The sequence below is a fragment of the Halichoerus grypus genome, chromosome 5 (genome assembly GCF_964656455.1).
Source record: "Halichoerus grypus chromosome 5, mHalGry1.hap1.1, whole genome shotgun sequence".
In the NCBI taxonomy this organism is placed as follows: Eukaryota; Metazoa; Chordata; class Mammalia; order Carnivora; family Phocidae; genus Halichoerus; species Halichoerus grypus.
In genome coordinates, this window is record NC_135716.1 from 33,723,242 (window position 1) to 33,784,189 (window position 60,948).

The 60,948-nt window shown below is 40.9% G+C and overlaps 1 protein-coding gene and 1 long non-coding RNA gene across 4 annotated transcripts; both read right to left on the reverse strand.

Annotated features, from left to right (window-relative positions):
* Window positions 1–6,032: 6,032 nt before the first annotated feature.
* On the reverse strand, window positions 6,033–43,560 carry FZD6 (frizzled class receptor 6). 3 transcript variants are annotated; one of them, XM_036120151.2, is made up of 7 exons: window positions 43,393–43,560; window positions 42,048–42,353; window positions 15,605–15,801; window positions 11,678–12,695; window positions 10,167–10,315; window positions 8,265–8,693; window positions 6,033–7,505 (listed from the first exon to the last, which is right to left on the reverse strand). In XM_036120151.2, the coding sequence occupies exons 2-7, from the start codon at window positions 42,222–42,224 to the stop codon at window positions 7,337–7,339; spliced, it is 2,139 nt and encodes a 712-aa protein (XP_035976044.1). In that variant the 5' UTR covers window positions 42,225–42,353; window positions 43,393–43,560; the 3' UTR covers window positions 6,033–7,336. The 3 variants fall into 3 exon arrangements, with proteins under 3 accessions (XP_035976044.1, XP_035976043.1, XP_077928282.1); XM_036120150.2 differs by having other exon boundaries at window positions 42,048–42,377; XM_078072156.1 differs by lacking the exon at window positions 43,393–43,560 and adding an exon at window positions 43,352–43,370.
* Window positions 43,561–49,795: 6,235 nt separating this feature from the next.
* On the reverse strand, window positions 49,796–54,664 carry LOC118553160 (uncharacterized). Its single transcript, XR_004925866.2, has 3 exons — window positions 54,602–54,664; window positions 54,014–54,159; window positions 49,796–51,899 (listed from the first exon to the last, which is right to left on the reverse strand). It is a non-coding gene; the product is annotated as an uncharacterized LOC118553160 (long non-coding RNA).
* Window positions 54,665–60,948: the final 6,284 nt, after the last annotated feature.

Genomic DNA, 60,948 nt, shown 5'->3' on the forward strand with positions numbered 1-60,948 from the left:
TTTACCTCCCCTGATTTTTGAGACTGTATGCTAATTTTTGTGTTTGAGGGTCCTGAATGGTGCCTACATCTGAAAGCCCTCAAGAAGTGACAAGAGTCAGGCAGGTGAAGATAACAATCCCACTCCTGTTAATGTTAAGGCTGCTGCTGCAAAGCATGGCTTGTGAGCCGAGTGGGCTTGCTTCTGCTCCTTGCCTCCTAACCCTCCTGAGTTTAGACCTTCGAACAGGCCACCTAAGGGAAAACAGCTTACACCCACTACCCTCCCAAACACACATGTTGGATATTTATTGATTTTAAAACCTAGAATGCTAAACACACACTTTAGTAAAAGGCCTTTATAACCAGGAAATGGCCGTTTCCAAATCCAGAGCAATTTGGAATTTGGAATAAGCATCTCAGTAAAATATAAAAATAAATTTAAGGTTGTATTGTTGTCGTGGGCCTTGTTTTTTTTTTAAGATTTTACTTTAGTTATTTGCCAGACAGAGAAAGAGGGCGCACAAGCGGAGGGGAGGGGCGGCAGGCAGAGGGAGAAGCAGACTCCCTGCTGAGCAGGGAGCCTGATCTGGGACTTGATCCCAGGACCCTGGGATCATGACCTGAGCCGAAGGCAGACGCTTAACCGACTGAGCCACCCAGGCCGCCCATTGGCCTGTGTTCTTTATGAGACACATGATTTTAACTCTTTGGTATATCTCGAGTTCTACCCTATGAGGACCTTGCCTGCCGCCAGAAGTACAAACAGTTGACTTTAACACCCCCACCCCATGGAAATGACGCCGAAGGACTGCAGCTCACAGGAGAAACACAATCCAGTATGGACACCAGCCTCTCATTCTGCAGAAACCGTAAAACCAAAACATACGAACGAAATAGCTATCGGGAGTCACTGAGTTCAGGATTTATAGTGTGTATATAATCTTGCCAGAATATAACTTACGTGTTCTTCTTGGCTGTGCTCCAGAGGTGAGAGGTACATCCAGTAGGGGGAGAGGGATCACTCGGAAAGCTCCAGTAATCTCCCAGGACACAGCTGGGCCTTATCTGTGGCTAATGTATGCGGTATTTTATCCCCCCGATTAAAAATAACGAATCTCCGGCTTAGGTGTCAGGTGGGTAGGAACGTTATTTTTGCTCTCGGCGAACACGTTAAGAGGAAAAGTTGACTCACCTGCTCTGGAGGGAAAGGACTAAGGCATTTTCTAAAAGCAAGAGCTAATCTCTCAGCTGTTTTGGCAGTAGGCAGGGACAGACAAGAAACATCTGGCCTTCACAGTTCTGCCCAAGTTTGGAACTACCCAACCAGTTGGGAGCTGCTGATCAAAACGGGGTGGTCCCCGAGAATACCTCGCCGTAGCTACTAGAACAGAGCCAGTTATAAATGGCCAACATCCCTCTCACATGCCCCGTCTGAACTCAGCAGCCTGGGCCGACTGCATTGCTCTCAGGGGTGCGTGAACGCACTGGGGGAGTCTCTGGAGAACGACAGGGGTCTGCCTTCTGCCGAAAGTCACCAACGCCTTAGCCTTAGACTCTCCCTGACCTTCAGCCCTCAGACTTCTGCATTCACTTCTGAAGTTGGTGAGTATGAATTATCCACGGCCCGGGGCACTTAAGACGTTGGTGGTCTGTTTGTGCTGGGTGAGGCGGGGGGTGTGGTGGATGGAAAGAATTTGCCATCGTGGGTTTTCTGAGGACTTCAGTCTTCCCTTGTGTCCCTCCATATCACATCCTGGGGGCTTGGTCGTCTGGCCTCCTGTGTCTCCCAGTGCTGGGATTAAGTAAGCAGGTCTAAGCTTTACTCGTGGGGGTAGGAGTAGAGTCTCGGGAAGGGTCTCAAGAGAAAGAAGTCGGCACAGAGGTTCTCAAAACACCTGTGGGATTGCCAACAAAAGAGAAAATGGCTTCGGGGACTGAGAAGCATAGCAGGGAGGAAGCAAAGAAAGTTTGCACTAGATGAACTGGGGGCCTTCTGGGGTCTCAGTGGGGTCTGCTGCCCCCTCCCCCGCAGGGCATGCGGCTCACAGCGGGAGGCCTTGACTGCCCGCAGGCTCCGTCCCCCTCAGGCAGCTGGGCTGGACCCACCGCAGCAGCAGCAGCTAGATCCGGGCTCAGTAAATTTTCTTAAAAAAAAAAAAAATTAATTTGTAATTATACCACATGATATATTAACAGATTCTCTTTATAAAAATTTAAACATTACAGACTGGGTTCAAGTCTGCTTTGATTATCACCTACAAGGCTGATCTCCTCCCCAGAGATCACGCATGTTATCACATTTTCTGGAGTCTTCTCGTGCATTTACATTTATGTATCTATATAACATATACAGGGTTATTCTGTGTGGAGAGGAATTGCTTACATGCATGGTATCATTATGCATTTAGATACATGTATATGTAACAAGGGAAAACATAGTACGGTTCTGTGGGGGAGGGTTTACATACACGGTATTATTCTGTAAGTATAGTTTTGGGACTTGCTTTTTGGTGCATAACAATGCCTTGGAACTCTTCCGCATCCGTGGCTTTAGATTTCATTCCTCTTAAGTGCTAATTCTTTAGGTGTTCTCGCCTCTTTCACACGTGGATTCATTCTCCTCCATCGCTCTGGACACTTGGTGAGTAGAGAGGACAGGATTTTATATTGTTTAGATCTCTCCCGAGTGTCCAGGGTAGCCAGACTCTGCCCTGCCTCTGAAGTCCCTGGGGCTCCCTCCCCCCCGTTTCGGGTGTGTTTGCCCCTTTCCTGGTCTTTGCTTCATCAAGAAAGCGGTGGAGCCTCTCCGTGTCTGCGGGGCAGGCCTGGAAAGCCCTGGCCAGAGCCTGAGGACCAGGGACAAAGAGGCAGTGATGACTGTCAGTCGACGAAACACAGTCCTCCTGTTTTGTTTTACTGTACTTTTTCTTTGCCCACCGCCTGCCAGCCAGGTCAGCTCCAGAAACACAGCGTGCCATTCTCCTTCCCTTGGAGCCTGCCCGGATAGAGGTGGCGGCAAGTGCCAGCAAAGATTTTGCCGGTGGTCAACTTTGTTTACCGGCTCTGGAGGTTTCGGTTTCACGAAGGTTTACACGAGGGCCACTGGACTGGCCATTCGAGAGGATGAGAACGGCTACAGGAGCTTATACTTTACTGGTGAATTTTTCCAGATAAAGTCTAAAATCTATGTATTCAGCCTTATATATTTTCTGACCGTGAAACTAATTAGATCCTAGAATAGGCCCCCAAGAAAATAAACCCACAAACTTGCCAGTTTTACTTTAGTTAGCACCTTAGAAAATAAGGTGGAGAAAATATTAAGGTATTTTATTTTCTTTTACGGTTAAGAAAAACTTTTCTTAATCCTTCTCGATTTTTGCTCTCAACATTTTCTGAACGTAATATGTAGATTATTAAACATCGAGTTTAACAGACTCTTTGCACTTATATCAAAACTCAGTATACAAGCCACGTTAAGTAGGAAATATTTGTAATAATAATAATGTAAATAAATGGCATGAGTTTGAAGAAAATGGCTTATTTGAAAAACTTTAAGATGTTTCTGTTGAAACTTAAGTAGTTTCTCTCTCTCTCTCTCTCTCACCCCTCCTTTTGTGGTGGATATCCTTAGAAGTTTTTTCTGGTTTTCTCCTTTTTCCTTCTAGGGATGGAAAATAAAAGCCTTGGATTTGGCTGGTGAAATTTATTCATTTTAGCGTCATTTTTTTCATTTATTTTCATTTCTAACTAGTGTTTACCACTTCTAGTCCTTCCTTCTTTTCCTCTTCCCTACTTTTTCCATATGGCTCCCTTTTGCTTCCCCTCCCCCAGCAGTGTCCACAACAGACTTTCCTACGCTGTTCACCCTTCACCCCTACGGTTCAGCTCTGGGTGCCAATGCATTTGGAGAAGTTTGGATTAGGCTTTTAATCTTTTCTTGTCTGCTCTCTCTCTTGGTGCAAAGGAGTTAATGAAAGTTTGATTCTTCTGCACATACAGATCACAGTGGCCACTGTTAAAAACCTTCAGCGTCTGGAACTTTCAGTCTTTGACTCGTGCTGGGGGCAGTGAGGTATTAAAGATTACGCTTTCCATGCAGAAGAGTTATAGCAAGGCTCCTTGTGATTATTAAAAAATATATCTTTCCTTTCTTGAGAGTACCAGTGCTTGCCTTGGCAACATTAAAACTTTCCAGCAGTGGTAACTGGAAGAGCCCACCAGTGGCATATTTCTGAGAAGTAAGGAAGCACTAAAATGGTGATTTTGATGATCGATGGTAATTACAAGCTGTGTTTGGTCTAGTTCTTCGAGGGAAGTCTAGGAAAGATTCCTTCACTACCATAAATAACCTAGCAGATGGATCCTAATGGATGTACTTTTTGAAAGATGGCATTCCATAAAATTTGGTTGATTTGTGGCTTCAAGGTGAAATGCTTTATCATATTTTTTCTGCTGTGGAGTTGAGCTGCACAATGCTCATGCCAATATTGTTATTGTAAATGTAAATCTGTAATTTAGGTCCACTTTCTTGGTCAAAAAATGCTCTGTAATTCTTATAAAAATTGAAGTCACCACTTCTGAAACAGTTGGCTCTTTTTGCATCACAGACTCTGGTCTCATGAAAAAGAGAAACTGCTGTTTTCTTTTGAATTAGATGATAGTCTTGAAGTCTGCTATTAGAAATAGAATATTTTTAAAAATTTAAGCTTACTGATTACAAATGCTATGTTCCTGGTTGAGGAATCATTTAGAATACAGGTAGGTATGGATGTACATTTTTATCTTAAATAAATTGCTAACAAATCAAATCCAGCTGGATATTAAATGATACACCATGATGACTTTGAATTATTCAAAGAAGGAGAGAGGGCGCCTGGGTGGCTCAGTTGGTTAAGCGACTGCCTTCGGCTCAGGTCATGATCCTGGAGTCCCGGGATCGAGTCCCGCATCGGGCTCCCTGCTCGGCGGGGGGTCTGCTTCTCCCTCTGACCCTCCCCCCTCTCATGTACTCTCTCTCATTCTCGTTCTCTCAAATAAATAAATAAATCTTTAAAAAAAAAAAAAGAGAATGGCATTATACTGGGAAATTTATTTTATGACATTAGATTTGTAGATTGCAACATTGCTGGCCAATGACTGAGTAAGGTGGTTCCTCCTTACCTCCCCTGCCCCCCCAGACCAGGCACACACCTAGACTGTATTTCCCAGCCTGCCTTGCAGTTAGGTGTGATTCTGTGCCTGGGTTCTGGCAAGTGGAATGTAGCTGGAAATGATGTGTGCCACTTCCCACTCGGACCCATAACAATCTTCCTGTGCAATCGGTTACTCTCTCTTCCTCCATCTACTGGCTGGGTGCAGAGAATCCTGCAAAGAATCTGCAGCTCTAAGGGATGGCTGTGGATGGCTGCATCGGAAGCTGGAAGTGGTGGGTCCTTGAAGAACCAGTTGGAGGGCTACCTCAAGAACATCTGCACCTGCTCCTTCAGCTGCTAACATCTGGAGGATTGTTACAGCAGTTAGCCTACCTTGACTAATACAGCAACAAGGCATTCAATAAAATTCGGCACCTACTGCTAATTTGAAAAAAATTGTCAGAATAGGATTCGTTATTAACTAGTGAAAAAAGATCTATCTTCTATCAAATGCCAACGTTGTTTTTAATGATGAAATACTAGAGACATTCTCATTCAAATAAACAAGACCAGGATGCCCGCTGACACCGCTATTAACAGTGATGGGTTCCCAGTTCAGGCTAATAGCTGAGAAATAAAATTACCATTATTTGACATGAAAAGATCATCTACATTGAAAATCCAGGAAAAACCAACTATAAAATTATTAGAGTGACTAGGATACGTTAATAAAGTCACTGCTTCTCCCTCTCCCCCTGCTTGTGTTCCCTCTCTTGCTGTGTCTCTGTCAGATAAATAAAATCTTTAAAACAAAAAAACAAACAAACTTCTGGCTTATTAGTCATGGAGCCACTGATCTGAAAAATTCTACCACTTCCTGGGTCAGGACCACTAAGAATAAGCACAGAATACTCCACAATCTCTTACACAGAGAAAATTTTATTACTGGAGAGATCACACAATGTTTTTGTATACAAAGTTCAAAATGTGGAAAAGTTAATATTTACATTTTCCATACAGTACATGATAATCTTATGCCTAATAGAATGCTAAATAGAGGAAAAAACCAAAACCATCAGAAAACATTGTTCAAGGTATAACACTTAGTTGGAAATAAAATTAAGAAAATTCTTTAATATCTTAAAGTACGTTATATAAAATACATTTTATCAAGACACATTTTTTCCCATTTGATTGGCACTAATGCTAACACATTTTTTTAACACACTTTTAAATGTTCAGCAAAATCCTATTTAAGTACAGAAATGAATTCTACATAATGTCTGACAAAGATACTGTACAAACTTTAGAATTCTAAATGTTAAAAAACAAAAGTTAAAACAAAAGTATAAGCAACTATAAATGGTCATAAAAATACAATCTTGAGTGGTCATAAAACAGTTTTTTTAAAAAGGAAATCAATTGCCCTTGGCTTAATTTCTAAAGAGTAAATTTCATCTAATCCTTCAGGACATATTATTTAAAAATGTAGAAGGATCAGCGAGCAGCATAATACAATCAACATTGGACATCAAGCACCTTATTTTAGTGGCATAACAGATGTATGAAATTCCTAAAACAATAAGACTATAAAATTCACACAGGGAAGATGATAAAGTGGAATAAGTGGATTCCATTACAACACCTTCTGGTGTGTCAAATATTTTTTATACTATAAAAGAATACTATTTTTCAATTTTCTTAGAAACTCAGTGTCAAAGCTACCAAAGTAGTGCTAAAATCTGAGAAGAACATAACAAAAATAGTTGGATAGCTTTTCCAGGATTCCTAAAAAAAGTTCAAATACATATAAACTTATTTTCAAATATATAAAAAAGATACAAAGGTAAGTTTTAAATACTTTAGCAAAGAAATATCTTGATTTTATACCATAAAAGTGAAATAGCATATAGTACATCTTAAAATACTTTTAACAAGAGTAGAATCTTCATAAATAGAAAAGGAAGATTCCTCTCACTGCCTCCTCCCACACAACTTAAAAAAATATTATTAACCTGCACATTTCTGCTTTCTGGGTACACGGTCATCATTAACCTCTGTGCGAAATGAATCCTTTTATTCTCGGAATCTACTGTTTCCAGTGTAACAGCCCGCAATGTAGCTGTCGGTGCAAAAGAACAGAACAGGGATACTGATGAGACAGCGCGCTGTCCCCTCCAGTGTAGCACGAATCCACTTCTCAGCGGTGGGCGAACCTGTCCCTCACGTATCAGAGTGACTGCCGGGGCCCTGCTCTTTTCTGCCCCCAGAAGCCGAGTGAACGAGCAGTGACGTGGAGCCTCTCGGGCTGCCCGGCTCCGAGGAACCTGGGGCCTGCAAGCTGTAGCTCTGCCCTGGGCCGGCTTCGGTGACGTCACTTTTTGGAGTCACCCTAGGTAAAAAGACGAAAGGTGACATACTACAGACCAAAGCACACGTGTGAGGCCAAATGTCCTCACAACTGCCATCCTCTTCTCATGAGTTTTACTCCCAACCAGCATCCACCTTTATCAGAGCACATATCTATTTCAAAGGCACAAATCTACTTAGACTCCAGTCTGCAAAAGCGGTTATGGGAACACAAAGAAGGTGCATCTGGTTTAGTCTGGCAGGAGGGAAGTGAGACAACCTTGAGACCTAAAAGTACTTAGCTGTCGGCATTCTGGCTAATTCGATGTTTACCTGTGTTTGGATCACCTATGACCATTTGGGAAAATTCATTAATTCATAATGTCAATATCCTTTCATGTTCAGAAAATAAAAAACATTTTATAATCTTCATATGAAATGACAACTGCCTTTTAGTACTATGATACAGTGCTAATTACAACTTAATAGCCTGTATTTCAGAAGGATCTTAAACATTTACCCAAATATACATGCAACACTTAACAACTGCCATAGAAATGAACATCACTTTCCTCCTTGAACAACATTCACGAAGGCTCTTTTCCAAGCTAAGAATCAAACTACCGAATAGCACATTTATAGGCTGAACCCAAACTTCTTAAAGCCAAACTTCCTTGGATGAAGTGTATGGACATGTCCTCTCCTAGAATATTTTCTTTCCAGATGTGCTATGCTTTAATAAAAAACGGATAATGCAGTATTCAAAGTAGTCCCGATTTAAGGTAACAAAATCCAAGCTCACCTTCCTTCACTCCGCGTACTTTCAGACACACTGATCTTATCGTTCCCATTGCCTGCCCGGCCTTTCCTGTCCGCGTGTTCCCCACAGAGTTTGGAGCTGGATGCTGCTGGGGAGGCCGGCTCCCCACAGTCCTCTTCTCTGGATCTGGGGGTGCTCGCTCCATCTGCTCTCACCTCTCTCACGGACGTCTCTGGGGAGGTTGGTATTTCTGTCGAAGCTTCTTGTCCTAAGTAATCGTGGTTAGTGATTGCCACCGAGGACGTGCCGTGATTGCCTGTGGCGCCTGTGCTGGTTCCCATGGATTTGGAAATGACCTTCAGCTTGTGCGAACTGGGTTTGCAGTGCTTCTTTTTGTGTTTAACTTTAGAATTGTGCTTTAAGAAGAACTCACATGACTCCTGTAGAACTCTGCGGCTTTCACTGATTGGACTGCAAGAGAAACCAAGGACAGGGCTTACTCGGTAAATGGTAAGTGCTATCGAGAAGCCAAAAAGCACACCACATCTCTTATGCCAAAAATCCTGAGTCAATCCAGTCAAAAATTCTAAATGATTTACAGTTACGAAATCTGGGATTATAGATATCACGAGCTATAAGTAGATTGTCATGAAGTGAAGTCTTTTTTGCATACACTGTTAGTTGCCTTTGTCAGCATAAGTAGATTGGTAAGAAATTAAAGAAGCTAAACCAAAGGATGAGGACAAGGAAACTCAAAGCAGCACAGAGTAGGGGACAATCTGTATCACACGTAAATACATCAAATATAAAAGTAAACTAGAAGAGAAAGGACACAGAATGGTTGTTGTTAAATTTGTTTGCTTTCTAACATTAAAGTTTGCAAGTTATACTTAAGTGTGAGTATATAAATACGGGATAGATATGTAATAATAGTGCAAAATAATTCAAGTCCAGTTAAATGCAATTCTTCAATCAGGCTCCCTGCTCAGCTCCCTCTCCCCCTGCTTGTGTGCTCTCTCTGTCAAATAAATAAAGAGAATCTTAAAAAAAAAAAAATGCAATTCTTCAGACTTCAAAAACTTAGAAAAGATCTATAGTTCTGAAATTTTTACCCCAAAAAAGTTTATTAATCAAACCAATGGGGAATAGTTTAAAAACCTATACTACACTGTTGATTGTATAGAGCATACAATGTACATAAATAACCAAAATGAACTATTTACTTGTAAATCTACTATATTGTTACAAAATACTACGTAAGTTTAAAATTTTACCATCTTAAGCAAGGCAAATAAGTGACTTTTTTTTTTTTTTTTAAGTTTTATTTATTTGACAGAGAGAGACACAGCGAGAGAGGGAACACAAGCAGGGGGACTGGGAGAGGGAGAAGCAGGCTTCCCACTGAGCAGGGAGCCCGACGCGGAGCTCGATCCCAGGACCCCAGGATCATGACCTGAGCCAAAGGCAGATGCTTAATGACTGAGCCACCCAGGCGCCCCAATAAGTGACATTTTAAGCCAGCACTATGTGTAATAAAATTTAAAGGTAGTAAACAATGACCATACAATATATTTGAATCATACTCTATAGATTTCCTTACATATATTTGATCCCATTTAATCTTTTATCACTGATAAAATAATTAAAATTTAAAATGCTGCACCCAAAATAATGAATCCAGTGATAGCAGTGATAATATTAAATATAAGCTGTATAAAGAAAATAAACACTTTACAAAACTTTCATTCATATTTCAATAGAATAGTATAGGCCAAAGACTATTTTAATGAATGCCAAACAAAATAAAGTATATTTCTCCAGGAAAAAGATTTCCAAATTTGACCTAACAGTTGACATATGAAAGTACAATAATGACTTGAATAGTTCCTTGGTATTTGTTCTATTTAATTTAAAACAACATCAGATAATTCAATAGCTTCTTACTCTCTCTTACGATTTCGTTTAAAAAACCCAGCCCATTCCGTGCATGTCTTTTTGCTTCCAACCCAGAAGACGGCAGAGATGCCAACAATTAATGTCATCAGGTATTTTATCATAAATAAAGCCAGTTCTGGTCGAGTTTCTGTTTTTGCCTACAAAGAAAAGTGAATAATAAAAATTTCAGTGATACATTTTCAGTGGAAAGAAGTCTATAGAGTCAATGTAAAACTTGAACAAAAAGTATAAATCTTCAGTCTGTTTTATTATAAAATGTTTGACATAGCATAATATAATGACTAGTGCTGCATTAAGTATATTCTTTACTAAAGTTGTGAATGAAGAACTTATCTGTGTATCAAAATATATAGCTAGAAAAGGAAAACACTTAAATATATTTAGGAAGCACATCCTAAATCTTGGCCTGATTTCCCAGCATTTTTTCCCTGTAAGTGTAGCAGCCTCTTGTAATTGCCAAAATATCTGGCTTTAAGTATTCATCTACTTTGCTTCATGAGAATCTACCCAAAAATTACATTTAAATTCACTGGAACAACATACTATTTTAGAGTCTTTATGCATTGTTGTTTATGTTTTAAAAAAATCTGGTTGGTCAGAGTGAAATAAGTATTAATACAATACAGTAAAATAAGTTCTGTTTTTATAAGCATATATAGGAAACAAAAATTATGATACGATCACATTCAATATACCCAAGTAAGTTTTCCCCCCACTAACTGAAGAATTAAAAACAACTCCCAATTCAGCAGAAATTGACAGACCTGTTCTTCTGTTTCTGTTCCTCATTATTATTTATCTGCCTTTGCAACCAAATTTAACTTTTAAAAGAATAGCTAAAGGAGGCATTTTAACTATTGTAACCAAAGCCTAAACTTGAGGAAAGAACTCTTGAGGCACTGACCCCAGTTTCTTTTTTTTTGTTAATTAAAGATTATTTATTTATTTATTTGACAGAGAGAGACACAGTGAGAGAGGGAACACAAGCGGGGGAGTGGGAGAGGGAGAAGCAGGCCTCCCGCTGAGCAGGGAGCCCGCCCGATGCGGGGCTCGATTCCAGGACCCTGGGATCATGACCTGAGCCAAGGGCAGATGCTTTAACGACTGAGCCACCCAGGTGCCCCGACCCCAGTTTCTTCTGATGCCCAAGGAATCATTCCCTCTGTCTATTGGATTTTCTTATGGGAAATCTAAGGTCATGTTCATGACTAGTTCAAGTGTGCTTCCAGAGAACATCCTCTATGTTAAAGTTAAATAGTGAACTAATACAGGGGTCCCTGGGTGGCTCCGTTGGTTAAGCGTCTGCCTTCAGCTCAGGTGATGATCTCAGGGCTTTGGGATCGAGCCCCGTGTCTCGGGCTCCCTGCTCAGTGGGGAGTCTGCTTCTCCCTCTCCCTCTGCCCATCCCCACTGGCTTGTGCACTCTCTCTCTCTCTCTCAAATAAATAAATAAATAAAATCTTTAAAAAAGATAGCAAACTAATACAAATGCTCTTTACCTGATAAGGACATGGGATGTGGTACTGACGACAGTGGTCGGAGACCCAGGTTATCTCCCAGGTGATCCTGTTCACTTGCTCATAGACATAACATCCTAGAAGTGTCACCAGGGGCACAAGATACAGGCCACTAAAGACCCCAATTCGAATCATAAATTTCTTTAGTTTCTCTTGGTTCCGGCCATCATGCTGGATAACTTGCCGAACGTGATTTAAGGAAATAATGCCAGCTAAAAGAAGAGACAGTCCGACAAACACACAAAGGCAAAGTGGCAGGAGCACAAAGTAGCGGGAAGCATCCAGGTCATAAAGGCCGACGAAGCAAACGCCACTAATGTTGTCTCCTTCAACTTTGTTCATAGCAAGAAGCATAACGGTCAGAAAACCCGGTATTCCCCATGCAACAGCATGAAACCATACCGCTTTTTGTTCAATGGCTTCACAACTCCATTTTCTTCCTGCCGCCAGGAACCACGTGATGGTAAGAATCACCCACCACACTGTGCCGGCCATTGTGAAAAAATACAAAAACATAAACAGAACAGTGCAAGCCTTATTCTGAGAGCCCAGAACGACGGTGTCCCCGAGTTCTAGCTTCTCATCTGCCTTGTTGCACGCTGTGCGGTCACCTAACAAGAATCCGATAAAGTACATCAGGGACACGATGCTGTAGCAGACAGAGTAATATATAATTGGTCTCTCTGGGTATCTGAATCTTTTAACATCAATTAAGAAAGTAAGGAATGTGAACAGAGTTGCACAGAGACAAAATATTGAAACTATCCCGATAAAACTTTTTGCAAACTCTAGCTCATCACTTTTAAAATACATGTTAGGGCACGGAGGTGCGCACTGGTCAATTCCCAGAAACTTATAGCCTTGTCCCCCAGAAGTCTTAAGGTGCCTTGGACACCAAAATCCAATGTCTCTTTGAACTTCCTCTGTTTTCTTCTGAGGACCAAGAAACTGTGTGTGTGGATCAAAAGTTACAGGAACGGTCTCATCACAGTACTGCAATCTGTAGAGATTATAAAAATTGAAGGTAACATTTTTACTGATTCACTATTTTAATGCTATGCTTTCCAACTATAAAGTATTACCTTATGCATTCATAATTGAAGGGAAGACACACAACCTGGATAGATTATAGGTTAGAGCTTTGAAGTTAACCAAAAACTTGTAGTTGTTAGTGAGGCCCCAACACGCTAACATATATTTAATACGAGGCAAGTGAATATGAAAATTCCCTTACTCAGAAAATGATCAATTAATAATTTTTATTTTGTAAACTTTTTTTTAAGTAAGCTCTACACCCTAGGTGGGGCTTGAACTCAGAACCCCGAGATCAAGAGTTGCATGCTCCACTGACTGAGCCAGCCAGGTGCCCCAATTAATTTTTAAATAATTTCTGCTTCCAAGACTAAATACTTAAGAAAGAATTTATCCTAAAAAAAAAGAAAGAAAGAATTTATCTTAATTAGTAGTCTCCAGACAAAAAAGTGCTGGCTTATCTGTTTACAGCATTAGAAATATAAAACTTGGGGAAGTTCACTTGTTTTTTAATGCCCACAAGCAAACATAGTCATATGGTAGCTCAACCATATGACTAAGGTTTTGACAGTTAAAATTGACTGAAATGAGACCCTTCCCCTTCCTGGATTGAGTTCAGGTGATCTTTACATTCTTAAAGGCAAGAAGATCACCAAGAGGTAGACTGGGACCAGCTTAATTCACATCACTATTCTGTTTCAGTTTGGCTGGGTTTTTTAATTGAGGTATAACTGACATACAATATTATATGAGTTTTAGGTGTACAACATAGTGATTCGACATTTATATACATTGAGAAATGGTCACCATAGTAAACCTAATCACCATCTGTCACAAAATTAATACGATGTTATTGGCTATATTCCCCAGGCTGTACATTATATCCCCGTGACATATTTATTTTATAACTGGAAGTCTGTACTCCTTGCCTCCCTTGTTTATGGGAGACCAGAGTGATATACACAGGTATATTTCTATTTTGTGAAAAACTTCATTACTCAGTTGAGTTCTACACACCAGTATTAATTTGGAGGATCTATATAGTTTAAAAATTAGTGGGAGTTTTGGGGCACCTGGGTGGCTCAGTCAGTTAAGCATCTGATTTTGGCTCAGGTCATGATCTTCAGGTCCTGGGATTGAGCTCCACATTGGGCTCCCTACTCATGTGGGAGTCTGCTTGTCCCTCTCCCTCTTCCTCTGTCCCTACCCCCACTTGTGCTCTCTCTCTTAAATAAATAAATAAAATCTTTTAAAAAAATAAAAATTAGTGGGAGTTTCTAACAAGAAAACATTTTATTTATTTATTTACTTGTTTATTTTTGTGTTTTTTTAAGATTTTATTTTTAAGTAATCTCTACACACCCAAAGTGGGACTCAAACTCATAACCCCAAGGTCAAGAGTCTCATGCTCCGGGGTGCCTGGGTGGCTCAGTCATTAAGCATCTGCCTTTGGCTCAGGTCATGATCCCATGGCCCTGGGATCGAGCCCCGCATCGGGCTCCCTGCTCAGCGGGAAGCCTGCTTCTCCCTCTCCCACTCCCCCTGCTTGTGTTCCCTCTCTCGCTGTGTCTCTCTCTGTCAAATAAATAAATAAAATCTTAAAAAAAGAGTCTCATGCACCACTAGCTGAGCCAGCCAAGCACCCCAAGAAGAAAACGTTTAAAATATGCTTTAGATATAGATAAGAGTAGCAAATATTAAAATGTATGCCCATAAAAAGAACACTATGTATCTACCAGCATTTTTAAAATGTAATATTATGTCAGTTTTGCTTTATATCTTTTAAAATAATTAATATAACAGTAGAGATCAGTTGGGACCCCCTTCTGGTCCTATTCTCTTTTCTCTCACCCCAGAAATACTCATTAGTACAAGTTCAGTTTTTATTCTCCTTATGCATTTAAAAAAATTTTTACTATGTGACTTTCTAACCATAATGTTATATATAATACTGTTTTATGAAGGTTTTGAATTTTATATAAATGACATCATACTATATATATTATCCTGTAGCATCCTTTTTTAACTTAACACTATAATTTTTAGATTTATCCATGTTTACAGAGGTGGATCAACTACATTAATTTTATCAACTGTATCATGGTATTCTAGAGTATAAGTACATCACAATTTACTAGTCATTCTTCTACAGTGGAGTTTCACTTTTTCCCTTTTTAAAAAAAATTAGAAATAATGTGGCAATCAGTATTCTTAGCATGATTCCTTATTTGTGTAAAAGTTGCTATAGAAGGGGATTGTCTAGAATGTAAGGTATGAGCATCCTCATCTTTACTATATATTATCAGTTGTTTCTGAAAACAATTATCCACCAGAAGTATATGACTTCTACAAAGCTTCTATACTTTAGTCTATAAATAAAGACACAAAAAGATAGACACAGCTTCCTTCCCAACTTTATCATGTGAAGCCTCATTATATCAGCAGAATATTTCAAATTACAATCCCCCAATGTCTAGAGAGTAGGAGACGAAAGTAATAAGCCAAGGTCAATGTGCAAAAAGGTCAGTGAATTGATAATAAGTTCATTTCCCCCCAGTTTGGGTCAAAGGCACCCTTACATCTTCTCAGAGAACTGTGTACTTCTCCCTGTTGTATCTAGCACGGTTATAATTTTACACTTATTATTATAATCATTTGATTACCATCTGTTCCTCCCACCCCACTGTAAGTTCCCACCGCAAATCTGTTTTTGCTCACCATTGTGTCCAAAACACTGTCGCCACAGTGGCTGGCACATGTTAAGTGTGCAATAAACATGTGTTAAATTAAATAATGAAAGCCTGTCATGAACATTCTGGAAAACTAATATCAACATTAGAAGATCACTGGTAGCTTTCAGTTGAAAACATAATTTACCTGTCACATTCAAGTTCCTCAGGCCATCGCATACCAAAAGTGTCGATTAATTTTTTGCAATCAGAATATACTTTCTCACAAAAGTTACGACAAGGTGGAACCACGTTAATTTGTTCTGTGCAGGCTGGTACAAAAGCTTTGCAAAGGAAAGTTTCGATGTTTGGTGAACACTCCAAATTTGCAAGAGGAAGAAAAGGCTATTAAAAACAGCAAGATAAGGTTAGAAAACATTTTAATAACAAATGAATGGAACTTATTTACTATTTAAAGTATATACCTTTTCACTTACACTCCAAAAGAATATTTCACTCTCAATACAGTCAATTTCTTTCACTTTTATTAATTTCTTTATTTTTAAACTAATCTCTATGCCCAACATGGGGTTTGAACTCATGACCCTGAGATCAAGAGTCATAAGCTCTACTGACTGAGCCAGCCAGGTGCCCCTCATACAATCAAATTTAAAGGAGATAATTTCAGTTAGTCTGTTAGACTTATGAACCCTTCACACATAATGGAATATTATTATTTTATTCAATTATACATTTTTCAAGAAGACATGCTAAATCAAATCAAAAGCATGAGTTGATTGCTAGATAAAATAAATTATGCAAATATTCAGTTTAATAAAATGGAATACCCTAACATTGTACTGAGCATTCTAGAGAATGAAGGCATGTTTGGGGCAGAGGAACAGCATGAAAAAGGCATGAGGATCATTAGAACCTTGTCCATGCAGGGCAAGCTTAGTGTGGCTAGAATATAAGGTCAAAGAGGTGGTGTTAAGGGCAGAGCAGAGAGAGGTGAGATTGGAGAGGTACGCTGGGCCTGATCCTGAAGAACGGGAATGGCATGCTAAGTTGTCTGGATTTTGAAATCAAGGAATAAAATACTATTGGAGAGTTTTAAAAGCAGGAAGTATCTCTAGAGTCTGACGGCTGAGTTGGAATGCTAGTCCCCCACTTACTGGCTGTGTAACTTTGTCAAGTTAACTTTTCTGTGCCTTAGTTTCTTCATCTGTAAAATGGCAATAATAATAGTACCTATTGCATAAGACTGTTATGAGTATGGAATTAATAAATGTAAAGCACTTCAAACAGTGTCTGGCATGTAGTAATAAGCACTCAATAAACATTATTGCAATGATTACACTTCAGAGAGGCAGATGGGTTCTGGATAAACCTGGCACATTAACCACGTATGTTTACCCTCTTTTCCTCCTCATGCTTCCTTACTAAAATTATAATAAAGAAAAAAAAGGCACTAACCCATTAGTAAGTGAACAGAAGAGACTACATTAGCATATCTGACTTTCCCAATGACAAAAAAAAAAAAAGAAAGCCCCAGCCTTTCCATGACGGAAAGCTATCAGAGGAGTGGAAAGTGACTTAATGGGACATGGGGTGGATTATGAAGTAGGAGTGGAGGGATTCAGATGACAATGAGCTGATGTGTTCTAAATAATCCAAGAGTCTCAGTTCTTTGAGGTACCAAGTAGCACAAAAGGCTACCCTCACCCCTACCCCAGCCCAGATGACTACAGCATTCTACCAGGGTTGTTTCCGGGAGAAATGGAGATGGAGATGTTCTGCACTTGAGGCATCAAGCACAGGGCAGGGATAATGCACAAAATGAAAAGAGGGGGACTGAATAACAGTCTACCTATAGGAACATGAAGCCCTCATCTTCTTCTTCCTGTTCTGTTCAGGCACATACCTACCATCCCCATTCTTTGAAAAAACTCAACAGTCTTGAAGAGCTCTACACACTGACAATGAAAAAGCCAGTTGACCTTGAGCTCACCCTACTATGAAGCCCACCAGTAACAAGCCCCGTTCTTGCACACGGAGCTTTTTAGTGCCCCACACAAATAAAAATGGGCAGCCAAGGATCATCAGACATTTGAAGAAAGCCTCCCACATCAAAGAAAGACCAAAGCAAGCAAGCAGATAATTGAATATTTGGAGGAAACAGAGACTATGCAGGGAACAGAAGAAAACAAATCACAGAACAAATAAAAACCTTAATATCTTAAATGAGAAGTTACTGCATTCATTTAAAAGGGATAGGATGCTATGGAAAATTAAAATAGTAAGATAGCTCAAATTAAAAAAAAAAAAACTCTACAGAAGGATTAGAAGATAAGGCTGAGGGAAGAGATGGACAATCGGAGAGAAAATCCTCCCAATCAGAGGATCAGTCCAAGTGTCCAACACATGACTAAAGGAGTTCCAGAAAGAACAGGGAGACTGGGGTATGGATGATAATCAAATATAGAATATAAGAACATTTTTCAGAACAGAAGGGTACTAGTTTACAAACTGAAAAAGCTGGTATCACACTGCAATCTTATTACTAAAACATTTCTGGGCTAAAACTTCAGTCAATTTTCTTTTCTTTTTTAAGATTTATTTATTTGAAAGAGAGAACGTGAGCAGGGGGAGAGGCAGAGGGAGAGAGAGAGCCTTAAGCAAACTCCATGCTGAGCACGGAGCCCAACGTGGGGCTGAATCTCATGACTGAGATCATGAGCTGAGCTGAAATCAAAAGTTGGATGCTTAACCAACTGTGCCACCCGGGTGCCCCCAGTCAATTTTATTTTACAGAGATCTCTCTCATATTCTCCTCTCTTCCAACCCCCTAATTCCAAACCCTATGCTACAGTGATTATCCCACCAGACAAACTTGTTCTATTATCTCCCACCACAAACAAAACAAAACAATAATATCTTTCCTTGACTCCACATCCCAATCCCCATCCAGCCATTATCCCATTTTTCTGTTCCCCTTTATAGAAAAACTCCTCAAAATAGTTGTCTTTACTTTCTTTCTCTAATTCTGCTCTTCCCATTCCCTCTTGAGCCTCCCTCCAATCATACTCATACTTCAGTGAAACTGCTTGTCAGAGCCACCAATAAATTCCACATTGTCAAATCCAATAGTCAATTCTAAGTCCTCATCCTACTAAACTCTTAACAACATTTTACACAGTGGATCCTGCCCTCCTCATGGAACATTTTTTTCAACTGGCTTCTAGAATATGAATTCTCCTGGATTTCTACCTATCTCACTGCTGTTCTTTTTTTGATTCTCTTCCATTTCCCAATTCTAAATATTGGAGTGCTCGAGAGTTCCATCCTCAGATCGCTATCTTATCTATACTCACTCCCCAGGGGAACTCATCCAGAACCATGGTATTAAATACCAACTGTACATGAAGGATTCCCAAAGTTATCTCTGGCCCCATCTCTCCTGTGAACCCTCTACTTGATGACCACCTGCCTCCAAGGAGAATTCCAATAAGCTGTCAACATGCATCTCAAACCCAGTATGTCCAAAACACAACTCAATCCCCTGCACCCTATCTCCCAAACAATCCTTCAGTCTTCCTCATCTCAGTTAGGTGGTGCCACCATTCACCAAGTTGCTCTGGCCAAGAATCCAAAGATTCATCTTTTACTCCTCTCTTTCTCTTACCCCATATCCAACCCAGCAGCAAATCCTGTTGGTTCTCCCTGTAGGATGTATTTCAAATCTGACCATTTCTCACTATTACTAAGTTACTACGTCTAAGCCACTAAATCTTTCACCTAGACTACTGAAATAGCTTCCTAATGGTCTCACTACTTAACATTCTTGCAAATTTGACAGTCAATTTCCATTCAGATCCACCCTCCAACCAATGTGATTCTTTAAAATGTAAGTTTGTCCTTGTTCAAAAGACTCCATTAGAATAAATTCCAGAGTCCTTATCAAGTCCTATGAGGCCTTAAATTTCCTGGCCCCTGGCTACAAATCCACTTTCCTACCACCCTTTTCCTCATTTCCTACCATGCTTTCTCTTATTCACTCCAGTGCCACCAAATTGGCCTTTTGCTTCTCATCATTCCATGTGTATTTCTGCTTCAGGGTCTTTGTATTTGCTGTTCCCTTAACCTAGAACACTCTTCCTCCACAGAGTCACATGGCTTATGGCCTCATTCATTTGGGTCTCTGCATAACTGTCACTTCAGAGAAGCATTCCCTACCCACCCTATGTAAAAAATTGTCCTTCCATTCTCTGTTCCATTATTCTGCTTTGTATTTCTTTATAGTCCTTACCACTATCTGACATTTCATTATATATTAGTTTATTTCTTAATTTCTGCCTTTACCACTAGAATGTAAATTCCATGAGGGAAAGGGATTTTGTCTATTTTTTTCACTGCTATATCCCTACTGCCTAGAACAACGTGTGTGTGTGTATAGAATGATTTTTTCTATAAATATTTGTCAAATAAATGAACAATCCAGAGCAATGAATGAACTAGGCACATCAATAAAAAATTTCAGAGCATCAAGAGATCATAAATGCTTCCAAATAGAAAAAAACAGGTCACACACAAAGGAATTAAATTCTGAATATCTAATAATATCAGATACTAGAAGACAGTGCAAAAATAACTCTAATATTCTGAAGGAATATTACTTTTAACCTAGAATTCTATACCTAACCATTTAGGTGACAGTAAAATAATGACATTTTGAGCTCTGTAAGGAATAAAAAATATTAACTTACAAGTATCCCTTTTTAGGAAGCAACTAGAGGATGTAGTATTCATAAAACCAACTGAAGGAATATATGAATAAACCATGAAGGAAAATGACATGGGACTCAGGAATTAGTTGCCAACAATGGAGAATGGCAAGAGGAAGCCTTAGCATGACAGCTATGTATCTAGTCCAGAAAGCAATTAGGGCATATATAGAAGGACAGCTGCAGGAGGACTGTCTCAAGGGAATGGGAATGGGGGACTGGAACTGACAGATTATATCATATTTTGAGCATCTGAAAAAATTGCTGTTAGATGTCTAAAAGTCTGTTGGGACATCAGGGGAAAAAAATTAGCTATAGGTACATAAAAAACAAAGCAAATAAGGGAAAATGCAGTTACTGTATTAACCAAGAGGGAAGGTATTAAAGAAATACATGCAATCAAAGCATATTACTTGACTCAGTAATGTACAATATTTAATGTTCCTAGTAATGCTAGCACTGATGATTGTTTTAACCAAGAACTGTATTAGAACATTGGGAAGAGAAGTAAAAATAGTAGAGTGAGACAAATAAATTATCAACTACTGTAATAGGAAAGAATAAACAGAGACTGCCTGAAGTTCTAAATGGAAGAATCAATAAGTAACAGACTCAGCATATTAGAACATGGCCTATGTATCAGGGGCGCCTGGGTGGCTCAGTCGTCAGGCGTCTGCCTTTGGCTCAGGTCATGATCCCAGGGTCCTGGGATCGAGCCCCGCATCAGGCTCCCTGCTTGGCGGGAAGCCTGCTTCTCCCTCTCCCACTCCCCCTGCTTGTGTTCCCTCTTTTGCTGTGTCTCTCTCTGTCAAATAAATAAATAAAATCTTTAAAAAAAAAAAAAAAAAGAACATGGCCTATGTATCAGAAGAGCCCTGAAAGAGTTCAAAGTGTCTGCCTTTGGGGAGGAGGATTGGGATGGGGATAGAGAAGAGTGGGCAGGAACTGCCATTTTTCTGTTAAAAGCCTTTAATACTGAGGGTTTTCTTCCAGCTTTATTTAGGTATAATTGGCATATGATAAATTGAACACGTATAAAGTGTAAACTTTGATGGGTTTTGAAACCATTACCACAACCAAGGAAATAAACAGATCCATCACCACGACAAGTTTCCTCTTGCCTCTTTGTAATCCTTCCCTCCTATCTCCCCTCTCACCTCCTACCCCCACCCCAAGCCAATAACCTCCCCTGGCAACCACTGATATGCTTTCTGTCATTATAAAGTGGTGTTTTCTAGAGTTTTACAGAAATGGAATCATACAGCATATATTCTTTTTTGTCTGGCTTCTTTCACTTGGCATCATTATTTTGAGATTCATCCATATTGTTCCATACATCAACAGTTCATTTTTTAATTGCTAAGTAGTATTCCATTGTGTGGCTACACCATAATTTGTTTATCCATTCACCTGCTGATGGACAGTTTGAAGTGCCCATGGGACATGTGAGTGTGGATATCTACTAGCAGACAGTTAAATAAATAGAGCTCTGCAAGTGAGAGACTTTAGGTAAAGGACATAGATTTGGAAGCCATCACTATAAAAATGGTAATTGAATTATGTGAATGAAATTGCCCAAAGAGAACATATAGAGTAAGAGATGAAAATTCTGATTCAAGAGGAATGCACTTCTGATTCAAGAGGAATGCACTGAACTTACATATTAACATCCTCTTCCTCTCCAAATGCCACTGAAATGGGAAAAAAGGTCTAAGGATAAAAAAGAAAATCTATAGCTCTACAAAAAACTAGGAAAAGATCTTATCAATGAACTATAAACATTGAGACATTTCTGAAAGACAAAAAGGAATGGAGGTGGACCATCTGGTAAGATGGAGGAATGGGAGGACCCTAAGCTCACCTTGGCCCACAGATACAACTAGATAACGCTCACATCAGTGTAAAAAACCCAGAAAACCACCCAAAGACTGGCGGAACCAACTCCACAACTAAAGGTAGAGAAGAGGCCACACTGAAGAGGGTAGGAAGGGTGGAGATGTGATCAGAGCTAAATGAACCCTGGCAGTCCTTAGAAAGGAGGGAACCATGGACATGGAGAGGGGAGAGCAAGACTATCACACAGGGGAGCCTGCATGGGGAAAATGAAGTGCCATAACATTTGGTTTTCAAAACTAGAGGGGCTGAATTTTGTGAGTTCTCACAATCAGTGGAACTTAAAGCCTCGGATTTTAAAAATCAGCAGGCTGGTTTCTGGGAGAGCCAGCTGAGTCCCCAACCTTAAAGAGACAGCACTACAAACAACCCGTGGGGATACAGCCTAGACACAGCAGTCTGGGGCATACAGGAGGGTTAATTTACTAATTTCAGAGTGTGTCCCCAGGGGTTAGAGATCCCTGGGAGACTCCCCCAGGAACAAAGGAGCTGGCAGGCACCATTTCCCTTCCCCACCCCCAGCACAAACACATGGCCACCTTTGGGAACTAGCCCAGAGCTGACATTCATTACCTAACTTGCTTATACCACCACCTGCCCTGTTAGGGGATCTGCCCCCCCTCCCCCAGCCAAGCTTGCCTCAGTCCCAGCACTGAGGGTCTCCTCCCCAGAATACTGGTGCGCCTTGCCAACACCTTGTCTCCCAACCCCTGTGCTTTGTGAAGCCTCAATCCTCCAGTGGTGGTGGGTCCCACTACAGACCAGCATGCCTTGTTAAAACTGCAGGCCCCATACCAGCGGCTGCACTGGCCACACCCTGCACTGGCAGCTCCCCTCTGCCAACACAAACCTTGTAGACACTGTGGGCCCTGCCTCCTCCAACAGCTCTTGGTTGGAGCCTATTCCAACTGGAGCCACAAGCCGGGCAGTGTGCAAGGAGCCGTGACAGGGGTCACAGCACCACTCCAAAGTGACTCCTGCCCTTGGGTGAGGGGAAGATAACCACACACCCCAGTCGGACAGTCCCAGCAGTGGGCTGGGGGCAGACAGTTGGTCTGATTGCAGGCCCACCAACCAATAAAAGCTTCTCAAGGGACAACACAGGGAAAGCACCCTTCAGTTTGGTGCTATAGCATCTCAGGCAAATGCCTGGTCTGACTAAACTCAAGCCCAAGGTGGCCCCAGACTGGCCCACTAACAACACAGGGATGAAACACTGCCCACAACAGGCAAAGAGAGCCATTGCAGAAGACTGGACTACAGGCAAAAGTGGCCAACACACAGCAGTAGGGCACATGCAATACACACAGGACATACCCCTAAAGCACCAGATTCTGGGGAACAGGGGACACTGCACCACAGGGCTCTACAGGATCTCTTATTCATAAGGCCATTACTTTCAAGAGCAGGAGATGTAGCTGACTTTCCTAACACACAGAAACAGACACAGAGAGTTAGACAAAATGAGGAGACAGAGGAATATGTACCAAATAAAAAAACAGGACAAAACCATAACAAGAGACCTCAGGAAAACAGAGATAAGTAATGTGTCTGACAGAGAAGTTAAAGTAATGATCATAAAGATACTCACTGGACTTGAGTAAAGAGTGGAGGACATTAGTGAGACTCTTAAAAAAAAGAGATAAAAAGAGCTAATTAAAGATGAAGAACACAATAAATGAAATTAAAAATACACTAGAGGGAGGGGTGCCTGAGTGGCTCAGTCGGTTAAGTGTCCAACTTGATTTCAGCTCAGGTCTCCATCTTGGGGTTGTGAAGTTCAAGTCACACATTGGGCTTCTGGCTGGGCATGGAGCCTGCTTAAAAAAATACACTAGATGGAATAGATAGCAAGCTAGAGGAAGCAAAAAAATGAATTAGCGACCTGGAGGACAGAGTAATGGAAAGCAATCAAGTTGGGCAGGTGAGAGAAAAAAAAATTATGTAAAATGAGAACAGACTTAGGAAACTCAGCAACTTTATCAAGCATAACATTCTCATTACAGGAATCCCAGAAGAAGAAGAGACAGGAATGGGGGCAGAAAATTTATTTGAATAAATAACAGCTGAAAACTTCCCTAATCTGCAGAAGGAAATAGATAACCAGATCCAGGAGGCACAGAAATCCTCCAACAAGATCAACCCTAGGAAGCCAAACCAACACAGACAGTAATTAAAATGGCAAAAAGTAGTAATAGAGAGAAAATTTTAAAAGCAATCAAGAGAAAAGAAGACAGTTACATACAGGGGGAAGCCCCATAAGGTTTTCAGCAGACTTTTCAGCAGAAACTTTGCAGGCAGAAGAAAGTGGCATGATATATTCAAAGTGCTGAAAGGAAAAAAAAATCTGCAGCCAAGAATAATCTATCCAGCAAGATTATCATTCAGAATAGAAGGAGAGAGAGAGAGTTTCCCAGACAACAAAGGTTAAGGGAGTTCATGACTACTATAGCAAGCCAGCAAGAAATGGTAAAGGGGACTCTTCTGCGTGGAAAGGAAAGACCATAAGTAAGAGTAAGAAAAGTAGGAAGCATAAAAGCAGTAAAATTTAAGTATATCTGTAAAAATCGGTCAAGCGACTCACAAATTAAAAGAATATAAAGTATGACTCCATATATGTAAAACACAGCAGGGGAGAGAGTAAAGAAGGTTCAAACTTGGGCAACCATCAACTTAATGTAAACTGATATATACAGAAGATGTTATATACAAACCTGATGGTAACCACAATCAAAAAACAGTAATAGATATAAAAAAAATAAAGGAAAGGAATCCAAGTATATCACTAAAGAAAGCCAGGAAACCATGAGAGAAGAGAGCAAGAGAAGAAAGGAACAGAGAAGAACTATAAAAATAACCACACAACAAGTAACAAAATAGCAATACATACATATCTATCATTAATTACTCTGAATGTAAATGGACAAAACACTCCAGTCAAAAGACATAGGGTGATGGAATGGATAAAAAAACAAGACCCGTCTATATGCTACCTACAAGAGACTTATTTCTGACCTAAAGACACAAGCAGATTGAAAGTGAAGGGATGGAAAAGCATTTATCATGCAAATAGATGTGAAAAGAAAGCTGTGGCATAACATATATTGGACAAAATAGACTTTAAAACAAAGACTGTAACAAGAGACAAAGAAGGACACTATATTATCATAAAGGGGACAATCCAACAAGAAGATATAACAATTGTAAATATTTATGCACCCAACATGGGAACACTCAAATACATAAAACAGTTAATAACAAACATAAAGGAACTACTGATAGTAATACAGTAACAGTAGGAGACTTTAACACCCCACTTACATCAATGGACAGATCACCCAAACAGAAAATCAACAAGGAAACAGTGACTTTGAATGACACAGATATATTCAGAACATTCCTTCCTAAGACAGCAGAATATATATTCTTTTCAAGTGCATATGAAACATTCTCCAGAACAGATCACATATCAGGCCACAAAACAAGTCTCAACCAATTCAAAAAGATCAAAGTCATACAAAGCATCTTTTCTGACCACAATGCTATGAAACTAGAAATCAACCACAAGAAAAAATCTGGAAAGAACACATATACATTGAGGTTAAATAACAAGTTATTAAAAATAAATGGATCAACCAAGAAATCAAAGAAGAAATAAAAAATTACATGGACAGAAATGAAAATGAAAACACAATGGTCTAAAATCTTTGAGATGCAGCAAAACTGGTTCTAAGAGGGAAGTTTATAGCAATACAGGTCTACCTGAAGAAGCAAGAAAAATCTCAAATAAACAACCTAACCTTACACCTAAAAGAACTAGAAAAAGAATAACAAACAAAACCCAAAGCCAACAGAAGAAAGAAAATAATAAAAATTAGAGCAGAAATAGATGACATAGAAACTAAAAAAAACAATAGAACAGATCAATGAAACCAGGAGCTGGTTCTTTGAAAAGATCAACAACAAACAAACAAAAAGAGAGAGAGAGAGAGGACTCAAATAACCAAATCAGAAATGAAAGAGAAGAAATAACAACCAACACCATAGAAATACAAAGGATTGTAAGAGAATATGAAAAATTATATGTCAACAAATTGGACAACCTAGAAGAAATGGATAAATTCCTAGAAACACATAGCCTCGAAATATTGAATCAGGAAAAAATAGAAAATTTGAACAGACCAATTACCAGCAATGAAATTGAATGGGTAATTTAAAAACTCCCAACAAACAAAAGTCCAGGACCAGACAGCTTCACAGGTGAATTCTAACAACATTTAAAGAAGAGTTAATACCTATTCTTCTCAAACTTTTCTAAAAATATAGAAGAGAAAGGAAAACTTCCATATTCATTCTATGAGGCCAGCATCCCTAATACCAAAACCAGATAAAGACAGCACACAAAAAGGAGAACTACAGGCCAATATTTTTGATGAACATAGACACAAAAATCCTCAACAAAATATTAGTGAATCGAATCCAACAAGACATTAAAAAGATCATTCACCACAATCAAGTGGGATTTATTCCTGGATGCAAGGGTGGGTCAATATTCACAAATCAATCAACAAGATGCATCACATCAATAAGAGAAACGATAAAAACCATACGATCATTTCAATAGATGCAGAAAAAAGCATTTGACAAAATACAACATCCACTCACGATAAAAATCTTCAACAAAGTAGGTTTAGAGGGAACATACAATAATATAAAAAAAGGTCTTATATCAAAAACTCACAGCCAACATCATACTCAATGGGGAAAAACTGAGAACTTTTCCCCTAAGGTCAGGAACAAGACAAGGATGTCCACTCTCTGCACTTTTATTCAACATAGTACTGGAAATCCTAGCCACAGCACTCAGACAACAAAAAGAAATGAAAGGCATTCAAACTGGTAAGGAAGAAGTAAAATTTTCACTATTTGCAGATGACATGACTTTATATATAGGATAGGAAACCCTAAACACTCCACCAAAAAACTACTAGAACTGATAAATGAATTCAGCAAGGTCGCAGGATACAAAACCAGTGTAGGGAAATTCATTGTGTTTCTATACAATAATAATGACGCAGTAGAAAGAGAAATTAAGAAAAGAATCCCATTTACAATTTCACCAAAAATAATAAAATACCTTGGAATAAACTTAACCAAAGAGATGAAAGACCTGTACTCTGAAACCTGTAAAACACTGATGAAAGAAACTGAAGATGACACAAACAAATGGAAAGATATTCCACGTTTGTGGATTGGAAGAACAAATATTGTTAAAATGTCTATACTACCCAAAGCAATGTACACATTTAATGCAATCCCTATGAAACAGCATTTTTCACACTCCTAAAACAAACAACTCTAAAATTTGTATGGAACCACAGAAGACCCTGAATAGCCAAAGCAATCTTGAAAAAGAAAAACAAAACTGGAGGTATCACAATTCCAGACTTCAAGCTATATTACAAAGCTGTAGTAATCAAAACAGTATGGTACTGGAACAAAAATAGACACAAAGATCAATGGAACAAGAAAAGTTCAGAAATAAACCCATAATTATATGGTCAATTAATCTTTAACAAAGGAGGCAAGAATACACAATGGGGAAAAGACAGTCTCTTTAACAAACGGTGTTAGCAAAACTGGACAGCTACATGCAAAAGAATGAAACTGAATAACTTTTTTACACCAAACACAAAAATAAAGTCAAAATGAATGAAAGAACTAAATGTGAGACCTGAAACCATAAAAATCCTAGAAGGGAGCACAGGCAGTAATTTCTCTGACATCAGCCATAACAACATCTTTCTAGATATGTCTCCTGAGGCAAAAGAAATAAAGGCAAAGAGAAACTACTGGGACTACATCAAAATAAAAAGCTTCTACACAGCAAAGGAAATAATCAACAAAACTAAAAGATAACCTACTGAGTGGGAGAATATGTTTACAAATGATGTATCCAATAAAGGGTTAGTATCCAAAATATATAAAAGAACTGATACAACTCAACACCAGAAAACCAAATAATCCAAGTAAGAAATGGGCAGAAGACATGAACAGACATTTCTCCAAAGAAGACATACAGATGGCCAACAGACACATGAAAAGATGCTCAACATCACTCATCATCAGGGAAATGCAAATCAAAACCACAACGAGATATCAACTCATACCTGTCAGAATGGCTAAAATCAAAAACTCAAGAAAGAACAAGTGTTGGTGGAGATGTGGAGAAAATGGAACCTTCTTGCACCGTTGATGGGAATGCAAACTGGTGCCGTCATGGTGGAAGACAGTATGGATGTTCCTCAAAAAATAAAAAACGGAACTACACTATGATCCAGTAATTGCACTACTGGGTAAATACCCACAGAATACAAAAACACTAATTTGAAGGGATATATGCACCCCTTTGTTTACTGCAGCATTATTTACAATAGCCAAATTATGGAAACAGCCTAAGTGTCCACTGATAGATGAATGGATAAAGAAGATGTGGTAGATATGTAATGGAATATTATTCAGCCATAAAAATAAATGAAATCTTGCCATTTCCAACAACATGGATGGAGCTAGAGAGTATAATGCTGAATGAAATAAGCCAGTCAGTGAAAGACAAATACCATATGATTTTACTCATAAATGGAATTTAAGAAACAAAACAAAGGAACAACAACAAAAAAAGACAATCCCACCCCCCTAAAAACAAACTCTTAACTACAGAGAACAAATAGATGTTTATTAGAAGGGAGGTGGGTTGGGGATGGGTGAGACTGGTGATGAGGATTAAAGAGTGCACTTATCTTGATGAGCGCTGAGTAATATACTGAGAATTGCTGAATCACTACATTGTACACCTGAAACCAACACTATAGGGTAACTACACTGGAATTAAAATTTAAAAAATAAAATAAAAATGTGACATGATGCTGAGCAACTGAAAGAATGTAGGAAATGAAAGAAAAAAGAATGAGGACTTCTACTTTCTAGGAGTGTGACCAACTAAATATCTCCTACCAAAAAACATTTAGATTCTGGATAAATTGCAACAGATATACTTTAAAACGCATTGCTGAGCACTGTATACACCTAATAAAATAGCATAAAATGTATGAAGTAAAAAGCAATGAAACTGCAAGGAGAAATGGAGAATTCCATGATCTTAATGAGAAATTTCAATGCATATTTCCCGGTAAATGAAAGGACAAACATAGAAAAAATAAGTAAATATGAGATGTGATTACAACACTACAATTAACAAGTGTGATTTAAAGGGCACATACAGAACCCACACCCAACAATTAGAGAACAAGAGCTTTAAAGGACGTTGGGCCAGTGGAGAGTTCACGTGTGCTGATGGGGCAAAGTGACCAGGCAGAGACAGGCCCTCCACAGGTGGTGCACCACATCGCCCTTATACGAACGATCGAAGTCCGACCCTTTGCGGCCTAACAGGAGCTTGTTAGAGAACAAACAGCAGAATACTTCTCTCAGTTTTCTCTACCGCAAGGGGGAGAATGCCCAGACTGTGCGAGTACCCGTTCTGGAGCTGAGGTGGAAGAAGGAGAACCATGGGCAACTAGTAGCATTTATTTCCTTATTCCCAAATCAGCCTCGTTCCTAAAATTTTTGAGTGTCTGTTAATCACACCTATAGTGGAAAGAATGAAAATACACTGTGTTTAATTCTAACTCAGGAGTCATTCTGTAATAGCTAGTCAGCATTTAAGAACTCTTCACTGTCCAGTTTAAGGGCAGGCGGAATGAAAGTGACACATGTCCTTTTGCTATGTTAAAATCATTTCCTTACAGGGCAAATATGGCAAGTCCCATCCTTTGCTTAATTCTTCTAGAATGCCAGCACGGGTTAATCCAATAATGTTGGGGTTCATGCAATGAGCAGACAATAAATCAGCTGTTGACCCCTCAAATACCTTCAGAGGCCAGGCAGGTAAATTCACAGGGTAGAAGAGAGCGGGAGCAGCTGGGGGCGGCTGCCACGGGGGCACAGACTTGTCAGAGATATCAATCTTTCAGAAGGAAACAGAACCTAGATTTTTATGTAAAATCTCCAAATTTTAAATTTTGGCACTTTAATATAAACATTTAAAATACCGTACAGGACAAATAAAACATGTCTTCAGGTCAGATCCAGTGTGGACCACTTTCAAGTTCTGCTGCAAACTAACAGACATGAAGAATTTTAGATTTGGAAGGGACCTGAGTGGACTTTTAAGTCTATTATTTTCTAAATGTGTTTGTGTGTGTGTGTGTGTGTGTGTATTTTGCCAAAGAAGATTTTCTTTAAATAAGAGATTACAAAGAAGCCCGATATATTAAATAAATAAAAGCACAGCTGCTCCAGCTGAAAAGGAAGCCCTCCCCCGGAGAGACCTCTAACTGCTCCCCTCCCCTGCCAGTGACCTCAAAGCATTTCCAGAGATCACAGTCTGAAAACCACTGACCTAATCCAGACCTTCAGGTTAAAAGTGAGAAAACAGAATCCAACTGCTTTTTGAAGTTGTTACTGAAGTCCCCAAATCTAACCTGAATTAGAATTTCAGGGCCCTTACTCCTGTTTAATGCTCCTTTTACCAACACTAGAGCTACTGATAACAAATCAGAGTTGCACTTGCCATAAACTAGGCACTGTGGTTTTTCATGTGCCAATTCTTTTACAACAATCCTCTGTGAGAGATGTTCTTATCTTCACCCTGCAGATGAGGACACCGAGGCTCTATGAGCAACTTTCATCGAGCGTCCTAAGTAGTAGGTGGCAACCAGGATGTGAACGTGCGTCCATACGACTCCAGAGTATGTCCTCTTTAACTCTGACACTACCCTACCACCCAGCTCTCCCTGAAAACTACCCTTCCCCAAACCACAAGATGGGCAAGAGGCCAATAAGGATGAAGGAAAACAGATATCCAAAGAGGGCTGGTAAACTTCTACATGAAACAAAAGTCTTCAGTTTGAAAAATAAATGTTCACAGTACACATAATCAAAGAGTATAACACCTCAAACTCTGTTTATCACATTTCAGATGACACATGTACCTCCTGATGCAGGTGGTTTATTAAAACAAATAATTATAGAATAAGAGCACTTCAAATAATGGGTAGTCAGCCTGTTATTGAACTCATCCCAATCGGTTGAAAACAACAAACAGAACGAGCATATTTCCCCAATCATTTGAACTAAAAAACTTGATAGGAATCACTTATGGTTTTCCACAAAATGTCCTGTGTTTCTCAGAAACCAAGCCCTGAGATGGAAAAACTTCTAACTTGGCTCATGTGACATTTCTTACGTCCATAATCTTATACTCTGAATTCCATCATATTATTAAACTAGTATTTCTATTTAGCAGGACAAGTGCTATGTAAATATGTGAATTTAGCAAAGATTCAAAGCTCCTAGTCTGATCAGTCTGCTCCCTTTCTTCCCCCCTTAGTAACATACTTCTTTCAAGTCTCTCAGTAAGTAACCTTCATGCTGTCACTTGTGAATTTCTCCTTTTCAAATTTCATTCTCAAAGAAGGCTCAGAAACTCATCAGGTAACCAACCACAACATAAAATATCAATGCTTTTGAGATTCTACTATTCAATAGTAACTAAAATAGTCCAGCTGGGACGCCTGGGTGGCTCAGTTGGTTCGGCGTCTGCCTTCGGCTCAGGCCATGATCTCACAGTCCTGAGCCCCACATTGGGCTCCTTGCTCGGCAGGGAGCCTGCTTCTCCCTCTGCCTGCAGCTCCCCCAGCTTGAGCTCGCACTCTCTCTCTCTCTCTCTCTCTGACAAATAAATAAAATCTTTAAAAAAATAAAATAAGATAAAATAAAATAGTCCAGAGGTGCCTGGGTGGCTCAGTCATTAAGCGTCTGCCTTCGGCTCAGGTCATGGTCCCAGGGTCCTGGGATTGAGCCCTGCATCGGGCTCTCTGCTCCGCGGGAAGCCTGCTTCTCCCTCTCCCACTCCCCCTGCTTGTGTTTCCTCTCTCACTGTGTCTCTGTCAAATAAATAAATAAAATCTTTAAAAATAAAAAAATAAAATAAAATAGTCAGCTGATTATAGTTTTAACATTCAGAGAAATTAAACGTAGCCTCCTTTAAGGAAATGGTTAGCCCCTGGCAGAAATCCTGTGGTAGTTACTGTTAGTACTAGCAGGGATGAGGAAGAAGTGGGCAATTAAGAAGGCAACTGATGCCTCCATTCTCAAATATAACCAGAGTCAAACTATGATAAATAGACAATAAGAACCAAAATATGCAAAGTATTTTATATAATCCTTTGTCGGAAAAAATGCCAGTGTTCCAATTCTGGCTCTAGCCGTGTCATGAACTAACTACTCCTGCCCACCTGTGGCAGATCATTTTCCGTGTTGGAGTCTCAGACCATCCATCAGTAAAATGAGAGTGATGAATTGCCGGCTAATCTCTAAGGACATTTTATGACTCAGAAAGTTTACAAAGAAGGTAACAAAGACTTGCGTAGCAGAGCTGGACATAAATTTCAAAACAACTGTAGGCACTACAATGAAATTTCCTCCTTGATAGGTAATCCTGTCTTGCGCTGAGCTCTGGAGTGAAGGCTTATCATTTCCATCTGCCCAGCAGCCCTATTTTGGGAATCCCAAAGTAGGTGAGATGCTACAGAAGCTTAAGGACAGGTGCAGGGGTGCGACCTGACAATAAACACATAGGCACGTAATCTAAGCGTGGCCATTTGGGTGCTCCAAGGATTGTGATTCTTGGGGAGAAGGCTGTGCAAAAGAACAGATCCACTCAGATTATTTAAGGCATCGATAAGGCCCACAGTGCCAAAATAAGTATCCAGGGACAATGGTCTAATAAGCGTCCAATGGCCTTGGCACTGGTGACAGACTGATCCTATGGTATGATTTTAGCTGTGTCCTGGTTCCCTCTGCTCCTCTCTCTATTCTGAACCTGGTTCTCCAGTCGCCCCAGCGATTCAAGAAGCTATCCAATATCCGTCCATTTTCTGCTTAAGTTAGTCAAAGTTGGTTTCTATTGTTTGCAGCCAAGAAGACTGACTGGTACAGCAATTATATAAAGAATGGGTTGGAAGTGACCTCGGTGAGACAGGAGGAATCCTAGAACTGGTGTTCTGGCCTAACTGGGGCCAAGAGCAGTGAACACTCTGCCAGCACTTGGAGATGCAAATCTGGCAACCCATGGTATGTAGTAGGAAACCAGCTAATTGCATTTTCCTTGTAATCACTTAAATTCCCCAAATGTCTTAGGATGATGTGCCCAGTAAAGGTAAGGCTGAGTGGCTACTGCCAGAGAAGCCAAAGATCGTATGGAAAGCATGAGGTATTCAAGCACTGTGGGCTGAGGTGTGAGCTTCTAGAGACACTGTTTAGCTTAGGAAAAGAGTGACAAACTGGCATCCCTCAATTCTTGGTTCAAGGAGTGGAATGAAATACAAAGATTAAAAGGATTTAAGGTTTAAGAAGTTGAAAACCAAATGCACAGTTTGATCCCGCAGGTTGCCAAACTATATTTTGGTTCTCTTTCAAATAAGAGATGGAGAGATATTGTGATCTGGAAGCAGTGGGACCCCCAGATCTGAAGTGGGGGTACAAGACAAGGTTCAGAGTACTCACACAGAGCTCTCTGAACCTGAAGACCTCGGAGCAGACTCTCATCCCTTGTCTATTGGGGCAGGTGCTCCTCATCTGAAAGATTTGCTTTGTCAGAAGAAAAGAAATAGCCTCATACCACATCTCAACCACTCTTCAATGTCTCAACCTACAAGCAGAGTTCTACCGCAGCATGCCCTAGGAGGGTCAAGTCAAAATCAAATCTGGAAAAGAGGACTATACATTACTTGTAAGACAATGTTCACTATATTGGTTTCTGAGTGTGCTGGATTAAGGAGGAAAGAACAGAATTTTAGACAGGGCTAAAATACACTGATACGGGTGTATTCATTCTCGATTCAATGAGCTAGTTTCAGAAATTGGGCTTCTGGAGGTCAGATGATAAATGGGCTCATGACAGGGGCTTGGTGGGACCCCAAACGCAACCCATTGTAATTTCCCAAGTCCATGCATGCATACTTCAAATAGCTGTATTTAGCAACAGCACAATCACCATACGGCTTCCTGGATAAACATTATTATGGTAGAAGAGGCCAAATGAAAACCACTAGAAATCTCCCTCTACCATGGTAGAAAATCAAAAGCAATACTACAAATTGGGGTGGGGGGCACTTTCAGGGACTAATAACACCACTGAAAACATATTTAGGGGTGTAATTCTTAGCACCTGTCCACTTTAACTCTCCAGCACAACCAAATATGTTATTAATAGATTGTCTCAAGCAACCTTAATCCAATGGCTAAGATGCTTTTCCAGATGTGCTCTCTATTAGAGCAAATCAGTACAGTCTTGGCACCTCATACGCAGGCCAGTGCTAATCTGGCCAATGCTTTTTGCTTCCAAAAGCCATTTACTTTCACCTAGGAAGGACGGCAACGCATCTTTCCCCACTTGCCTTAGCGCAGTGGTTCTCAGAGTGGTCCCTGAGTAAGCAGCAGCAGCATCACGAGGGAACTTGTTAGCAGTGCAAACTCCCCATCCCACCCCAGCCTACAGATTCAGGAATTCTTCAGGTGGGGGCAGTGATCTGTGTTTTAACAGGCCCTTCAGATGGTTCTCATGCACGCCAAAGTTTGAGAAGCACCACCTTAGAGTAACATCAGCTCTTCATCTCTGTGCCTCAATTTCATCGTCAAAGACTCTAACCATATTGCTGCTTCATAGGACATCGCACTGGCCCACCATATTTAGGACATAAAGCTGCCATAGATATATTCCGATGAGGAGATTAACCTTAAATAAACAAAAGGGCCTTCCACCTTGGTCTTGCTAGTAGTTCCTGGTAGAGACTAGATACAACTATGGGACACCTACACATAACCACTGGACGCTACCTCTCACGAACTGAGTATTATCTCAGTTAACTCACCAACTCATGACATCAGGTATACCCAGCAGCATTCCATCTTCAAGTGCCCTAGCAGATATTAAAGACACGGGAAAGCAGCACGAGCGAACTATGTACCCTCTCAGAGTGTCTGCTTCTGCCATATTACCATCTTTTTCCTTAAAACACACCAGCTAGCTGCCCATGCCACGACTTGACAATGGAAGGAATCATAATGTAAGCCTGGAGTTGGTGACGCTGTAAGATCCTCAAGAGAAAGTCTGGGTTAAAATTTTCTAGAGAGTGATCAAAAGAAGAAAGATATTTTGATTTTTTAAAAATACACAAAGCTACCCCACCCCAGAGCAGAGTGGTCCTGTGCCAGTATCCGAGCTACGCCTTGACTCCCTCAGTACTAAACTAAAAGACAGAGCATATATAAGCATCTGTCACTTTGCTGAAACATGAATCCCACATGGAAGCAAGGAAGCAAGCCCTTTACTACTGTACAAGACCGAGTGCCGTAAAATATCTGATTCTCAGCTCGGGATCTGTGCTTTCTTCTTATGGGGACATACACAGTAATTCTCAAAAAGTGCTAAAAGCTTTATTCCTTATTTTAAAAAAGCACCAAAACAAAGTCAACTTCTAGTGATGGTAATGAAAATTGGGGTGAAGCGAAGAAGTCTAAAAAATAATTGAGGAAAAAAAATGATAGGCCTTAGCTAGACAACAGAGTCACTTAAGATCTAAAGGGGTCTTTATTTTTTAAAAAGATTTTATTTCTTTATTTGAGAGAGAGAGCGCGTGCGTGCGAGAGAGCACAAGCGGTGGAGAGGGAGAAGCAAGGTGCCCACCGAGCAGGGAGCCCGCCGAGCAGGGAGCCCGACGTGGGGCTCGATCCCAGGACCCCGGGATCATGACCTGAGCTGAAGGCAGACGCTTCACCGACTGAGCCACCCAGGCACACCTAAAGGGGTCCTTATATGTTTACACCTCAGACAGTAAATACCATTAAAGTGGCTACAGAGATCTCAAGTAAATTCTAGGAGATTATTAACAGACAACGATACAAGAAAGTGATGCAAACTTTGTCACTTGTTTTCATGAATGTGACCAATATCAGGGAAGTGAGCTTCTTTAAATAATACAAACCAGAGTCTGGAATACAAGAGAAGAAAAAGCAGGAACTGCATTATTTCCACAATGGAATACTTGTTATTTTTAAAATAGTTCTTAGCAGGCAGCATTATAAATCTTAAATTATTTCTCCAAAAGACTGTTTATTTTGGAAATTAGACAAATATACACAATAACTGGTTGATACTACAAAAGAATCTGTCCAGTAAAGACCCAACTTTTTAATTTAAAACTTGTAACTTGGAAAAACTCTAATTCCAGGGAAACTACACATTCAGGTACACATTCAACAAATATTAATGAATGAATACATGACAAATATACAAACCAGAGTAATAAGGCTTCATTATCTACATGTCACATTCTCAAGGAAAGGAAATAACCACAACACGACAGTCTTCTCACGGTCTGAAAGAACCACGGCTCTTTGTGGACAGGCTTTCCTGAAGGCATAACTAGTAATGTCCTAGATTGTGGAATATCAAGGAATGGCCCTGCAGGGACCTTGTGCCTATCAGCTCAGTCTCCCAGGAGAAGCACTGTTCTCTGTTCACATACACGTCTAACCCTGATTCTGCAGACGCAGAAATAGTCATGGTACTTTCTTACTACCGATGTGGGAAACAAAGGTAAAAGAAAAACTAAATGTCCTTACTACTTACAGCCCACCGACAAGTCCTTGAAACAGGAAGAGTGACATTCCTCTGGGACTCCTGCCTTGATGTTACTACTTCGCTAAGTGCAAAAGGCAATCTTAGCCCGACCCCCAGGATCCTGTAAGTCTACTTTCACATAAAAATTTCTTTGGAAACTTCCTTTTCTCTACCTCCCCCCAGATACATGTTGGCAATCATCCTCCAAGCATATGACCTGCTGAAATATATCTGAAGAGTCTCACGACTGAGTTTTTACCAAAGAGTAATAAATGACCTTTTCCTAACAATAGCTAGCCCTGCTCTGGATCCTTGTTTCCAAAATACCTGGGAGGCTTAGGCTATCCCTAACCCCCTCCCAACTTGAAAGTATAAAATGGGCCATTCCTCATGACCCCAATGCAGCTCTTTCTACACTCCTGTCCCCGTGCTTTAACAAAACAACCTTTTTCCATCAAAGACGTCTCAAGAATTCTTTCTTGGCCCTTGGCTCTGAACCCTAACAACTTTCCTACATCACTACTGTAACACAGCATCACAAAGGAAGTTAAGTTTGTGAGTTCTACATTTAAAATACAAAGGTAGCCACTAATCACACACTGACTTGGAACACATTTCAATATCTGTTTCATTTTGAAAGACTCAACAACTTACTTTCAGAATAGTTACAGCTATATTCAGAAAGTCTTTCCTGAAAAACAAAAGTTAGTCACACTAAATATTTTCTTTCCTTCTATACGGAGATGTAAGAGTAGAGAATAAGGAGGAAATGAAGGGGCCCACTAGACTCTTCTAAAAGCAGGAAAGTGAAAATGTTTAAAAATCACTGCCTAGCAGAAATAGGTTTTTTTCCTTAGAAGTTTGTTTATACAGTTTCTCTCCATTCCTTTATTTTTAATTGGATAGAGAGACATTTTAGTGGTGCATATTAACAGGTGGAAAGGAAAGGAGTTTTTTTTGGCTTACTTCCCTTTAGACTGTTCAAAAGTGGAAGGGCCACATGCTGTTCCAAACACAATTACATGACTTTGCTTTTGCCTAGACCTCCATGAAGGCGATTCAAAAAGAAAAATACAATATTCCTGTTTCCATTTTCCCTAGATCAGTCTCAGCTCTTTCTGGACAAAATCAGTCTCTCCAGGGACATCAACCTCACAATTTGGGAAACAATGCTCTAGATACGAAACAAAAAGGAACACAATGGAAACCCAGCAGCCATTTGTTTTGCTACTCGGGACAGTGAGGCGGCACAACACCCTTTTCGTTACCAAGCCGAGTTACTACTCAGAATTGTAAATTCACTCTTTGAAATACAAATGACTTCAGCTTCCAATAAACAAAAGAAAAAACTAAAGTCCCTCATTTCAAGCAATCTCTGAAACAAAACTGAAGAACCAGAATATCCCAGTCAGTGGTCTGTGATAAATTTGGCCTAAGAAAAATTTATGTAGAAAGTAAATAACATATAGCTCAGGTAACATTTTAACAAGAATGAACAATAATGTTTACTTATATTACATACTGTGTGTGTATAATCCTTAAGAACACTTTCAAATACCTTAAACCAGGTCGAGCAAACTACAGCCTGTGGGCCAAAAAATGACCCACTGCCTGTTTTTGTAAATAAAGTTTTACTGAAAACACATCCACACTCATTTGTTTACATATCGTTTATGGCTGTTTTGCTACAATTGCAGAGCTGATTAGCTGTGACAGAGCCCGTACAGTCTGCAAAGCCAAAAATACTTATTATTTGGTCCTTTACATAAAGTTTGCGTTCCTTGCTCTAAACCAATGGGTCTCAAACTTTAACGTTCATTAAGAAACACTTAGACAGCTTGTTAAAACACAGCCTCCTGGGCTCTAGCTTCACAGATCATGATTCATTAGGTTGGGATTGGGGGGGGGGGTTCATGAACGTGCATTTCTGACAAGCTCACAAGCCGCTGGTCTATGAACTCGACTTTGAGAACCACTGTTCTAAACCATCTCCTGTAATCACAGATGAGCAAGGACAACAGATGCTATAAATTCTATCACTATAAAACAGGATAGCCCTCATACAAAATGAAAACTAAGGCGTAAAAGAGGAGATAGATCTGTTGACATAGGGAATTCTTGGTAGCTAAGAAAGCACAACTGGTTGCTGTAATCAGCTGATAATTCTTCAGCCCCTCATCCTAACATTAAGTCATAGTGAACACTGGAAATTCAACAGGGACCAGCAGGAACGGAAGGCAGCGGGTTGGAAGTGTAAAACACAATCTGTTCTTTAGAGAAGTTATAAAGCGCTTTTTTTTAGTAAAAGCCAGGCTATGTGCAGTTATGATTTAGTATATGACTACAGTACAATGTTTGAAAAAAAACTGAGACATGTGGTTTATAATACAATGAGCCAATCAAAAGATGAATTCTTTCACTCCATATAAATGGTTAAAGAGAAAAATCTTTTTTTAAAAAAAAAAAGATTTTATTTATTTGACAGAGAGATACAGTGAGAGACGGAACACAAGCGGGGGGGTGGGAGAGGGAGAAGCAGGATCCCCGCGGAGCAGGGAGCCCAACGCGGAGGCTCAATCCCAGGACGCTGGGATCATGACCTGAGCCGAAGGCAGACGCTTAACAACTGAGCCAACCAGGCGCCCCAAAAATCTTTTAAGATTTATTTTTTTTTTGAGAGAGAGCACATGTGAGCAGGGGGAGGGGCAGAGAGAAAGGGAGACAAGTAGACTCCCTGCTGAGCAGGGAGCCCTGCAGTGGGGCTAGATTCTAGGACCCAGAGATCATGACCTGAGTTGAAACCAAGAGTTGGATGCTTAACCGACTGAGCCACCCAGGTGCCCCCAAAATAAGATTCTTTAAATAAATTCTAAGAAACATGTATCATGCTAATATGGGAAAGAATATAGAGGATGTCAACTAATACACTTCATTAGAACTAGGCTCAGGCAGATCCAAAGTAGGTGATATGCAAACCACCTAAAAATATCAGAGTTTCTTTCACTTGAATACTGCAGATGATAGAGGTAGAAAGTAAAGATTTGGAGGTAAAATTCTCTTTGCTGATTTATTAGAACAGGAAACACCACCTTTCCTTTATTCAGCTTTTACTGTGCATCTACAATGCTCCGAGGCACTGTACTAGGCACTGGGAAAAAATGAATAAACACCATCCTTACTCTCAACACACCTGCAATCTAATGAGAACCACATAAATAACTGCAATACAGCATAATAAGTATAAGAACCATTGTATATTTTAAGTACTATCAGAGTATAGAAAGTGAGCAGCTTACATATGCTTGGGAGAAAGGTGAAAGAAGGCCTCAATGAGCAGAGTTACTGCTTTAACTGAGACCTGCAGAAACGGAGCACGTGAACGATAGGTAGAGAGCCTAGGAAGCAATGCATACAATGTGTACAAAGGTACAGAAGTGAGAGAGAGTAATATGGATGTGAGTTCTACAAAGAGGTCAGTTTGGTTGAAGCAGTGTGTGTAACGTCTAAAGGGACAAGTGGGGAAGCTGGACAGGAAGGCAAGGTCCCATATGAAGAGACTGGGCTGTCACGCTAGAGTCAGGTCTATTCTTCTAGCTCTAGGGAAATGGTGAAAAATGTTACCCCCAAAGTGGACTGTGTGGATTTTTTTTTTAAGATTTTATTTATTTATTTGACAGAGAGAGCGAGAGAGAAAGCACAAGCAGGGGGAGCAGGAGAAGGAGAGGGAGAAGCAGACTCCCCACTGACCAGGGAGCCCGATGCAGGGCTCGATCCCAGGACCCCGGGATCATGACCTGAGCCAAAGGCAGACCCTCAACCATCTGAGCCACCCAGGCGCCCCTGGATTTTCGTTTTAATAAAATCACTTTGACATCACCAGAGAGGAGCAACTGGTGAAAACTGTTGAGAGCCACGTAAAAACTGTTGAGAGGAGACTTGGTATTCATGGCACAGATGAGAAGGAGAAAGAGAGGTAGGTCTGAATAGAGGTTAAAAAAAAAAGTACCAAAATTCCCAGTTTAATTTTTATAGAAATTTTATAGAAATGAAATTTGCATGGGGCGCCTGGGTGGCTCAGTTGGTTAAGCAACTGCCTTCGGCTCAGGTCATGATCCTGGGGTCCCAGGATCGACTTCCGCATCAGGATCCCTGCTTAGCGGGGAATCTGCTTCTCCTTCTGAGCCTCCCCACACTCGTGCTCTCTCTCTCAAATAAATAAAATCTTAAAAAAAAAAAATGTCCATCACCCAGCCACCCCATCCCTCCCAAAGCTCTGCTATTTTAGACCTGAATCTACACATGAGGTGGTCGAAAAACTATTCAACTAAACAACAGTGGAAGACTTTTGAATGCACAAAATCAAATCTAATCACTTTTTAAATTAGTGTCTATATTAAAATTGTAGGAGTTTCATCTCTTAGCAACGTTCTGAGGGGGGAAAAGCCTTTACCACCCCTGGACATTTCTTCTGGAGAAAAACTACAAAAATCTTTGTCTTCTTCCCTTCATGAGACTTCTTATCAATCTGACAGATCTGTACAGGAGGGCAGGTTCCCGTCTCCACAGGTAACTCTTCCCACACATCCCTGGCAATCTGCATATCTCTAAACCGGAGGCAGGTAACTGAGGTACCTAAGGCCATCTTTAGTGCCATTCTGCTCCTCCCCAGACATGTGCTTTCTTTTAACATGTATCTTACAAAGAGTACTCAAGTGCCTCGCTTAAAAAAAGTCACTTTTTAGCGAAACACTAGAGCCCCCAAATCTTCCAGTAATGGATTTATTTCAGAAAACCTGTGCCAGGTGAACATTACAACTACTTATGAAAATATAGGGATGTAGTTCAAGCACTTCTAGTCCAAGCAATATAGGATATATGTTCAATGAATTAGGAAAAATTCAGAATTCACATTTCCAGAGGAACTACCATAATTGATTCAGGGAAGCAAAATATTTGCTAGGTGCAAGATATTTCAAAATCATCACTACGTCTCATATAAAATAAACCCTACCTTAAGCAAATCCACTAACAAGGGCCACAAAACCACACAAAACCTAAGTTAATAGGGGAAATTAATTTTCAAAAGGATGTATTCAAAATATGAAGTTGTGCACAACTTAAAGGAATCCCTTACTGTGTTTAAAAAAAAAAAAAAAAAGTCACATTTATAGTTCATTCCAGAGCAGAACATAAACTATTTCTCTATCAATGTATGAAGAAATACTCACCTCCATTTTCACAGCAGCTGTACTCTGGTCATAATGCCTCATCAAATTAGGGAAAAATGTCATGTTGTAGGCCATTTTCATACATCTGGGCACAGTAATTGGTTCACAGGTGAAAAGACTGTGCCCTCTTATGAAGGGGAGAAAAACACATGTCCACAAAAATGTCAACATTTCCATTTTCTTCAAATTCCTGGTTTTACCACATGGCTGGGATTAATCGCTCTTTTCATCCTCAGATTTCCATCCAAAAATAAAATGTTCAAATTCCTCTTTCATTATTTTGCCATTTTGAAGGAAGCTCTTTTCCTGAAATGAGTTCTGGGTCAATTACTGTAAAAACAACCAAGAGAGGGCATCTGCAACATTTGTCATAAACTCAAATGCGGACATCAAAGTGCAGAGTTAAGATTTTCACCCTGGGTAACTAACACTGGAAAAAGGACGGAAAATTCCGTCCTTTGGAGATACTCTTCCACCTGCTTTGGCACAGAATACAGAATTTGCTGAGTAAGTCTCATCTCTAGGGAACTGATGATAGAACGTTTGTGCTGTCTGGAACAGATGGTAAAAGGGGGGCAGAGGATGAGTGGGGTGGAGGAAAAAAAAAATCATGCTGGGTTTGGGAATAAGTTAAAAAGCATTAATAGAATTGTAAAATCTAAGGGCCCCTGTTGGATATCTGATTACGCACGAGAAAACTTGAGTCCCGGGGAAATTCCTTAAGACCTAGTGAGTTCCTCAACTCTTTAAGGGCTCCAAAGAGCCAGTTTCTGGGGCAGTCTCTGGGAGATAGACTTTCCTGCTTTTCAAAGGGCCAACTAGGGGGAGACGTCTAGGATTCCTGCCGGAGGAGCGAAATTAGCTCTCACGGGCTGGGGCGAGGAGTGACCCCGCCGAAAGGGAAAAGGAACAAAGCTGGACCGGGAGGGTGACGGATGTCTGGGGGAGGAAAGGCTGTGGGCCCTGAGTCGCGACGAACCGCACCCCGCACCCCAACACCCCCGCCCCCGCCCGGTGCCAGGCTTCCAGCGCCTGGCACGGTAGCTCGCCCCACACCCCCGCACCTGCCCCGGGGCCTAGAGCCGGGCAGTAGCGTCCCGGCCCGGCTGGGCGGCGCGGGGCCCCGGCCCCGTCCTTCAGGAGCTGGCCCCAACTTCTGCGGAAACTCCGGCCTGCGCGGCCTGTCCCGCCGCCGGCCCCGCACCTGTGGCTCCCAGCCCGCCGCGCGCCCCCGAGGCCCACCCGCGCGCCCCCGAGGCCCACCCGCGCGCCCCCGAGGCCCACCCGCTCGCCCCGGGACCCACCGGGCCGCGGCCGCGCGCCCAGCCGGCCCGAGGAGCCTCACCTCCCTGCGGTGCTCGTCCAGTCGGCCGTCCGCCCACCGCGACCTGAGACGGCGGCTCCGGGAAGCGTCCGGAACTCCAGCTGCCTCCCGAGCGGCCCGGGGAGCGAGGGCCGAGCGATCCCGCGAGACTGCGCCGCCAGGTCGGGCGGGCAGGTCTGGGCTCGCGGCGGCGGCGGCGGCGGCGGACCTGGCCCTCCGCCCGGCCCCGCCTGCGCTGCGGCCCGGGCGGCGCCCCAGTGGCCGGGGTCGGGCTGCGGGTCCCGCTGTGCGGCCGGCAGGTCCCGTCCACCTTGCCGTCTGTCCTGGTACCCGCAGCACACGACTGGGCCGCGCGGCTCGCTATCCCGGTCCGGAGGGGTTCGGCCTGGAAGGGTTTTCTTGAAGCTCTTGGTCATCCCCTGAATGAAACTTCTTTAAGAGAACCCACTGCATTTCGGATCTCAGGACACACAAGAGTTCTTAAAAGGGGGCAGATTTGCTCTGTAAAGTCAGTCGTCCAAGTGTCCTTAGTTGGAAAGTGGGTAACTTCCTCGATAACTATCCTAAAAAAAAAAATCCCTTTTGTTAATTCTGGGAGTCCGGCCACCAACCTGAGGCGCAGGTGGCAATGGGATTCCAGCCCTGGCAGGTCCCACAGTTTTACTGAGGCAAAACCCTAATAGAAAGTTGAACTACTTTTTTTTTTTTTTTTAAGATTTTTGATTTATGTATCTGTCAGAGCGAGAGTGCAAGCAGGGGGAGCGGCAGGCAGAGGGAGAGGGAGGAGCAGGCTCTCCACTGAGCAGGGAGCCCGATGCGGGACTCGATCCCAGGACCCTGGGATCATGACCTGAGCCGAAGGCAGACGCTTAACCGACTCAGCCACCCAGGCCACCCAAAAGTTGGACTACTTTAGAAGTCAACCTGGTTTTTAGTACCAACCATGTCACACAACATCTCATGTGTTTCACCTCTTATTCATCCCTCCTTTCTTCCTAAGACCCAACGACCAGGATATTTTTCCTCTCTCCATAGTTTTGTCTTTTCTAGAATGTCATATAGTTGGAATTGTATATGTAGCCTTTTCAGATTGGCCTCTTTTCACTTAGTAATATTCTTTAACGTCTTCTCATGGCTGGACAGCTCATTTCTTATTAGTGCTGAATAAAATTCCATTGTCTGGATGTACCATCATTTATTTATCTATTCACCTCTGGAAGGAGGTCTTGGTTTTGGCAATTGTGACTAAAACTGCTATAAACATCCGTGTGCAGGTTTTTGTGTTGATGTTAGGTTTTCAACTCTTTGGGGCAAATACTAAGGAGCCCAATTGCTGGATCCTAAGGTAAGAGCATGTTTTGTTACACAAGAAACTGCCAAACTGTTTTCCAAATTGGCTGTACCATTTTGCCTTATGACTAGCAAAGTTTGAGAGTTCCTCTTGCTCCACATCCTCAACAGCATTTGGTGTTGTCAGTGTTCCAGATTTTGGCTATTCTAATAGGAGCAGAATGGAATCCCATTGTTGTTTTAACTTGCACTTCTCTGATGACATATGATGTGAACATCTTTTCATGCACTATTTACTGTCTGTGTATCTTCTTCTTTTTTTAAAAGATTTTATTTTATTCAACAGAGAGAGACACAGCAAGAGAGGGGACAAGCAGGGGCAGAGGGAGAGGGAGAACCGGACTCCCCGCTGAGCAGGGAGCCCGATGCGGGGCTCAATCCCAGGACCCTGGGATCATGACCTGAGCCGAAGGCAGACGCTTAACGACTGAATCACCCACTGTGTATCTGCTCTGATGAGGTTTCTGTTAAGGTCTTTCGCCTATTTTTTAATGGGTTGTTTGCTTTCTTCTGGTTGGGTTTTAAGAGTCCTTTGTATATTTTGGCTAACAATCCTTTATCAGATGTATCTTTTGCAAATATTTTCTCCCAGTCTGTGGCTTATCTTCTGGTTCTCTTGACACCGTCTTTCGCAGAGCAGAAGTGTTTGATTTTAATGACGTCCAGCTCATCAGTTGTTTCTTTCATGGATCATGCCTTTGGTGTTGTACAGAAAAAGTCATCAACAAACCCAAGGAATTCCAGACTTCCTCCTATGTTATCTTCTAGGAGTTTTATAGTTCTGTGTTTTATATTTAGGTCTATGATCCGTTTTGAGTTAATTTTTGTGAAGATTTTGTGTAAGATTTGTGACCAGATTCATTGTTTCTCATGTGAATGTCCAGTTGTTCCAGCCCTATTGGTTGAAAAGATTCTCTTTGCTCCATGTATTGTCTACACTCCTTTGTCAAGGATGAGTTGCTATATTTATATGGGTGTATTTCTGGGCTCTCTATCCTGTTCCTAATGAACAAAGCTGGACCAGGAGGGTGACAGAATGTCTGGGGGAGGAAGACTGTGGGCCCTGAATCACAGGTAACTGCACCCTCCAACACTCACGCCCTGCCCAGGCTTCCAGCACTGCGCAGGGTGACTCGCCCCACACCCCAGCACCTGTCCCTGTGTTGAGCATGTCTGTTGGTACCATTTTTGCAACAGCATTTGCTCACTTCATGTTTCTGTGCCATATTTTGGTAATTCTCAAATTATTTCAAACTTTTTCATTACTATTATATCTGTTATGGTGATCTGTGATCAGTGATTATGACTCACTGAAAGTTCAGACCACGGTTAGCATTTTTTAATTAAGGTACATACATTGTTTCTTTAGACATAATGCTATTGCACACTTACTAGACTACAGCATAGTGTAAACATAACTTTTATATGCACCAGGAAACCAAAACATTCATGTGACTTGCTTTATTGCAATATTTGCTTTATTGCAGTGGTCTGGAACCAAACCATAGTATCTCTGAGGTATGCATGTATCTGCTTATAGTACCCATCTGTTTTTGCATGCTGTCTACTTTTTCCTTTAGGTCCCTTAGCATATTAATCATAGTTCTTTTAAATTCCCAGTCTGATCATTCCAACATTTCTGTATATCTGAGTCTAGTTCTGGGGCTTGCTCTGTTTCTTCAGATTGAGTCTTTTTGCATTGTAAGTATGCCCTGTAACTTTTTGTTGAAAGCCAGACATGAGGTACTAGGAAAAAGGACTGTAGTAAATGAGGCTTTAGTGATGTGGTATTAAAGTGAGGATGGCGGGGGATGCCTGGGTGGCTCAGTTAGTTAAGCGTCTGCCTTCGGCTCAGGTCATGATCCCAGGTTCCTGGGATGGAGTCCTGCGTTGGGCTCCTTGCTCAGGGGGAGTCTGTTTCTCCCTCTCCCTCTGCTGCTCCCCCTGCTTGTGTTCCCTCTCTCGCTCTCTCTCCTGCTCTGTCAAATAAATAAATAAAATCTTAAAAAGAAAAAATAAAGTGGGGGGGTGGGGTGGGGAAGCATTCTATAGACCTATGATCAGGTCTCAGTTTTTTAGGGAGCTTGTGAACTTTACAAGTGTTTATCAGTTTATACTCCTCTCAGGTGGGACAATATCGCTGGAGTGGGCTGAGTGGGGTCCGGTATTTTTCTTCCCGCAACTCAGGCTCTGATAAAATCCCAATAGATTAGGCTTTGACAAAATAATTTCCCTGGAAGCCAGGCCTTATTAAGAAGAACAGAATGCTCAGGCGTATTTTAATATGGTTTCTTTGCTCCTTCCCCTGCCAGAAACATGAGGGGATTTTTCTCCAGTAGTCACTGTCAGAACCTGGTAGAGCTTCGGGGGTTGCAGATGCACAAACCCACAAGTTTGGGGGTTCCCTGAAGACTGCGTCCCCGTGGGGTTTTTAACGCTCAGACTTGTCTACACTGAGTCTCCAGCAAATCATCAATTAGAATTCAAGTTTCCTATCCCCTACTGGTTCCCCTGGAAGGTTTCTGCTCTGATAGGTTGTGATTCTCTGTGTCTGTCTCTCCAATTTGAGGAAGAGCAGTGGCCTTATGATCTCAGTTCTCTGAGAGATCTAAGAAAAGTTAGTGATCTTCAGTTTATTCAGCTTTTCACTTGTTCAGATGGCATGATAGCTTCTCAGTTATTTACATGCCAGACCAGAAACTCCAATCCTTCATTTTCTAAAATAAGTATTGCTTTAAGAAATGGCTCAATATTTCAGTGGCTACTGCCTTAGCAGAACAAAGTTTCTCTGAATTAAAATTAAGTTCAAACATTCCAAGAGCTATAACAACTCAGGAAAGTTATGTAATTTAACATTGTTGTTAATGGAACACTGACTATATGAAAATCATGATTATAATAACAAAATTAAGTGATCTTGCTAAAATGAAGAGAAGAAAATGAAGTTTATGGAGTAAACATATCACTTGTAAATTGTGCTAAGTTTTTATTTTATTACTTATACAAACATCTCCAGCCCGTCACCAGGCTAAGCAGATGCACACAATAATAATTACATTTCTTGAACTTGGTAATTTGCCTATACTCATTAAAATATAGCTTTATACATTAAATTTTTTTAAATTTTATGGTAAAGGTAGGGAGGCAGAACATATTTTATTTAACAGTCTGTTAGCTTGATTTATGGCTTTTAAGTGTGTAGACATATAGTATGGTGTCCTCCTTTGTGCTCTTGCCTGGAGCCCGCACAGGTCATGTGGGTAGACCTGCTTGTAATCGCTGACCTGATGCCCAGGCCTTAGGAGTGGAGGGATCAAACAGCAGTAGGGGGACCCCAGCTGGAGGAAGCTGAGTGAGCGGGAGCAAAGAAGGTGACAGAGGAAGAGAGGAGCTTGGGCTCCAGGGGCTCCTTCCCTCTTGAAGTTCCCTCCCAAACTCTTGTTTGCCTTACCCTCGAAAGCTCTGCCCGAGGCTGCAGTCCCTCCAAGTGACAGGTGCGAATGTGATGGCTTATTGACTTAATTTGGGGGAGTCTATGAACACAAGTAGAGGATAGCCTTTATTGAAAAACTTTCACTTGAAGTGCATGGCCTGTCGCTCCCTGCTCTAAAAGCTAATTGCTGCAGCGTCTCTAGCCTAGCCATTAACCTTTTTGCTGTAGTTGTATACACTATGGTTGCCCAGAAATTATACACCTTCTAATTACTACCCCCAGTATTACTGGGAAATAAAAATTTCAGTAGTAACATGACACTGCAGGAAGGAGGGGGCGTCTTTGGGAGGTAACTGGGTTTTGATGAGCTATGAGGGTAGAGTCCCCATAATGGGATTAGTATCCTTAGAAGAGACACCAGAGCTTTCTTTTTCCATCATGTGAGGACATAGCCAGAAGGTGGGCATCTGCAAGCCAAGAAGCAAGCCCTCACAAAGTACAAAGAACCAGATCTGCTGACACCTTGATTTTAGACTTCTCAGCCTCCAGAGCTGTGAGGGATAAATGTTTGTTGCTTAAGTCACCCAATCTACGGTATTTTGTTGTAGCACCATAAGCTGACTGAGACAGTAGGTGAATGAATAAATAAACTATGGTACATCCAGACAATGGAATATTTATTATTCAGCACTAAAAAGAAATGAGCTATCAAGCCATAAAAAGACATGAAGAAACCTTAAAAACATATTACTAACTAAAGAAGCCAATTTGAAAAAAGCTAAGAATTATAGGATGAGTCCAACTATATGACACTTAGGAAAAGGCAAAACTATGGAGACAGTAAAAGAGATCAGTGGTTGCCAGGGGTTGAAGGGAAAGTGGGATGAATAGGCAGAGCATAGAGGATTTTTAGAGCAGTGAAACCATTCTGTATGATTCTATAACTGTGGACACAAGCCATTTTACATCCGTCAAAAACCCATGGAATATACAACACCAAGAGTGAACCCTAACATAAAGTATGGACTCTGGCTGGGGCACCTGGGTGGCTCAGTCAGTTAAGCATCTGCCTTTGGCTCAGGTCATGATCTCAGAGTCCTGGGATTGAGCCCTGTAGGGCTCCCTGCTCAGCGGAGAATCTGCTTCTCCCTCTCCCTCTGCCCCTCCCCCCTGCTCATGCTGGCTCTCTTTCTCTCTCTCAAATAAAGAAATAAAATCTTTTTTAAAAAAGTTAGACTCTGGTTGATAATGGTGTGTCAATGTAGGTTCAACAGTTGTAACAAATGCACCACTCTGTATGGGTTGCTGATAGTGGGGGAGACTGTGTGCTTGTGAGGACCCGGGGTATACCAGGGGTATGTGGGAGCTCTCTGTACTTCCCACTCAACTTTGCTGTGAACCTAAAACTGTTCTGAAATATAAAGTTCATTAAAAAAGAAAAAGAAAGCGTTCCATGAAAACTTCCCTGAACAAGACTGGCATACTGGCACCTTGGGTTTGAGAGCCCGATGGTTAATTTCAAGAGGTGGGAGAAATGAGGGGTTCCTATCAGGGTCTTAAAAAACTACAGGCAAGAAGGAGATGAGATTATAGGAATGCTCTAAAATAATTAGTTAGACAAATAGGTGAAATAAAAAGAAGGTCTATAAGCAGATAGACAAGTATTTATACTACTCCGCCTAGAGGCAGCAGTCAAGTCCCTACCAGTGGGATTGAGGTGAGAGGTAGTAGAGGATTCCCACTGTCCCACATCAAGTCAAGAATGACAAAGTCCTACTGTGTGTATCTGTGGAATGCGGGGGGAGGGGGTGTTGTACCAGGGCCCCAAGAGGTGTCAGAAAAAAAAATACTAGTAGGGAAATGAGTAATACTGCCTGCTCTGAGGGAGAAATTAAATAAGGTAGAGGAAATTTCTAGAAAAGTGTATATGTCTTGGTCATGTTTCATCCAGTCTGGCGACTGGAATTCTCATTTAAGAAATCTTATAGCAGAGAGCTATACACTACCAAACTGCAGAAAACCTTGGAATGGAAACATTCCTTGGCTTTTTTCCTGCTGGACTAATTTAACTATGATTGAAGTGTTGGCAGTCCATTGTACTCAACAACAACAAAAAATAGTCATTTGAGACATTTTGTAACTATCATGAGCTGCAGAGAAATATATCATGGAAGAAAAAAAACTGGTCACATCTTGGACATTAGGCATGACTATTAGATCTGCTTTTATCATTTTATTTAGCATTTGATTCCCTGCTGAAGCCTTTTGCATAAGCCCATCTCATACATTTTTCTAAACCTAATTTATGCACACTTCTATTTCTGGGTAGGATGGAAACTCTCACAATGGAAAATTGATTCTCTTTTGGGAAAGGAGTGTTTTTTTCTAATTGCTCCCATACTTTTGGTAATGAGCCTTTTTAAACATTTCTCCTGATCACGGTTCTAAGCTTCAAATGTAACAGTGAAATTCCTTAGAAACAGGAAGTAAGAAAAACGACTTTGAGGTTGGAGAAGCCTGGAAAATGAATGAGGTATTTGGTGACATCTGGTGCTCTGGAGAGAGCCTGGTGAAAGGTGTTGGGGGGCTACTTACAACCACCAGGTTTTGTGAAGGTAAGTATAGTCCCTGCTGACACTCTTCCCCTTTACAGTGGATAGCAAGAGGCAGTGTAGGATGGTTAGTCGGAAGGGCTGTAACTTTAGACTTCCTGGGTTAGAAACCTGTGCTAGACATTTACTAACTCCGTACCCTGGGTAAGTGTCTTCAGTTCTCTCTCATGGCTTCTATACCTGTCAAATCAGTTCAATGATAATAATATATTTCTCACTGGTTGTTGTGAGACTTAAGAATTAATTTACATAAAGCATTACAACTATTATCTGGCAAGTGGTAAGATGTCCAATTAATGTTGGCTATTAAGTCCACTGAAGAAAGTTCTTGCAAGCCTTCTGGGATCCAGGCACTTGATGGTGACATGACCTATTCTGATCAGGACATCAGGCATTCCCTATCTCTTTCGATCTCAGGAGGTGTTTCTGAGAATCACACAGCAACCATTTACTATTGCCCGTGAATTTACAGGTTAACTGGGTGGGTCTTCTGGTCTCAGCTAAGCTTCTTCATGCATCTGTGGTCCGCCACAGGTCAGCAAGGTGGTTACGCTTCCAGAGATTGGCTGGCTATTGGCTCTGCCACTTCTCTCCCCCATATCTCCTTGTGTTTTCCAGCAGGCTTGTCTAGCTAGCGTTTGTTCATAGGGTTCTCAGAGTTTCTAGAATAGAGCAAAACTCTGCAAGGTTTTTTGAGAACTAGACTCAGAACTGGCAGAATATTGCCTCCAATGCATTATCTTAGGTAAAGTGAGCCACAAGGGGTGGGGGAATGCCATCACTCAATGGGAGGAGCTTCAACATCATCTTGCAAAGGGGAAAGGGGAAAGAGAAGAAAGTGTAGCCACTTTTGTAAACAGTCTTCTACGCTACCCAATTGAATAATTTCTTCTACAGCATTTCCAGCAGGTGGTCACATGGGACCCCTTGAAAGATGGGCAGATCACTGTTTTACAGGGCAGCTCTATGTTGGAAGGTTCTTCATTATTACGCCTCTATAACGACACTGATTCTCATAGAATCTTTGAATCACAGGATTGAAGGTCATCCAGGCAATGAACACGTTGAAGCCAGATTCCTGGGCAGGAAGCCACAGGAAGTCTGCAATTTCCATGGATTTGTCCCAGTTCTACCTTTCGGAGCAAAACAAAGCATTATATATTTGTTACTCATTTATTTTTAAGAGATTCTTACCAAGGCCTACTTGGGCATTACATAACAGGTACATATTCCATTGCAGTCCCTATTCATTCATTTTTTCCATTCATTTATTCACACATTTGGCAGCTATTAAATAGATTCTGTGGCCAGGCACTCATCTTAAAATGAGTAAGAGCAGACATTTCAAATCACTTAGATTTACCTATCAGTCTCATTTTATCACTTTCCAACTCTGTGACTTGGGAAGTTATTTAATTTCTTCGTTTCTCAGTTTCCTCATCTGAAAAATGGGTATGTAATTATCCCTACCTCACAGAGTGGTTGTAATAATTCAATTAAATAATGAAAACAAAGGCCTGGCCTTTAGCAGGCACTCAGTTATTGGTAGCTATCACCATTATTATTACTCTTAAGGGATGATCCCCACCCTGGATGTTTCCTGGGATCTCACTGTCTCCTGGGGTCTCTAATTACTCCCCATGTCTTGGCAATAAGTTATATTTTACATAGACAACATAGTGTAGCATAGCAGTTTGAATAAATGGCCTTTGCATATTTGGGTTTGAATCCTGGCTCAGTCATTCACTATTCTGTGACTTAAACTCTCCAAGCTTTAGTTTATGAATCTGAAAAATTAGAATAATAATAATTCATAGATTTGATATGAGGATTATGTGAGAGAATGTACATAAAACCCTTAGCATGGTGTTTGACATTTAATAAGTCCCTCCACTACCCGCTCTCCACCTAATGGAAGTTAGGAATTTAATTCAATGCATTTTCATGATGTGTAGCATGGTGTCCTGGAAAGAATCAGAAGAAAACTTGAATCAAGTTACTCCAGCTCTCGGAGTCTTCACCTCAATGTGTAAGGAAGGGGATGGATCCTGAGGTCCCCAGGACAGCTTATAGCTCATGATTCACTTCTTCCAGGTTCTCTCATTCTTTTGATCAGAAGTAGAATTATGGAGGAGTGTCGGAGTTACAGTAGAGAGCACAAGAAAGTGGAAATTCAACCCTTCCAAGATTAAGTAATCCCTCACTGTAAGAGTTTCTTCTCTGCTTCCCAAGAATATGCCAGGCCACCCTCTCATTGACAATCAAGTACCATGGTCTGGAAGGCCAAAGTTAGGGAGAAATTGCCCTCTTCTGTCCAGGCTTTTTGCCAGGAGTTTAATAACGTGCTAGATAGAATACAAGGTGTCACAGCAGCTGAAACTGAGGGGACAGGCCACTGGACAAAGGCTGTTCTGGAAAGCAGAAATACCACTGTCAAATGTCACAGGTAAATGCTTGATAAGCTTTACTGTTTTTCTTACATTTCCCTTTCCGTGTCCTCGAAAGTATAGAAAAACAACTGTTTGCCTCTTCCTCTGCATCTTCTCATGTGCTTTTTGTGTGTGATTTTCTTCGAGTGACAGTCTCATATACATAACAGGTGTGGAAATAACCTAAAATTGAAAGACGGCAGTAACGAAGGACCCGGGACTAACTTCCTGGCACTGGCTTAGCTCTTGTTCAGAGGTTAGAAAGGAAGACTGTAGCAGATTATTTACTTCCACGTTCTAGTGACTTATGCTAAGGCTAAGCATGCACTTAAAAAAAAATTGATCTAAGTTTTGGCAGATGATGTCCTTAAGGTTAAAGTCTCCTAGACATAAGGACTGGATCTAACATGAGAGGGAGAAGTTTGCAGAACAACGGTGGGTCTTGTGATTTTTTTTTCCCTAATGTCAAGAGCTCCCACTAGTGTTAAAAGCATATCCACAGGAAATATTCAGAGCAATCCACGACTCTGGCCGGCTTAAGTGAAAGGCCTGATGTGCCTGTGCTCGGGTCATCACATTACACTGAGAGCAACTTATCCAGGCTCATAGCTGCATGCAGGCTAATCTTGTTATTGTTGGCTTAGGTTCCATTTAGGGCTCAACATTCCTTTTATGTTTACCCTTCCCTCAAAAATGCTCCCTTGTAAGTTATCTAAGAAATGTACCATATTTAACAATATAGTTGAGCAATAAAAATGTATATATATATACATATATATATATATATATATTTTTTTTTTTTTTTTTTTTTTTTTTACCTCGTGATAGAATGTTCCACTCCCAGGGTACCTCATTAGCACTGTTTCTGACTTGAACCAAGATGCTCCTTCAACACCATTGCAAAGGGCAATCATGTCTTGTGAAATTCCTGTCAATTTCAACTGGAATCTTGTTCTCCAGGCCGCTGACAATATATAGGCATATCTATGTTATTTGTGTAAAAAGTAAGTATCCAGATGCTAGTCTGCTCTCTTAAACCATGGAAAGAGAAGAGATTGTGGGAGACAGTGCTGGTTTTGGCAAAAATAATAGATTTTATAATAAATCAAGCCCCACAATGTATCAGAGCTATTATAAAACATTTGCGAACATTTATAAATCTCATCTTTAAGAATATAATAAGGAGGGGCAACTGGGTGGCTCACTGGATTAAGTGTCCAACTCTTGATTTCAGCTCAGTCATGATTTCAGGGTTGCGTCTGGCTCCACGCTCAGCTGAGTCTGCTTGTCCCCACCACCCCTTCGTCCCCGCGCACTCTCTCTCTTTCTCTCAAATAAATAAATAAATAAAATCTTCTTTTAAAAAAAGAATATAATAAGGAAAAGTCAGTCAGACATAAACTTACCATGCAGTGTATTATGGGTAAAGTCCCGTGACATGTCATAGTGGTGTCAGAAAAATCACCCCTGGGAACAAAACAATAATTAGCAAGAAAACTTATATCACTGTGGCAGGTCCATCAAACATTATTTTGACATAATTGCAGACTTCTATAGCGTGTAATCATTAGTCAGTTTTCCATATTAGTATGGCTTTAACAGTATGATAATTAAGTCAGTCAAGTAAAAAACAGAATAAAACAAACAGTCCATACTATAAGAAGAATAGAAAGAATGAAATCACCAGACAGACAAAGAATAACACAGAGGAGAAAGAAACTGTTTAGCAAATACACCCACGGAATTACAGCTCTAAGAAGTGTTGGGAGCCAAATCGGCCTACCATCGCTCCCTTAGACATCCTGCATCTTGCCCTGCCTCCCCAAGATCAAGTTTTGGAAATATTTTAGATGATAATTATAATGAACATTTATTGGGTACTTACCATGTGTCAGACATTTGCTGAATGGTTGCATCATCTTGCCTGGTTCTGCCAGTAACTGTCCTCCTAGGAGGTAGGTACTGTTCTATAACTGACTTCTGGAGACTGAGTCTCTTGCCCAAGGTTACACATCGAGGAAGTGAGAGAGCCAGGGAGGGAACCCACATCTCTCTGGCTTTGACCCTCTGGCCATCATTTGCTTGTTGCTCTCAGGGGCAATCCAGCCCTTCCATGATCTGCTGCGCATCACCGGGAGCTAAATCTGTGCTGTCCAATTCGAAACCACTAGCTGCACGTGGTGCCTCAAATTAATTTAAAATGAAATAAAGTTTAAAATTCAGTTCCTCAGGGCGCCTCGGTGGCCCAGTCAGTTAAGCCTCCAACTCTTGGTTTTGGCTCAGGTGGTGATCTCCGGGCCCTGAGATCGAGCCCCGCCTCGGGCTCCGCACTTAATTGCAGAATCTGCTTAAGACTCTCTCTCTCTATCCCTCTACCCCTGCCCTCCTCTCTCTCTCTCAAATAAATAAATAAAATCTTAAAAAATAAAATAAATTGAGCTCATTGTTCATGGAGACCACTTGACACCTGTTTCCTGTGATTGGAGGAAGCTTTTTTTTTTTAATTCCTATCTCTATTGGCCTGATAGCGTCACTTCCTCAAGTTTGATTTTTCTTCTGTAATTCTTCCTTCTCTCCTCCACCCCTGAAAAGGTAGGAGATTTCAATATTTTGTGGAAAAGACCACCATCTCGTGGGTTGGGGAGATTCCCTCCTCAGTTTCCCCCATTGGGGTCTTTGCTTACCCCAGGGCTCACATTTAGTTGTTTATGGATCTGTCCTCTCCCCCACTAAATGGAGGACCCTGACCACTTGCGAGCAGAGACAGTTACACCTCCTTGCATCCCTAATTCTTATCCCAGGGCTTGGCAGACCCAAAGAGTTCAAAATAAAGTGTTGGAATGAATGAATATTACAGCTTATGAAACATATTCATTTATTCAGCATCAAAATATTTTACATAGAATATTTTAATATGAGAAATGCATGCCAGAAACTTTACCTATGTTAACATTAATATGTGAGGAATAGATGTACTTGAAATACCATGTACCGTGCTGTTTATCATTTGGTTCATCTTAAGCTCATCAATTTTTCAGGAACTTCCAGCACCAGCAGATGGCACCAATAAATATTGTCATGGGACTGAATTGGAAATTGGTTGATATTTTTCGACATGTATTTAAAAATAAAAGCAAAATGAATACAACTTACTTAGTTCCAATGATAATAATAACTGGCCTTTATTTAGCATTTTCCAGTTAACAAAGTGTTTTTATACCCTTGTCTCAATTCTGTCTCAGATTCTATCAATGTGCTGAGAAATTCTTATTATGAACTTTAGATTTTTGTTGACATCTCACGTAGTCCTAGTAACAGGATAATTTATGCCACCTAATGACTGTTTATATTTATGACACACCAATTTTTCAAAGACCAAAATTTTCTATGGAAAATTTGGGCATGATCCTACACATGAGAACTGATCAGTCACTCAGACACTAATAATTTAGTGAACTATTCTTCTGGCTCATTAAACAGTAATGATTCCTTTCATTTACATGGTGTGCTGTGGACGCAAAGCACTTGCGTAGACACGGCATCCTCTGACGCTTGCAACAGCCCTATAAAGTGGGTGAAGAGACTATCTCTCCTCCTGTCCTTTCCCATTCTTCATGCCTCCTCTTGGGCCCCATTGCTGCCCTTCCCAGCTTCACTTCAGGCCTAATATGTCATAAATCTTAGCAAAATTCCAGTGACACATGAATGGCAGTTAATATTGGTTTCACTTAGAAAATTGCAAGGAAATGCTTAGGTTAAAACTCATTTCTAAGGGCACAGAGTTATCTGATACTAAGGTCCCAGACAGGAATGTCTGTCTTTCCCTCTCCCTTCCCAACCAGACGGAGTCATGTTTCCTCCCCACAGCTTCTAGAAACCACTACTATACTTTCTATCTCTATGGACACACCTATTCTGAACAGTTTCTATAAATGGGATCATTCAATGTATGTATTTTGTGGTTAACATTCTCTTAGCACAGCATTCTCAAGATTCATTCATGTCTGTTAGGTCTGGTTGGTGTATAGTATTGTTTGATTCTATTTCCTTACTGATTTTCTGCCTGGTTGTTCTATTATTAAAAGTGGGATAAAGAATGATTCTACCCTTTTGTTCTACCCCGTAACTTGAAGAATTGTATATAAAGTGCCTTCCAAAAAATGGATGAAATAATTATAATAGGCTCATTACAAGCGTAACAGGAGAGAAAAACAAAAGTAAAAATGTAAAAACTGCAACATATGATGATTTTATACCTTTTAAATAACCCAATGGGTAAAGAGTTTCTATTGAGATAGGAAGCCAAATTTTGAGAGGGGCAAAAAAAGGATTATGTTGATTCTTTTGTCTTGTTAGAATGGGACAAAAGTTTACACAAAACGTCTCTTGCGAAGTGTCTTTTGCAAGTCAGAAAAGGATTTTTAAATTGAGTCAAAGATGGCAGTGTAAGGTGTCTGCAAGGGCATAAGAGAATCGGGCTAATGCAATGTGCACTGCTTCCAGGTTCTAATACAGAGCATGCTGACTGGAGTTACCAATATTGTATTATATACTTGAAATTTGCTAAAAGAGTAGATCTTAAATGTTCTCACTATACACACACACACACACACACAAATGGTAATTATGTGAGGTGATGGAGGTGTTAACAAACCTTATTAAGGTAATCACTTTGCAATACACACGTGTATCAAATCACCATACTGCACACCTTAAATTTACACAACATTATGTATCAATTATATCTCAGTAAAGCTGGAAAATAAAACAGAGAAAAATGTACGGTACTTCCCTGCGTTTGTCAATGCTATTGGTGCATGCAGTGATGGGTTATCAGTGCATGCAGACCCACTCTCCAAGTCTTGGCAGAAGTGCTGCTTTATCAAGAGGAGTATTTTTTTAAAGATTTTATTTATTTATTTGACAGAGACACAGCGAGAGCGGGAACACAAGCTGGGGGAGCAGGAGAAGGAGAGGGAGAAGCAGGCTTCCCGCTGAGCAGGGAGCCCGATGTGGGACTCGATCCCAGGACCCTGCGATCATGACCTGAGCCGAAGGCAGATGCTTAACCATCTGAGCCACCCAGGCGCCCCTATCAGGAGGAGTATTAACTTTAATATCTAGCACTGAGTCTGTACATATGCATAACCCAATTTCAAGGATTTAATTGGCATGTTTGAGTTAATATTAAGGACGGTCTACATTGAGTTGGCGAGGATGCAAAGAAAGGGGAACCCTCTTACACTACTGGTGGGAATGCAAACTGGTGCAGCCACTCTGGAGGACAGTATGGAGGCTCCTCAAAAAGTTAAAAATAGAACTGCCCTATGATCTAGCAATCACACTATTTACCCAAAGGATACAAAAATACAGATTCAAAGGAGTACATGTACCCCGATGTTTAAAGCAGCATTATCAATAATAGCCAAACTATGGAAACAGCCCAAATATCCATCAACTGATGAATGAATAAAGAAGACGTGGTATAATGGAATATTACTCAGCCATCAAAAAGAATGAAATCTTGCCATTTCCAATGACATGGATGGAACTAGAGTGTATTATGCTAAAAGTGAAATAAGTCAGAAAAAGACAAGTACCATATGATTTCACTCATATGAGGAATTTAGGAAACAAAACAGATGAACATATGGGAGGGGGGAAAAGAGAGAGAGAGAAACAAACCATAAGAGATTCTTAATGACAGAGAACAAACTGAGGGTTGATTGAGGGAGGTGGGTGGGGATGGGCTAGACAGGTGATGGGTATTAAGCACTTGTCATGATGACCACTGGGTGTTGTAAGTAAGTGATAAACCACTGAATTCTACACCTGAAACCAATGTTGCACTTTATGTTAACTAACTAAATTTTAAATAAAAAATTGGGGAAGAAAAGGACTGCCTACATTGAGATTTCATAATTTACTTTGTCCCCCACCATGCTTGATGCAGCAAATTAGTGACCTTGTAGTTGAGAGTATGTTTGCCATCTCTTTTTCCTTTCTACCTTACATAATGAATGAATTTTTTAAGGCTTAAACAAAAAGTCAAAAGGAATGGCTGTGAAGTTGATCTCCTGGGAGATGTTTGAGAATTTGGGGACTCCTTTCTTCTAGATTGTACTTACTCCTCTTAGCATGGCAGGACCTGGGTCTCTAGAAGTCTTCACTGGGCTCAGGTGATTTTACTGTGTCTAGTTGTGTTCAGATTTGCGATCTTCTAGGGTAAGACACTGTGCTGGGGGAGGCTGGTTAGACCACAGAAGGATCACCATGACCTTCAAGTCTGTTCATTTCCATATGTTAGACAAACAGAGTTTGCTTTTGTTGTATACAGAGTTAGAGCAAGCTTATTGTTCTGAGAGGAGGGATGATGTCATTTCTTTGCTGACTATAGTAATTGTTCAGGAACGTATTGATATGGTTTTCTATAGCTGGGTTTGTAAGTGTTTTGCTCGTAAATTGCCGAGGTGGGCATGGACATCTTTGTCTAGACAGGCTTTGGCACTCACAGGAAATCTCTGCTTTTCCTTCTCCCCTGCTCCCTGAAATGTGCACAAACTCCTCTCCCCTTTTCTTTACCGCTTCTCAAACTGTGTTCCAGGGTCCCATGATTTGTCAGCCAGGATTCAGCTACAGATAACAGAACACTCTTTTGCTGGTTTTAGCAGGAAAGGATTCAATATAAAAAATTATGTGCTTATGGAACTTCTAGAGGGGCTGGAGGGACAGGTTCTAGGCTAAACCCCCCAGGGGATGAGCTCTAGTTCAGCCCCACAGAGCTGGCCTGGCAAGGGAATTGCTAGAAAAGAAGAGGAGAGAAATTTAAGATCTTGGTCAAAGTTTTTGCCACAAGTGTGTCATTGACTAAATATATGGATCAATATCATTGCTTTATTATGTTAAGACTGGGAAAACACTGGGACTCCTGGGTGGCTCAGGTCATGATCCCGGGGTCCTGGGATGGAGCCCTGCATCGGCTCCTTGCTCAGCAGGGAGCCTGCTTCTCCCTCTGCCTGCCGCTCCCCCTGCTTGTTCTCTCCCTCTCTGACAAATAAATGAATAAAATCTTAAAAAAAAAAAAAAAAAGACTGGGAAAAAACTGACCTGTTCCTTGGGCCCGTACAACACGGTCCACAGACCTACAGCGTCAAACTGCCCAAGAGCTCGTTAACAAATGCAAAATCTTGGGCTTCAACCCCCACCGCTGCTGAATTAGACACTCTGAGGGTGGAGCCTGGGAATCCGTGCTAACCCAGCCCTCCAGGTGAGTCTGACACAGCAAGGGTGACCAATGGTCCTGGTTTGCCGGGAAGGGTTGGAGAGATTCCCTGGGGCACGGGACTTCCATTGTTAAAACTGGAAAAGCCCTGGGGAGGACAGAACCAAGTGGTCACCTCAGATGAAGCAAAAGTTTGGGAAATACATGTTGGGACTTCGGTGTAGACGCTTGTCTAGAAAGGGGGTTTGTGACTCATAGACATGAGGTACAATATTATTGAGGCAAAGTGACAGTGAAATTCTGTTCACCCAAAATAACTTTAGTTGAAATAGCAAAATGCTCATTTGTCACTACTTTTCACATACCACTGAAGAAAGAAGGTGCCAAAATTCTGAGCTGAATGACTCGAGAGTGAGATATGACAAACCAAGAAAGCACGTGTGGCTGAGGAATGTCCACACACCACACACTCAGTGGTACAGAATTTTTTTCTATAACTGAATTTAATTTTAATCTCAAGCCCCCACTTCA

Excerpts from the sequence above, each read along its gene's own strand:
- FZD6 (XM_036120151.2), bottom strand. The coding sequence starts at position 42,224 with ATGGAAATGTTGACATTTTTGTGGACATGTGTTTTTCTCCCCTTCATA. Across the intron at positions 15,802-42,047 it reads CAGCTGCTGTGAAAATGGAG|CCTTTTCTTCCTCTTGCAAA; the intron begins GTGAGTATTTCT and ends TGTTTTTAATAG. Across the intron at positions 10,316-11,677 it reads ACATCCCATGTCCTTATCAG|GCAAAAACAGAAACTCGACC; the intron begins GTAAAGAGCATT and ends TTTTCTTTGTAG.